Raw genomic sequence first — 70,039 nt, 5'->3', positions numbered from 1 at the left:
TTAAAAAAAAGAAAAATATATTTATTAAGAAAAAGATATTTTTGACCAGTAACAATATGGGGGATTTTGGACCATATTATTAGCAGCGAAGACATTTTTAGACTAAATTATTAGTTGAGGGCCTTTGGTTCAATTCCTCATAGTTTAAGGAAAAATTTTCAATATTTTTTTGTTTAAATAAAAAAAAGTACTCCCATAAATGAATAAATAGAATACGTTGTTTTATTGTTGAAAATAGCAAGTTAAATAAAAATGAAAGATAAATGAATAAATAAAATACGTTGTTTTATTGTTGAAAATAGTAAGTTAAATAAAAATGAAAGTATACTCGTGCGTTTACGGACATTCCTAAAATTATTCGATTGCGTCTTATCTTTTTTTCGTATGAATAAATTGGTAGTTACAATATATATTGTCAATAGTCTCTCCGCCGTATACTCTCAATAGTCTGTCTGCTAAAAAAGATGATGGAGTTCCAAGATGATGGGTTTCGATTTCATCCTAGCGATTCAGAGTTACTCACATTCCTTCTCAGGTTTATTGTGGAAAAAGATTTGGAGAGTAAATATCTCAAAAGGTCACTCAAATATATGAAACTATTTGAGAAAGTCACTCAACTTGATTTTGTATCAATAAAGTCACTCACCTTATGGATTTTCTTTTATAAAATCACTCAATTTAAACTATTTTTCTAGAAAATCATTATAACCAAAAGATAAAAGAGATAATTGCACAAACTATCCTTCAAGTTTAGTTTTGCAATACTTACTTCCATTATAGTTTATAATATTATGTTTATTTCTCTTATTTTATTTAATTTTAAATAATTATTTTATTTTTAATAATTATTTTCTTAACCTAATTATTATTAACATAAAAATTTATGATTTAACTAAATTTTCCTTTATGATATATTATTTAATTTAAATAGTTTTATAACATCTTTTATTCAAGTTATCAAAAAAATCTAACTTTGCAAAACAAACTCATTTTTTATTCTATATAAATATGCACACCACACTAAATAATATATCATATTAAACACTAATATCAAATATTCGACCCACAAATTAAAATGAAATTTTAATTCAAAATCACGCAAACAGAAATACTGAAGGAATATTCAAAAACTAGCTAGTATCTAATATTTAGTTGAAATAATTTTTTGAAAAAACTTTTGCAAGGTGGGGAAAAAAGGAATGGTTCTTTTTCTTAAAAAACATCTCAGGTTGACGAAGGAAGAAAAAGAGGGAAGAATTTGGGAGTGGGGAAAAAGAGGGAAGAATTTGAGGGGGTGGGGGTGGGTTTATCTCAGCCTCATCCTGTCATCCATGTCCAATTCTAGTTGGGGTGGGAGGAGATGATTCGATTTTGGAGTCATCGAATTTGGATTTGTCCGACTAATTTCAAAGTATTGGTGTATATGCATTTTATTATCAAAATAAAATACTAAGTGTATATGTGGGTATAAATTATGGTAAAATATGATGAAATCTGAGCCAAGTTGAATATATGATTAATGCTTGGACAATTGAGTTGATATTAATTAAGTTAAGACAATTACTAAAAATAAAATAAAATAAGCATAGTATTAAACTACAATAGAAGTAAGTATTACCAAACTAAACTTGAAGGGTAGTTTGTGCAATTATTTTTTTAATCTTTTGGCTATAATGATTCTCTAGAAAAATAATTTAAGTTGAGTGATTTTATAAAAGAAAATCTATAAGTTGAGTGACTTTATTGATATAAAACCAAGTTGAATGACTTTCTCAAATAATTTCATATACTTGAGTGACCTTTTGAGATATTTACTCAGATTTGGGTGACAATAGTTTTATTACGGAGCTTGATGTGTTTATTGCGGAAAAAACTTGGGTGAGAATGGTTTTATTACTGAGCTTGATGTATATACTACTTCCTAGGGGCCTAAGTATAAATAATATTTATTTTACAAGTCCCTACACATTTGCACTTTAGTTCATATTCTAGAATTCTCTACAAGTTCTAGAGAATTTTAAAGTCTTCTTGAAAATATCTAGAGAGTTCTAGAGTTTTCTACTAATCTCTACAACCCTAGATTCTTCCTCTTATTCTGATGCCGAATTTGAGTGACAAAGTGGTGGGACATGACATTGATCTGTACAAGCAAGAACCTTCAATAAGTTATGGCATTGGGCGCCGTTGGGGGAGAGGAGGATGGGGTTCAATACTTTATTTCACCCCGGCATCATAAGAAGGAAGAAGGGGGACCGATTTTGTAGGATTGTGGGGAAATAAAAATTGGGACTTGGAAGTAGCTCGATAAAGGGAAAGAGGTGGTGTTGAGTTATTAGAATATGGTGATAATGGGATTGACGAAAAGTCTTTCATATGAAACTAAGTCTAAGTCTAAGTGTTGTGAGGGCAAATTGCTCATGAAAGAGTACATCTTTTGTGGAGCTAGATGATGGAACTCCTTCATTATCACTAGGCCGAGGAGCGGATCCACCCTTGGCCTATGGGTGTCAAGCAACACCCATTCGTCGGAAAATTACATTGTATATGGAGGTCGAATTTTGGTTTTAAAAATATATATATAAGTATTGACACCACAAGGGGAATGTTTAGTCTACTGGTTAAGGGATTGCAAAAGTTTCATAAGGTTGTGTGTGTTCAAGCCCTATTGGCCTCATAATTATTATTTTTATTTTCTTACTACAACCATTGACACCCTTTGCAAATGAATGAGACCATCTATATATACTACTTTCTAGGGGCCTAAGTGTAAATTATATTTACTTTACAAGTCCCTGTATATTTACACACTTTAGTCCATATTCTAGAACTCTCTACAAGTTCTAGGGAATTCTAAAGCTTCTTGAAAATATCTAGGGAGCTCTAGAGTTTTCTACTAACCTCTCTACAACACTAGATTCTTCCCCAAAACCTTCCATAAGTTATGACATTGGGCGCCATTGTGGGTGAGAGGAGGATGGGGTTCGATACTTTATTTCATCCCGACATCATAAGAAGGAAGAAGGTGGGACCAATTTAGTAGGATTGTGGGGGAATTGGGACTTGAAGCAGCTCGACAAAGGGAAAGAGGTGGTGTTGAGTTATCAGAATATGGTGATAATGTGATTGAAGAGAAGTCTTTCCTATGAAACTAAGTCTAAGTGCTGTGAGGGCAAATGACTCATGAAAGAATACAACTTTTGTGGAGCAATTAAGAAAAAGTTCACAAAATCTAAGTTCAGAAACTATTGTATTTGTGGTATAATGAAATCCAAGAGAAATTTTTGTAATGGTACTTCTTAGATTTGGACAAATTCAAGAGGTTGAATCATCGGTTGGGGCTAAGTAATTCTTCTCAAATTTAAGAATTTAGACCAATGATTTATTAGGAAATCCTACGATAGAAGAGACTCATTGTCCTGTGTCTGTGAAAGATGATGGAACTCCTTCATTGTCAGCTTGCATTCATACATATATGTATAAAACGGGAAAGTTGATCTTACCATATGCGACATAATGTATTTTATGAAAGAAGTATATTTGTTTCTAAATATAAAATAAAATCGCAAGTTTTTAGAAAAAAATGTTTCTTTTAAATATTAAACTAAAATCGTAAGTTTCTAAATATTATTTTATTGTTGAAAAAAACTGGTAAGTTACTTACTAAATATAGTTTTCCCAAGTTATAACCAATTGGTTTCCCAGCTAGGCAAGGATTATTGAAGCTAGTTATAAATATGGGATTCCTAAAACTGTTCCCATTGTTTTCAAACCTTTATACTTTTTGTTATCTAAATAGTCACAACTCATAAAATTAATAGTTTAATTCATTCAGGAGTGGTGGAGTTTGAAGAAGAAGGGTTTCGATTTCATCCTACGGATTCAAAGTTACTCACATTTCTTTTCAGGTATATCACCGAAAAAGATTTGCTTGACAATGATTTTATTACCGAGGGTAACTTATAGCTATGTGCACCAGTGTGGAGGAGAAGATGATAGGGATACTAGTATTTTTCGATACTTTATTTTACCAAGGCATAAGAAGAAGGAAAGTAACAAGAGCATTTATAGAGTTGTGGGTGAAAATCTTGGGACTTGGAAGAAACAAGATAAGGGGAAAAGGGTCATGTGTAATCAGAGAAAGCCTTTGAATATGATACGCAAGAAGAGTCTCTATTATGAATTCAACTTTGTTGTTGACCTTACAGAAGCCTTGTTAGACCATGGGCCTTTGAAGGTTAGATTGGATGCAATTAGGGAGGGTAAGAGTACATTATTGTTGGACCAACAATCTTGATTCTTGGCAGTCTAACGCGCATTTACAAGATATGTTGCTTTGAAGAATTGGTACCATATGGACAGTTTCAGCTAATTTTGTGGACAAAACTAACTAGCTAGTCCTTTTGTTTTTTAAACAATATCAAGAATTTTGTGCTTGCTTCTTAGTCCTTTTGTTTGATGTTTATAGTTTATGTAAATTCTATTTGTCCAACTTTAGTGTTCAATTTCTAATTTTGACAAAAAAACTGTTATTATAAGTTTTATCACTTGTTACAAAAGTTGATACAGTCCCCCCTCCCCCTCCCCCACAGACATGAAAATTTTTGTTCAGTCTAAACCAAATCTACATTCATTGAAACATATAGTATAGGTATATCGCTTTCTTCAAATTCAATTTGGAGTTCCAAATAGAAAGGCAGGTGCTCTAATATATAGATTTGAAGTACGAATGTCAAGAATATATATTTTATTTTTTAAAAAACTAAAAAAGAGTCATATTTGCCCCTCTACTTTTAGAAAGGGGTTATATTTACTTTTCGTCATACTTTTTTAATATATTTACCCCAAATTCCTGCTAATTAGTCTTTCTCCACCTCAATTTTCCTCCTTCGAACTCAAATAATTAAAGTGAATGAGTGAGTCTTAAGGTTAGCTACTCATTTTAGAAACATTAAAGAACAAGAATAATTCAGAAACATCGTTGAAGAGCCTAAAATATCCCTCAACTATTTAATTTGAATTGGTATAAATTTATCATATATTCACCTTTCGGCTCCCAAATATCACATCATTCTTTTAGCTAAAAAATACCCTTGAAATTAACCCTTTGACTAATATTTGCCCTTATTTTTAAATCATTAAGTATTTATTTATTATGTTGCCTAATCTGATTGGTCCAAATTTAATCCATCCTCAAATAAATAATAAAAACTACATATGATTCATATTTTGACCCGATATGCTCGAAAATAATATTTAAAAGTTATTAATTTCACTTCCTATTGACCTATTTTAAATTAACCCCCAATTTATTATAACTCAACTCATGATTGAAGATCCAAATACAATTCATACTCACCACGTCTGATTGTTTATCTAATGGATACAAAATGATTGCACATTATATTCGTATGAATACAAATACAATTGATACAAAAATATAAATACAGTTTTTCGAATACAATTGATACAAATACAAAACTCTCACATATATTTGATTGAATACAATTCAATTGATACAAATACAAAACTCTCACATATATTTGATTGAATACAATTGATACATAATACATTTGAATGAATTTCTTCTTATTGACAGGAGAGAGAGAAATAGAGGGGTCGAGAGAGGGAGAGGGAGAGAGAGAGGGAGTAGAGGCAAGGGAGACAAGGAGAGAATTTGCTATATAAACAACAAATAGTGATTTTTGTATTTTGTTTAAACTATAGCTATTTTTCATAAATAGGTTAGCATTTTTGCCGTTTTTCATAATTTTCCCAAAATCTATAGTATTTGATAATTAGCTTATGATTTCTTTAAACTAATAATTATATTAATGGATCATTAATAGGGGTTGCATAATTGCCGTTCAGATTCTCAATTGATCTTAGTTAAATATCCTATTCAAGGGCGGCTGAATGCCTTTAAAAATGAGATATCCATCTTATGTCCCAAATTTGAGGGCCCCCATTTTTTTTAGTAATAATAAAATTATTATAAGATTTTTTAAATAAAAAATAAATTATATTGTGTCTTTCTTTTAGTTAGTTTTGAAACATTAAATAATGTTTCTTTCTTTTTTGTCAATTTTAAATTTAGATTCCACTTGACATGTTTAAGACCACGAGATTAAAAATAGTTTGATATAAATTTTTTGGCTTTAGGTCACTAATTAATTGAGCGGTCACTAATCCTATTGATTAGTTTTTTTAGTTTAATTTCATAATAATTTGTTAGGTATGGCTTGATTTATTTTTCTGATATAGTCAGACCCCGTTAAAGTGACAGTGTTGATCTCAAAATTTCATAATTGTTATAGTAATGAGGTGCTATTATATATGCACATTCGGTGTTTAGATCTCATTTAACTTTTAAAAACAATAATATGCAAACAAAATTAGTTTAAATTTACTATTTAAACAAAATTATGACCATAGTTATAACTTATCAAAGGTTCTTGTTTGTAAACATCACACGATTTGATGTTTACGAACAAGAACTTGGGTAACTTTATTGCATTGGGCACCATTGTGGCTAGAAGAGATGGGGACATAGTATTTTTCGATACTTTGTTTCACCAAGGGACAAGAAGGAAGAAGTAAGAAGGAAGAAGGTGACATATTTTACAGGGTTATGGGTGAAAAACTTGGGACTTGGAATTCAAAAAGAATTCATCTTATCACTGTAATCATTTAAAATTTATTAAATATAAATTTAAAAAATAATTCGAATTATATTAAATTTATGAATATATTAGCCTAAATAAATATTATGGAATAATATAATTGAGTTAATTATTTAAATCCAAATGTGGATTTAATTAAGGGAAAAAGGACAAATATACCCCCCCCCCCCGAACTTTGAAAAATGATACATCTATACCCTCTGTTATACTTTTTGTCCATCTCAACCCTTGTCGTCCAATAATTGGTGAACATTTGTCCCTCCCACTAACGACACCCTCTTTGTGTACACGTGGCGAAATCCTAAGCCACTACCCGGTTGACCAATTCTTTTAACCCAAATCCTAAGAACACGCCCCATAACCAATAAATTCACCCGATTTGTGGGTAAAATATACTCTCTAAAATCTAAAGAAAGTCACCCATTACTTTGTTCATCTTACAAGACTAAAAACCCTAGTTCATCATACGTAATCTACTTTGTTTCCATCATTTTTTTGTCATTTCCATCGTTTGTTCGTCATATTTTCTTAGTCAATTTTTCATCTATCCGTCGTCTCCCTCAAATCAGACCTAAAACCATGTCTGAATGTAGTTGTGATTCAATTAGTAACTCCATGATGATGACTTGTTTTTGTGGTGAAATGGCTCGTTGTTTCACTTCAACTCCATTGAACCCCGAAAGAAGATTTTATAGATGTTTAAAACCTAAGGTACGTTTTTTGCTAAATGTCAATTAATATGATTTCTGCTTGTATTTTGGTGATTATGAGTTCTTCTCTATTATTCTTATGAGATTGAAAATTGTGGATTTTGGAGGTGGGAAGATAGTTCCTCATGAAATTCTTCCATTGAAGTAAATTTACTGAAGTCTATATTGGAAGTTGCTACGTTGAAAATGGAGAATTTGAGAGAGTCGCTGAATACGGTTAAGATTGAAAGAGACAATTTAAAGAAAAAATTGAAGAATTTAGAGAGTTTAAACTACTTTGAAGTGAATAAATCAAGAAATTTGGAAGTGAACGCGTCGAAGTTGAAGATGTTGTGTATATTGTCATTCACTGTGTTTGTGGTATTTGGTGTTGCAATTTTCAAGAGATTGAATGTTGTGTAGCATGAGAAATATATGTTCTTGAATGTAGTTTTCAAGTGATAGTTATTTCAAGTTTTCCTATGTATTAGTGAGTCTTATGTTTTGAATTGTGTTAGTGTATATTTTTCATTTTCCCTTTGTGATTCAGATGTTCTTTCAGCATAAGAAAGATGTGTATTGAATGTAATTTTCAAGTGTTAGTTATTTTCAAGTGTTCATTTGTTTTAGATAATTTTATCTTTTGTGTTAGTTTGACCATTATTTAGTGTAGATATTTGCTTCAAACGTTTTGTCAATTTTTAGTTGGCATGGAACATTATTTTGTGTCTTTTGCCATAAATTTTCTAGTATTTAGAGGTGTTCTATTAGTCATTATGTTGAAGATGGATAAAGTTTTTAGTTTGCCATAAAGCTTGATGGTGACTGACTCCAAGTTCTCTACTAACACATGTTAAATCAACTTTAAAAAGTCTTATGTTTTCCTTGTATTTAGAGAATCTGAAAATGAAATGACTTAAGTCATATAAGTCAGACTTAGAGAATTTAACAAGTCAAATTACATTAGTTAGTAGTTAGTAGTCACATTAGGATTAAAGGAGAAAAAAATAAAAAGATACATTACTAAGTACTCCCATTAGTATAAGTCACATTACATTAGTTAGTCATATAAGCAAGTTACATTAGGAAATAAGTTAGTTAGATAGTCACTAAGTCACAGTTAGTAAGTCCTATAAGCAAGTTACCTTAGTTAGTTATTAAGTCACAATTAGTAATCCATATAAGTAAGCTACATTTCTTAGTTATTAAGTCACAAAAATAAGACTTAAGAATTATTTAAGTCTTACAGAATTTAACAACTAACTCAATTAGTAAGTCAGTCACATAGTAAATAACATAAGTAAGTTACATTAGTTAGTTATTAAGTCACATAAGTCAGACTTAAAGAATTTAACAAGTCAGATTACATTAGTTAGTAGTCACATTAGGAATAAAGGAGAAACAATAAAAAGTGGCAGTCAAACAAACAAGGTAAGTACTCACATTAGTGTAAGGTTAGTTAATAAGTACTCACATTAGTGTAAGGTTAGTTAGTAAGTACTCACATTAGTGTAAGGTTAGTTAGTAATCACATTAGGAATAAAAGAGAAACAGTAAAAAGTAATGGTCAAACAAACAAGGTAAGTACTCACATTAGTATAAGGTTAGTTACTAAGTACTCACATTAGTAAGTTCGTAAGTCATATTAATTACATTAGTTAAGTTATTAAGTCACATTACATTAGTTAAGTTAGCAAGTATAAGTCACATTACATTAGTTAGCACTCAGTTAGGAATAAAGGAGAAAAAATCAAAAGTGACAGTCAAACAAGGTAAGTCAAACAAGGAATGTTTAAGTCTGTTATGTATTTGAGTTAATTACACAATACTAATTAACAAATGAACTAAGTAAAATAATATTAAACTAGTGGCCCCTGTTAAGTATGTGAGATAATTAGACACTACTAATTAACAATTAAGATGAGTAAATCAAGATTAAACAAGTGGTTATGAAATTAATATAAACTATCAATTACTTCTTATGGACCTACCTAACTGTACATAATAAATAGTCATAAAGAAAGGGAATAAAGGCATGAAGAAAGGGGATAAAGACAAAGAAATGGAATAAAGACAGGGATGGAGACAATCCACAAAAAAAGAAGCTAAAATAATCATAAATCACAGAAAACGACACTACCAAAGCAACACATCTGAAACACAAACAAAAAAAAAACAATTCTTTAACATCAAGGTGCACAAAACCCTAACAAATCCGCATAAAACGACACTAAAGTAAAACCCTAGAAAATGAAGTTCATTTTTTAAGATAAACGTGAACAAACCCCTAAAAATCACTATAAAAAGAAGATTCTAGACAAAAATTAAAGAAACAAGTGAAAATCAAAACGCAACAACATATTTCTTACTAGCTACGAATGAAAATCGAAAACACAAAACAAGATATGTGAGATGAACAACGTGAAATTATGGGTACCTATGACTGTATCTCAGTTAATCGACGAATGTTAGGTCTGATGAACTGGGCTAGGGTTTGTGAGATGAACGAAAGTGACTTAGGATTTGGGTCTTTTCTTTAGATTTTAGAGAGTATATTTTACCCACAAATCGGGTGGGTTTTTATTGGGTTATGGGGCGGATTCTTAGGATTTGGGTTAAAAGAATTGGTCAACCGGGTAGTGGCTTAGGATTTCGCCATGTGTACACAAAGAGGGTGCCGTTAGTGGGAGGGGCAAATATGCACCGATTATTGGACGACAAGGGTTGAGATAGACGAAAAGTATAATGGAGGGTATATATAGACGTACCATTTTTCAAAGTTTGGGGGTATATTTGTCCTTTTTCCTTTTAATTAAAATCCACTCCATAAAACCCATATGTCATGTCTTAAATCTGATTAGCCGAAGGGAATCATGTTCTTATCACAACTCCTCTAGTCTAAAACTATAAATAGGGGTCCTCATAATTCAGAATAGGAACCAAGAATTCTAACAAGAAGTTAGAGAAAAGCTCGTGGATCAAAGTCGCAGATTTCTCTACAAGTTCAAGAATTCAAGTATTCAAGTTCAAGAACGATCAAGATCAAGACCACCGGATTCAAGAACAAGTTCTAGATAAAGTTCATCGAAGATTCAAGAACAAGCTCCAAAGCCCTTGAATCCAATATCAAGTTCAAGATAAGTCCATATCAAGTTTGTCAAATCCACAAATCAAGATTCAAGATCAAACTCGAAGCCCTTGAAATCAAGTGTAAAGTCAAGATCAAGTTCAAGAACAAATTTAAGATCAAGCTCAAGAGCCCTTGAATTATATCTGAAAAGACGAATCTTGAATTATCTGAAAAGACGAATCTTGAATTATATCTGAAAAGATGAATCAGAGGAAATTGTAACACTCGCACTTTGAAATCAATAAATACGATTGATGCATTATTTTCCAGTCTTGATTATTATTTCCCGGATCCGAATTTTATTGTCTACGATAAGTCTTGTCCTGGAAATGGCAAGTGGCTCATGAAGGAATACGCGTTTTGTGAAGTTATTCTTAGAAAGTTCAGAAACTCTTAAGTATATAAATTATGTTATTTGTGCCATAAAAATGAAGTCCAAAAAAAAATCTTCCAATAGCAATGTGAGTATAACAATTATGGATTTTACTGGTGGATACTAAGGTGGACGAACAAAAGGTTTATACTAAAGTCGTTTTAGGGGTAAATTCAGCCTCAGATGAATCAGAAATTTAAGGCGATCACAGGCTTCATCATCAGGTGAAGAGAAGATCAATGAGCTCTTAGAAAATGATGATCCTGAAATATATGATAATGTTTGATACGGACATATGGTGACACATCGTTGGAGAAGAGTCAAACACAACATCAACCAAAACCGCAAGAACAATCTGAGACACTTGTGAAATAGAAGAATCCAGCTTTGTTACAAAAGCCTTAGATAATGTGCCTTTGAAGGATATATTGGATGCAATTAGGGAGAAGAGTAAGAGTACATTATTGTTGGACCAACAATCTTGGCCGCGCATTTACAAGATATGCTGCTCTAAAGAATTGGTACTATCTGGACAGTCTCAGCTAATTTTGTGGACAATGCTAACTAGCTAGCTTCAGTTTTTGAAATTATATCTAGAGTTTTGAGCTGCTTCTTAGGATGTTTATTATAATTTATGTAAATTCTATTTGTCCAACTTCAGTGTTCAATTTCTAATTTTGACAAAGAAACTATTATTATAAGCTTGATCACTTGTTACAAAAGTTCATAGAGTTCTCCCTTAACTAAATTTTATGTTCCATCTAAACCAAATCTACAATTCATAATAGGTATTGTTGACGGATCAATTTGGAGCAGGGGCGGCTAGTAAGTTAAAAAAAAAAAGTCCTTCGCCTTAGGCCCCCAATAAATTGGGGGCCCCATTTTTTAGTTAATTAGGTAGTTGTGTACTTAAAAAAATAAATAAATTAGAACTAAGACAACAAATGCAAATGGTATTAATGAAGGGATAGATATGACAATTACTTTTTCCCTTTCCAATAAAAAGTTGTGTACTTTTTTTTTTTAATGTACAAGTTATGTTTTTTTTTTACCTTATTCTTTTTCTAATTTTATTTTTATATATTCTATCATCCTCTCTTCTTCTCTCTCTCTTTTCTAATATTATATCTCTCCCTTATTCAAAGCTTAAAAATTTACTTGTTCTATTGATAGTTTATATTTTAAATTTGGAGAAAAAACCCAATTCATTTTCAGAAATCAAGTCTTCATCGTTCTTGAATTCGGTAATATCATTCTAATTTCTAATATTATTTTTGTTTTGTGTCTTATGCTTATTATATTTTTTTATTTGATATTGTAAATAGTGTTTAAAATATTTGTTAGAATTTAATATGTCAACAAGAAAATATGAATCCGGTCATTCAAAACTTAAAAGAAAAAGAAAAGTCGATAACTTAATAAAATCTCAAAAAGGTGCTCTTGATAAATTTTAGAAGTGGTTTGGCTATATTATCGATTGAAAAAAAAATTATTAGAAGAGATTGACTACACAAAAACTATTAACAACTTTGCATCTCAAAAAGCTAGAAAAATAGATTTAAAATAAAAATATTTTTAATTTTTTTTTTAAGGCCTCTAGTTTGATTTTGGCCTTAGGCCACCAACGGGTTTGAGCCGCCCCTGATTTGGAGTTCCAAATAGAAAGGCACATGCTATAATATATACGTGTTTGTTAATATAGGGGTTAAGGAATGCTAATTTAATTTGAAATATGTGATACGGTGATTCAAACTAGTTCTTGTTCGAAATGTAGATTGGATATCGTTGGGAAGAAGTAACTTGAACCACTAAACTATTTCTGGTTTTTTTTAGATGGTTTCAAAAGAAGAAAAAACTACACCTTTTTATCTAGATTTTCTTTGAATTTATATGTCCAATTTTCTGTGATCGATTTGAATTACGAATGTAGTAATGAGGAATCAATGTCCAAATTTACGTCACCTTTATTTTTTGGGACGGTGAGAATACCTCTTTAATAAATATAAGGGCTTAAGTGTAAGTATTCCAATCCTTAGGGATCAAAGTGATATTCTACCCTTTCGTGTCAGCCTTAAATAGTCTGCAAGCCAACCCGATTCATATTCAATAGAATTTCTGTTAAAGGCCCAAACCCCTCTCCGATCACAGCTCTCTGTTAATCGCCGCCGTGGTCGACTCCCGCCGTCCATCCCGGACGTTTTCTACGGCTAATTCTTCATCTCTATCGTGTCTATCCAAGGTCAAGACCATATCTTTTTGTGTTTATTATCTTTTTTGGAAGCTTATTTCTTGTGCTTCTTATTGCGATTGGGCCTGAATAGAGCGAATTGGTTACAAAGGATTCATATATGAATCCGAACTAGTTTGGGATTGAGATGTAGTTGATTGATCCATGATTGAATCGTCGTTTTGATTGGGCATGAATAGAAAAAGGAAATAGGTCAAGAGCATTACTGATTCGTTGAGTCGATTTTTCTGGAAACGAAATACTATATATGATTTAAACGGTAATGTTTTAGAGATAATTTCATGACACATATAGCATTCTTGCTTATTCATGTCTTTTAGAGTTGAATTAAAGGATCCCTAATGAGGAATAGTACATGGTGTGATTTTACCCTGCTGTGTATACTAACTTGTAGTACTTATAGTTCAAAGACAAATAATGGGACATTTATTAGACAACAGGATTAACCAGTTCTCTATGAGAAAGAGTGAGAGAATTAGGGTACCTGCTTACTATGTTGACAAAGCATAAGTATGAAGACAGTTAATGAATTTTCGTGTGATTCTGATATACCTGAGTGCAAAACAGGATGAAGTTACTTCTTTGTTGAACTTAAAAATTGTTAGTATACATTGGGTGTTAAAGTGTTATATTTCCTAAATGATGTTGATTGGAAAGTTTGTTCCTTAATATAAGTTGATGCATCTTTGGATGACTTGAAAAGAGAAGTAGGTAAGGTCCTTGAAAAGAGGGATTGTATAAGTTGGCCACTTTCTGACTAAAGAAATTCACTTTTATAAATCTGTGTTGAGTTACAGAAAATACCTCAAGTTATGAGGGGAAGCTTAAATGTTACTTCTGGAAAAACTTGTACTTGTTAGGATTCTTCATTCACTCAGTTATGCAGTGGTTTGTTTAATGTCTTTGCCTGGCTAGCATTTTCTAATGGCAGCTTTCTATTGTTTACCAGATGGCATCACTTCAAGAAAGCTTGCAAAGGTTCAAGAAGCAGCAAGAGAAGTGCCAAGCTATTAGCAGTATGGCTGCCAGAGCAGGACCTTCCAAGGGAGCTCCTCCAAGACCAGCTAATGCAAAACCTCCTGCACCTGCAGTCAAATTTTCAAATGACACGGAAAGGCTCCAGCATATAAATAGTATAAGGAAAGGGCCTGTTGGGGCTCAGATAAAACGTGTCATAGACTTGCTTCTGGAGGTATATTGCCTTCACTTCTTTTCTCATTGTTTTTCAATCCCTCTTTAATTCTATTTCTAAATTAAGATCTATGATGCAGCTAATTTAACTTAGCACCAAGAAGCAAGTGTCAAAACTGCTAAATCTCTAAATTTATCCCACAGCGAAATAGCTTAGGATTAAGCGACCTACAAACTTAGAACTAAGGAGCAACTTAACTTTGCTTACTGGTTGGCAGTCAAAACTTATTAGCTGGTTGAGATTAGATCGATAACCTTGTGGCAATTGTCTTAGATCTATGACTAGGTCTACCACTGAGGATTCGTGCGACGTTGGGTGGTGCAATTTATTTGATCCAAAGTGCTTTTATTGGGGCACATCAAACGAGAAATGAACAGATGTTCTAAAGCAGTTTCAGTGGCGGGCTTTTGATGTTCTGGGGAATTATTTTTGAGGAATGTCTCATGTAGTTTGTTGCACTATCGTATATTTATTTCATCCTGTGTTGGAGTAGTACAAATGCTTAATCCTATTACAAGCTAGTTCAAGTTTCTAGAGTATCAACCATTTATTATTAGTTGCCAGACCTACTTGAGGCTAGAGGTGGATGCTTGCATTATTAGCTGAAGTAATGGATTTGGTGATTATGATTTATCTCTTCTTTTAGCAGGACATATGTAATTAACTAAGTATCATGTGAATTGACTTCAGGGTGCCATATTTCCTACCTGGCACTACAGCACAACCGCATACCATGTCATATCCGGCAGTGTTTCTTCTTTTAGCTTCAAGTTGGTAGATTTGATTCGTGTATAATATTGTTTTGTTCTTCTTCCTTGATGCTACTGGGCAGTAACTACGTAGAATTACCGCAAAATTAAGACACCAAATGTGCCCAGGAAATAGATATAAAATGGTAAAGATTATGCTTAATACAACAGTAATGATGGCTGAATCGAGAACTGATTCAGCACTAATCTGTAGGTTCTTAATAATTTGAAATCTGACATGGTCATTCCCCAGGAATTTTGTGTAACTCTCCATTTTAGCTGGATTCTCCACCTTGATTAATAGTGTCTTGTCCTGTTATCTTATGGGGAACTTTGACACATTCTGTAATCGTAATACTTGTAATATTGATAACTAATTAATTTTCATACATGCAGACAAGGCAAGCTTTCACACCAGAACAGATCAATGAAGCATGTTATGTTGATATAAATGGCAATAAAGCTGTGTTTGACAGTTTGAGGAACAACCTCAAAGTATATTATGATGGCAATCGCTTCTCTTATAAGGTAAATCAAGGTCTTCTTAATTGTACTCCTCTGTCTTTAAGTCATTTGCAATCAACTCTGAATCTGTGTCTTTAGTAACATAAATTCACTTATTATTTGTCAACAGTCGAAACATGCTCTGAAAAATAAAGAACAACTACTTATCTTGATACGAAAATTCCCTGAGGGTATTGCTGTAATCGACCTCAAGGATGCATACCCAACTGTCATGGAGGACCTGCAGGTATTTCTCATACCAAGCGACTTTTGAGTTGTTTGCTTTCAATGTACTGATACACATGTATTTTCTATAGGCTCTCAAAGGTGCTGGTCAAATATGGCTGCTGTCAAATTTTGATTCCCAGGAAGACATTGCCTTCCCAAATGATCCACGAGTACCTATTAAGGTTGATGATGATTTGAAACAGTTATTCAGAGGTATTGAATTACCACGTGACATGCTTGATATTGAAAGGGATCTCCAGAAGAATGGGATGAAACCTGCTACAAACACTGCAAAGAGAAGGGCAATGGCACAAGTCCATGGCATTGTCCCCAAGCCCAAAACCAAGAAGAAGAAGCATGAGATTAGCAAAAGGACTAAGCTTACAAATGCTCATCTTCCAGAACTCTTCAAACTTTAGATATCTATTGGTTCATAAACTTCTCTCCTGAATTGAAAAGAAGCACTGGAGTTCCTCCTCTCATAAAGGTGGTAGTCTTGATTAGGCTTGGGGTGTGTTGCTCCTTTCCAGATTCTGTTGTCTAGTGACTGAGCCTCCAATACCTAATGCTACACATACGTCTAGCATGAAGAGCTCTTTACGAATGTGGCTCAAGTCTTGGTGTTTGGTTCCTGTTCACAAGGTGGTGTTTTGTTTTTATTGACCTGTTAAACTTGGGGGTGGGAATGATACTATTATTTTGTGAGTGTATTACTGACTAGGGGTTTTTGGACCATCAAATTGTTATGTATAACCAATTTCATGAAGATCAACGTCATCATTTTGTATCATATTGTTTGATGTCAATATATATTACAATGAAAATTATTAACTTGATGAGGCATGGACTCGGAGATTTTGCACATTTATTAGTTTCAGCTTCGAAAATGCTTAGAAGTTGCAACTTTGTGTACACCCAAGTCGTTCGTAATTCTGGTTTGTCCAGAAAGGTACTAGCCATCTTCGTAATGCTATGTTAATAGTCATCTATGGACTAATCTAAGATTAGCCACCAAGACAAAATTAAAAGAACTAGACAACCACAGTCGCCACCAAAGACAGATGATCCTCTAGAATGATTATCAAGTATTTATTGGATTTTACAATGATTAGGAACAACTGTTTCAATTATTGATCAAGGAATGGTCTCTTCCAAAATTTCTAGCTAAGGTTATATATATACAATAGACCCTATAGTTGGACTGTTGCACAGTTACAATTGCCAACAAAATAAGCGAAGCATTTTCTTGGTAATGAACAACTCCTGCAAAATCCCATTTCAGAACTTCACTTAGCCATGATATGCTATCTGATCAAAATGCTCTGCTCTAAAAGCCCTCTAGGAGTTGGGACTTTCTCTGAGTAAGTCTACGAATTGATAGATGTCGTTGTGCTTCTGGCTCTCTAAAGGGAGGCTTTCCCTGCACGAGCTTTGAAAAAAATGAGGAAAAAAAAAAGAAGTGAAGATATACTACTAATCAATCTTTAAACTGAACGATGCATCACCTTGTCCATTGAATCGCAGCATAATCAATTTCAGCAATTAGAACTGCTTCCTCATGCCCAGTGGTTGCAATGATTTCACCCATCTGCCCACCAGAAAAACAAAAATCTCTTTGATTGCTCTATACAGACCTCTGCAATCCAAAGTAACTACTAGCAATTTCATAACATACCGGTCCAACCACAGTGGAGTGACCCCATATCATGTAGCTACCGGCTGAATCTCGAGACGGGGAGCAAGATGCCACATAAAGCTACAAAAAATGCAGTTAACATGCCTCGCGACGGGGAGCAAGATACCACATAAAGACAAAGGGGACTATCATCATAAAGTAACATGGTATTACCTGGTTATCTACTGCCCTGCAAAATCGAAGTTGAATGAGCAATAAGAATACAGCACAGAACTTTGCAAATTCGGAGTTTCTGTATGATTTCTATAAGTGTATGCAACTGCATTGGTCGCTCTTTAATGAAATATACTAAAAAAACCTTCATTGGTGAACTCTATTCACAACTACACGAAACAGAATCATCTTGCCTTGTTCTTTGCTCCAGCTCCCACAGGGTCGCCCCAGTACTCATGTTGAATGCTCCAGGGTAACATATTAAATGAGCACCTGATTCTCATATGAAAATTTAAGAGAACAATTAGTTCAACAGGATTACTAACTACTTAAACATGTAACCACAGTACCTCGGGCCCTATACGACATTGCCAGCTCAGGAAATCGTATATCATGACAAATTCCTATTCCAATGCGTCCAAAATCTGCAGATTGAAGTTTTCTGATATAAGATTCGTAAAAGTACAGTTTCAAGTAGGAAGCCTGGAAGGGAAATTAAAGAAAGAATCTTAGTGCGAGCTGAAACTACTAGCAACACAAGTGTGGCCGAAACAATGAGACCTAAATCAGAATTGTGCAGGTAGAGAAAATGTCAACATGTATGACTATGCCAGATGCAGGACTAACAGTTGCTCATTTTTCTGCTAATATTTTGAGATTCCTGATGCAGAAAATGTCAATAAATTTCACATGCGAGATAGACAGAAGAATTGTATCATATCTTCAAGGACCAATGGAACATACTAAAACTGTAAGCTTACCAAACTTAGAGGTCAATGCATTAAGCAGGAAACAGTTGCCTACCTGTATCAACAACTGTAGGCTTCTCTCCTGCGGAAATGTTGTCTGATTCCTTAAATTGAACTTCTCCTGGCAGTGGCTTACCCATGTCAAACAAATGTATCTGCAGAAAGGCATTGCACAATTACATTTCTAGTTCATCTTGCTATTCTCTTCATCCAATCACCTGTTTTAACTTCTTTTTGGTGCAACCAAAGTTTATCCTTGTATTCATTCTTTCACTTTCATAAAGCATTTGAGAACTAGCTTAACACTAATCAGAAAAGTAAAAGATGTGTTCTTTGTTGTAGACTTTTCTATCTTCTAATTAAAAAAAGCTTACTTTTCTGTGCTTAGCCTTTAACTCTCCATCAGGCCCAAACACAGGGCAACTATTGTACAGCTGACCAGCATCCTTTTCCGGAATCGATCCACCTATAATGGTGACTCCTAAGGAAGAAGCCACTTCAGATAACATAAGCAATGATGGGGCACTGTCTATATCGCTGAAGTCCTCAGCAAACTTTGCGAACAAGTCAGTTGAATAAGGGCAATTCCACATTTCCTACAACAAATTATTGAAATACATTGAATCTCACATCCAACATTGCTATTAAGATATACACAGCTACATCCTTTGACCATATGTTTTCAATCTTCAGATAGAAACTTCTTTAGGCTGATACTTTCCGAACTTATGAGAGTTCATATAAAGTTTTATTCTTAGAACTATAGCGGAAAAGAAGACAAAGAACTTCCAACAGCGTCAAACGTTATTCTGGAAATAATAACAATGTGCTAGTCTACATGTTTAGGTCAAATCACTATGCTAGACTTCCACAGTGAATAAACAAAGACTAAAAGAGGTACAAAGCATGGATAATCTAAAACCAAAAATATAACAAACTTCTTTTAGAATTTAAGTTTTATACACTTACAGGGTAAACAATTGCATAGCCAAATTACTTAAAACCAACTGCGGCGTAAATGTCTTACGAAGTGCATGTTGTTAACGTATGCAACGAAGTCTGATTTGTTAAAATTGGACAAATTACAACGTGCAACTTTTTACATTTAGTTTATAAATCAGCATGAGATTTATCAAAAGAATTATGTAAAAGAAAAAGGAGGGTCAAAAACAACGAAAACACGAGAGAAGCTGAACAATGATTGTGTTAATTCATTGATTCAAACACATAAGAATACATCGGTATTTTTATACACGAGAAATATTCTACGGTTAATGCAAATCCTACAAATTAATCTGCATAATATTCTACAACTAATGCTACACAACATTCTACCCTAAATGTTATAGTACATATTTACTATATCGAGAATACCTTAATGTAGATCCTACAAGATGTTCTTCGATCTGTCCATCATGCTTCCAAGCTCAGGGTAACAATAATAAGTAGTGATATTTAGGGTGTATTTCGGTATGGAAGTTGGTCAAAACTTTTGGAAAATAAGTTCCTTGAAAATGAGGAAAACGACTTCCTTCATAGAACTAGGGAAAACAAGTTTCACATGTGACATTCAACATTGATTGTGTTATCTCCACCCTCCAACTCAACTCATCTTCACCTCCATCCTCACCACCCATGCCCCCGTGTCCTCACCGTATTTCTCTAAATTATATACAAATACTTCTAGGCTAAAAAATTAAGTAAAACCCCTTTTTTTTTCCTGAAAAAAGCATTCTCATTCATACGGAACACACCCTTTAAAGCTAAAATTAAAAAGAGTTTAGTGAAGGAAAAGGCTACTCACAGGCAAAAGTATAAGACTTGCACCTTGTTCTGCAGCAGCTTGAATCAGACTACGAGCATTGAAGATGTTTGCACTCTTCTCTGTGGTAACTTTCAGCTGACAAATTCCAATCTTGAACTGTTTTTACCAAAAAAAAATCAAGAATAAAGAAAATATCATGTTTGGATGGAGAAACCAAAAGGGTATTTTTAAAAGAAAAACAGACCTGTGTTATTTTGGGAATTTGCAGTGGAGCAGAGACAAAGGACTGAACAGCAACTGTTGCCATGGAAGTGCAGATATAGTGGGAAATGAGAGTCAACAATATGGGAAGGTGGTGGTAAAGGGCACTATAAATTTTGTCTTGCCCTAATTAATGGAATAATACTGTTCATTAATGATGCTAAACTTTGTTTTTAATAATAATGGGACTGATAACGATAAACGAGTTCACGTGGGATAGAACTAGATAATGATAAACGAGTTCACGTGGGATAGAACTAGATAATGATATTGTTTTCCGGAAAAAAAAACGTTATAATTTGGATTTATATGAGGTTAAAGACATGTATATATCTTAATTTAACTCTTAAGATTTGATTATTAGTTGTTGAATATTATTATTATTATTTTAACAGATTAAAGCGAGACAATAATAATAAAATCTTCATTCAACTCTTCATATGTCACATGTTCAAACAGTTTCTGCCCCGTACAGATATTTCATATTACTAACCTCGATTAACTTGGACTTTAAGCATAATCATTGGTGTTGTAATAACAAAGAAAATCTTAAAATAAAAGTATCCTTAGTCTTGGCTAAATCAGTCATATATGCACGAGTTGAGAACTTGAAAAGACTCCATTCGATCAAAGGTCGTTACACCATGTGCAGAGCTAAGGGCCGCAAGAAGTTCATTAGAAACATAGCTGACACACAATATAAAACTCAAACGATAATAACTTCATCATGTTAATGTTGATGCTTTCAACAAAAGAGGGAGTTGCTCAGATAATAAACACCTCTCACTTCCAATCCAAAGATTGTGAGTTTGAATCACCATGGAGCTCAATGAGGTGAAAGTTCATGTAGGCAATGAATTGAGCTACTAAGATAATTTATGAACACAAATGTATCTTGAGAAATAAATCAACAATAGAGAGAAGAAAGTGCTACCACAGATGGAATTACATGAGGATTATTTCAAGTCAAATTGCTATCTTAGCTGTAACTCTACAAGAAGAATATTTCAACTATGAACCAATGCCTAAAATGTTAAAAGTGAAATAAAATATGAAAATGGATATAAAACAAGCTGAGTCATTCTCCTCTTCTGTACAACCAACAACCTCATGGATTCTACAGCCTCAATAAGAATCAATGAAGCCACTCTCGCTATGAAAGAAACTCCACCAGAGAAATTAACATCATGGAATCTGCGCAATTTCAACCAAAATCTTATGCAGTGACTGTGGCTTCGAGAAGAATGGAGAATGGTCACTGCCTTTGATCTTGAAAACTCCTTCAGGAGGGTTTACTCTCACAAGCTTTTCTTGGACATCTGGTGAAAGAGCATGATCATCCAATGTCTGGATATAAAATCTACGACTAGTTCCATACTTTTCAGGTGTCAGTGACAGCTTGTCCATCATCGGACCAAGAGGAATAGGTCTCATAGAAACCATTGCTAAAGCAACATCCTGCAATCATTATATAGTGTGTTAATGATTTATTTTCGTGAAACCCCCTATTTACATTCTCTAACTTATTGGAAAATGATCTGAAAACATATAGATAGACAGTAAAATACACACAAGAATTCCTTGGTACTGGATAACTCTGCCACCAAGGAGGATGGAAAGATATCTCCTAATGTTTTTTGCTCTGTTTGGGATTTGAACCAGAGACCTCTTGGTTTACCTCCTTTACTTCAATGACCACTAAGCCACACCCTTGGGTGCTTCTTTGGCAATAACTTAACTTCTGAAATTGGTTATAATTAAATGTTGAAATCATAATTTACACCAAACTCCGAAGGAAACCGGATCGATTCTGATCCACTGTAGTCAACTTCTCTATGTTACCACAAGAAGTCGATGACCAAGATCCGTAGTGTAAGCATATTCTCCCAGTAAAATTAAGAAACATGAGCTCCTTTTCAGATTTATGTATTTTACTTTGAGCTGGTTGAAGTGTTTTTACTACTCTAGTACAACAATGAAAATACTAGCCGAGCTCCAAAAACCTTTCATGCTCCATCTTCTACACTTTGATTTGCTTAATTTGGAGTATATGGAGGTTTTACTGTTCATCTTCTTCTTTTTTAAGTTGCGGTGTAAATAATCATTTCCAATTCTAAAAGTGTTGAGTTGTTCTGTGAATTCAAAGCAGGTACAGGCCCAACATTACTTTCTACTGAACTTGTTAACTCAAAAAACATGATCCAAATTCTTGTATAAGTGCAACCAGAACTGAGATTTATATAGTTGTTCCATTATGTTGCCTATTACCTTTAGGCGATGTATATGACATGACAAACATGCCATCATGAGAAATTTTTCATCATACTGCTGCTCCCACTACCACACACACACACAAAAAAAAAGAAGCTGCATTTGTTTTGACCGAGCAGTGATGCCTCTGTATTTTTCGGTCGTCATTTCTAGTTTCTACAGTAGTTTCAATTCAAACAGCATAGAACAATGCACTACAAAGCACATTTCCACACATCTTTAGCATTTAATTTATTATCTCGATAAATGAGTTACTAAGATTTTATAAATCAATTATTTACCAATAATGNATGTATATGACATGACAAACATGCCATCATGAGAAATTTTTCATCATACTGCTGCTCCCACTACCACACACACACACACACAAAAAAAAAAAAAAACTGCAATTGTTTTGACCGAGCAGTGACGCCTCTGTATTTTTCGGTCATCATTTCTAGTTTCTACAGTAGTTTCAATTCAAACAGCATAGAACAATGCACATTTCCACACATCTTTAGCATTTAAATTACTATCTCGATAAATGAGTTATTAAGATTTTATAAATCAATTATTTACCAATAATGTTGAGATTTTGTGTATATAAGTTATATATATCAATTATGACTCCTTGCAACTTGTATAAAGGAAGTACCTTTGTAGGAGACTGATTGAAATATAGCCCATGCATTTGCTCCTTCTCGAACATGATGCCAGTGGCAGGCTTGTCTTTACCATTCCCATAAGTTAAAAACTTAGACTCCTGGGTGAAAAGCTCTGCGGACCCAAGCTGCAATATTATCAACATGAAAACATCAAATTGGAGAGGAGATATAAAAGAATTATTGACATTAGAAGAAACTTTCAGCAGCAGATCTATTTTTGAGACCAAACAAATCCTTAATGAGCTCAAATTGATAGGTTATAATGAATGACACCTAATCCACCAGTAATTTTGCAATATACATCTGCAACGTCTTTAAACATCATGAATCATGCATGAAGAACATTGCGGCATGGTTAATTGAACTTAGATGACTCAATTCAAAACTCAATACAATTCCTACATCAGTCTACAGTGAGGTCGTCACTCATTCCCATCCTCAGCAGATTATAATGCAATAACATTTCAAATATATATGCAAGCATATTAACCAACCAGTCAGTAGAATGCTGATTTGGGATGTGGACTGAACTGATGAGGCAGCAGTCACTATCAGACATCACCCCTTATTGTACTTAGTCTTACTCTTACCTTTTGAGCTCCAAACAATGTACAAGCCCCTACTTTAATTAATGTATATAAATTGGGTCAGATGTTCTGAAACTAGCAAAATTCCTATTGTACCTACCTGACCAGAGATCGGGAATTTGCATTCAATTACTTGCTATGCCGTTTGGTGCTATTTTTGTCATGCTTAAGAACTACAGAAGTTTCAAATGACAGTTTTTTGACCTCCTATTTCTGGATCATGTGCCTCACACATTCATATATTTTTCTCTTGAAAAAATCTTAACTTCAACCACTCCATATGACAAAACAAGAATATCATACAAGATGGCATCATAACATAAACAGTGCTTTCTGAAGGCATGACCATAAACAATGTTCATGAAATACCGGGAGCAACTCTGCTGCTAAACAAAGTACTTTTAAAACATGCAGTTTAAAAAGTGCAACTATTAAATAATACAACAGGTTTCCCAATCGAAGTCAGAATAAATGGTTGGTAACCATCCTTGGTAATTATTATGAAATATATAGAAAATAAGGGATGTGTACCTCTTCAGCGAACACATCAAAAGGTCTCTGACCATCAGATATCATCGTGGCACAAAGAAATACTGCTTTTGCAATTTTAGTTGGGAAATGCTCTAAGGCATAGGAAACACAAGCACCTCCAGCACTGTGACCGACCAAAATTACCTAAAGAGGTATATGCATAATGTTTCCAGAATATATATGAAATCATTTTTGCTTGAATTCATAAACGAAAAAAGGACTTGAAACTTAAACCAAATCTATCTTACCTTTTCATCCTCTGGCAAGTTCTCCAGATAATCAATTAATGGTTTTGAGTATGCCTCTAGAGATGCAACATTATTAGTATTTGTCAAATCAATGCCAGATCCAGTGAGATCTAAGGCTGTGGGGACCAATCCTGTTTCCTCCAACAGAGCAATAGTTTTGTACCAACACCAAGCTCCAAATCCTTCTCCATGTATCAAAACAATTTTCTTTGTTTTGATGTTCTCCAAAAATTCTGGTAACTTTACAGCATAAATTTCGTAAGGTATTGCAGTGCCACATGAAAATTTTCTAGAGTTAGCCAAAAAGATATTAATGGTTATTGGATTTCCGGTGTCTCCTTTTCTATATCCTTCTTTTAAAGATATTTCCACTGATTAGGCAACACTTAGATGGATTTGAACTTTTTCAATCACTCTGCTATTTAGCTTGAACTAAATATTTAAAAATATAGGCTTCCTATCAGTGTTATATCTCTCTCCATCTACAGCATGAGTACTTAAAGCTAGTGAGAAGTTCAAAGGTATACTTCCCACAAATATGATTGAAGCCACAAGATATCCGCAAACAAAGGGGAAGCCCTAAAGAAGGAAGGTATTCAAAGATCACTTTGGCAAAATAATATTCAGCAATAACCAAAAATAAGAAGAAAATCACAAAGGAGAAGGGTGGATCTATTTACTGTTCTTTCCCATTCATCCATGTGAATTTCGCAAAAGATATTCGTCCAAATCCGAAAAGCAAAGGACTCTTGTTAAGTCTATAATCAACACTCTAATAATGAATCATAGCTGAATAAACCAATTTGGGAGAAAAGGCCAAAAGGGGAGGGGAATCAAAACTTTTCACTTTTTTGCAACAAAAGTACCTTTTGACTTATTTCCTTTTCAGGAGCACTTCAGCAGTATCACGAATCTTTAAAAAAACTATCATATTCATATCCACCACCAAACTAAAAATAAATAAAGATGTTACTTTTCTGCATTCTGCATCTCCAAAGAAATTTTCCACTCAGACCCATTATAGAATTCAATGTCTTAGTCGAATATATAATAAAGTAAAGGAAAAGGGACTCAGAATAATTAAATTAATAGAAATAAAATTAGGGTTCTACTATAATTACTACCTGTTTGGAATTGGTAAGCTGGTCTGTCAAATCATTGCGACGGCGAGAGCTAGTGGATCCGACACGCCTAGAAATAGACCCATCAAATCTTTGAGACAACTGATGCTGCTGAATTGCCATAGACAAAGCTTGCCTGTGAAGCAACTCCTCTTCCAATAATGACCTCCTCTTTGATCTCTCCATCCTCTTACTCCTCGACCCAATTCCATTTTTCCCAGCTTCTCTTATCTCCTTCTTCGTCATGCACATAGTATTACCCATTTCTCAAAATCCAATTTTGAACAAAACCCAGATAAGCTAGACAGTGAAAGCTTGAAATTCCACAAAATTCCACAAGACCCAGAAACTATTTTGTCTAGAGGAAGCAGAAAACCTGTAAAATCGGCACTGTAAATGGAGTAGCAGGTGTACTTGAAAAACGACAGCGTTTTAGAGGTAACAGTAGGTGGAAGTGGAAGGGAGGTGGGGTTTTTAATTCATTTGATCGTTGAGAAAAAATCTGTAAAAACAACTAAAATATTCAAATGAATTCAATGCTTCATTATTTCTTCTTCTTTCTCTCTCTCTCTCTGTCATTTTCGAGTTTCTACTTCTGATTTGCTTTTATCTCTGTGATGTTGAAATTTGGTTTGTGAATTTATATGGTAACTCTGACTGCAAATTTTGGTTTTTATTTTAGGGAATATTTACCATTCTAGTATATCAGTAGAAATATTTGCTGTTATTTAAGACTTTTTGTCTTCTCTTTTTTTTGGAAGTTCCTTTTTTGTCTCTAATAGTAGCCAAAAAAGAGCTTTACCATCCTCAAAATACAAAGGGGGGAAAACACAAGTGACAAAACCATCCTTTCTTAGTAAAAATCATGTTATATAGTAGGTTTTTATAAATATAAATTTAAATAGCATTTTATTGGGATATTTTGTTGGATGCTCCTTCGACTATTTTTGTTTTGTTTTGAACTTCGTTAATATTATATGATTTGAATTAGGCCGATGGTGATGAATCGATTGTTTTGGTTTGATTTTGAAGTTTATTAATTTGATTTTATCGGTTATCGATTTGTAAACATTCTAAATCGTTATGGAACCATTAAGATATTGACTTATCGACTATTAATTATTGATTGATTGATTTAACAATTAAGATTTGACACAAAAAAAATCATTAAAAATCTTAGAAACAAAGGTGACAAACCATAGGATGATATTTTTCCACTTAGCACCAACATCACTTTTATATATAGAGAGAGAGAAATTCTTGCATGGAGTGAATTATAGAGTAGTGAAATATTAATTGATGTAAAACATGTGATATAGTGATTATAATATTTAAGTTTTAATGGTTAAATGATGGCAAAATGTGTCATAGTAATTACATTACAAAAAAAAAAAAACTTACATAAATATGATATATTAAGAAAATATTTACCATTTATAATGATAATATTTTTTTCACTTGATCACTTTTAATACATTTATAATACAGTTTTAATATATATTACAGAGAACAATTTATACAATACATATAATACAAGTTTTTTTTATTGATAATACATTTATCACACATTTTAATACATTAATAATACAATGTGTCAATTTCTTACCAAACAAGCATAATATATTTTAAAATAGATTTAATACATATATATTGCATACATAATTCACTGTTAATACATATGACTGATTTATCATAGTTTTGTTATATATTGCTATAAATAATAATAAATAAAAAATATCGCTAAAATCAGTAATTATTTATTAAAAGATATTCATTCAAGTAATTTTTTCTAAAAAAAATGGCTACTTCCAACGCTGATTACATAAGTTACACCGTAGTGTGCTCACGTTTTTCGTTGATAAAAACCTTTATTAAGATACGGTGTTCCAAAGTAATNCCACTTTTTCTTTTATAGTTGTCCCTAATTACTTGTCCATTTTAACAAATCAAGAAAGGACAATTTTTTTTACCTATTATACCCTCAATTAAATGACTAATTACTTTGAAAAATGTAAAACTTTTCATCCACTTCATAATTAATAGGGATAAAATGGTAAACTCACTATGTCGTTAATTGATTTCTTAATAAATGTGTCAATTTAAAAGTGGACAAGTAATTAGGGACAGAGGGAGTAATATTAAAGTCTTAATGGTTAAATGATGGCAAAATGTGTCATAGTAATTACATAAATGACATTAAAAAAATGGCTACTTTCAACACTAACTAATACAAATTAATCATATTATTTTTATATTAAATATCATAGTGATTACATAAGTTACGCCTCATGTTTTTCTTCAATAAAAACCTTTACTAAGATAGGTGTTCCAAAGTAAATATTTGACATAAGAACAATAGTAACCACATAAATAATAAGTCAGTGAACCTTCCTATGATGAAAATATATCTTTTGTGATTGTATTTTTATCATAAAAAAATAAAAATTAGTATAATTAATTTCACTAAAAGGTCATAATTGCATTCCTTAATTAACTTTTGAATTCTTTCATTAAAACCATATTTAACTCCCAAAATTAAAATAACAAATGTCAAACGATTAATTTAAATTACCAAACTTTAATTCCTTGATTAATAAACTTATTTAAGATTTCAACTTATTTCATATGTCAAATAAATAAAGACAAATCACTTTAATGCAGTTGACTTTCACAATTAAGAATATGAACATATGGTAACACTCGTTGGGATGGCAATAGGGCGGTGCGGGGTGTGGTGGGGCGAGTTGAGCCTAATCCATAAAAAATTTAATCCGTTCCGCATAATATTTTTTTCATTTTTAACCTGCTCTGCATGATTTTTTTTATATTTTCTTTTTCTAGTTACGTTTGATACTAAAAATAAAATTCATAAAAATAAATTCATTCATTCATTAAGTTGTATTAATTTAATAGGATAGTGAGTTAAAATTTTCGTTTTTAGAGGTCAATTGGGAAACATGTAAGAAATTAAATTATTTTTTATTGAACCATTTTCATTTACAATCTTGAATATTTTAGTAGCTTTAGAGAAATTATTTTAATAAATAATGTTCTATCACTCTTATAGCATGTAAAAAATTAAAATTAAGTTTAAACCTACATAAAATTACATAAACTCGCAGCCCACCCCGCTCCACATTAATTTTTTAAAAAACTCTCTTCAACCCGCCCTGCACAATCTTTCACCCGTTCCGCCCCACATAGCCTTAAATCCGCCCACCCCGCATCCGCCCCGCCCCACTGCCATCCCTAAACACTTGAACCTTATTGTGAAAAGAAAGTTTAATACCTTATACATTTTGATAATCATTCTCCAAACACTCGGGTCGTTTTAAAGCTAGATAGAATTATGCAGATATTAGTAACACATACATTAGTTATCAGACAATTTATTTATTATTTTATGCAAAATTTAATTATTCGTGTATTTATTATTCCACTTATTATCCTACATAAAATAATAAATAAATTTCTTCATAACTTATACATGTACTTCCTCTATTTCAATTTATTGCCCTACTTTAACTTATCTAAAATTTAGGAAAGTAAGAAAGACTTTCAAATCTTGTGGTCATAAACTAGAGATATATCAAATGTACTAAAATGTCTATTAAATTTGTGGCCTTAATCATGTTATGTAAAAAGTCATATTTAAAAACTTGTCAAAATTGTATAAAAAAACCTTCTTTTTGAAATGGACTAAAAAGAAAAGTAAAACAAACAAATTGAAACGGAAGAAGTATGAGTTAACTGAATTTATAAATTGCAAATCAAACACTATATTGATTTCATACCATCAATAACTTACCTCCCAGCATGCTAAGTTGCTAACAAACATAGTGTTACTTATGCGAGAATTAAATTATACTAGCATAACACACCTCCAAATCAGCTACCAAATAATCCGCCTAGTGTTTGGGACATACAAACTTAGTTGAGTAGAAGATGAACAAGATCAAATTGAATCAATTTTTATAACACAACTTGTGTTTGAAATGACAAAAGTAATTCTCCAGGCCAAAAATTTGGTGTTCTATAAGTATGTTGAAAGTTGAATGGAGAGTAAAGCGCTAACTACCATTTCAAAAACCAATAAATTAACACAAACACACATAAACACAAAAGAAACGAAAATGCTTTATCAAGAACCATCGAACTCTCAAGGAGATCATTCAGCTTACGATTCTCATGCTTTGATTTCTTCTGATCTTTTTTAGCCTTTTGTTCAGCAGCAACCCGAGCAGCACGATCCATCTTTAGTTGCTTTTCTAGCCTCTGCATTTTCTCCTCGAACTTCGATTCTACCTGTCAAACACATAAACATTGGTCCATAAAATGGAACAACACATATGGACTATGGCGTGTGTTTTTGTTATTGTTGATCCATAAACAGGCCAAAAGGCACACATAATGTAAGCAAAAGGGGATGTAATAATAACAAGGTTACAATTACCATTTCAGTTATACGACTAAATTGCTCCTCATGGGATCTCTGCATTTGGTCCTTCAATTCTTTTATGTCTTGCTCAACATTTGCCTTCTGATCATGAAAATTCATCGCTCCTTCCTGTAAATGAGATCGAGGAGATGATAACAAAGGTTTTAACGTCACTTGACGAGTTAAAAAGGAATAATGTTAAATGGAATTGAACAAATTAGTAACTGTAAGTAAGGTAAAACCTTAAATTTCTTGAACAAATTGTTGGTATAAGGCATTCCATCATTCTCTTCCACAACCAAGTTAACTTCGAAAAGAAGCTCTCTTAATTGCTCAGCTCTCTTAATTTGGTTTTGAGTCTTGTTGTCAAAAAGCACAACCCTATTTTCACACATAGCAAGAGTTTCCTGTAACGACAATACAAATAATTTATCAGTGGAACAATCATAATACATATTCTCTGATAGATCGAGATAAAAGCCTTTGAATAGATGAATGCATCTTCTAAAAGGCAATAAAGACATGATTTTATAAAATCTCTACATGTAACATAATCTTACATTCAACGGCTCAGGGCAGTCGGAACCTAAGTAATCATCCAAAGTCACATCATGATCTTCAAGATCATCTCCACCAGTGAATACCACAATCATATAGTCACTGATTTTTCCACCGAAGAACTCTTGAAAACTCTGGACAGCTGCTTGTTGTTCTTTTGAAAAGCGATTTCTTACAGAAAGAACTAAAAGAACAGCATGGATGCCATCTTCAGCCAAATCAACGCATCTAAGAAATTCATTCCTAACAACTTCTGGAGCAGCTGAAAAATCAAACAGTCCTGCGCGCAATTCCCACAATCTTATTAACTATCAGTAACTCTAGTTATGAGAATTTACTCTGTATTAGGGACTTCCCCTGTATGCACATTGTAGTTCCCTTGATTTAATAAAAGGGGAAGATTGCTCTACGTACCAGGCGTGTCAATCACATGTAGTATTTGGTCATTTGGCAGATTAGTTCTTTGATGCTCACAAGTAGATGTTACACCAGCAGAATGAGGCATCGACCTGAATACATTTCTTCCAACAATGCTATTTCCTGTCGAACTCTTACCATCTCCAGCGCATCCAATTAAAACTAGTGTTCGAGATTCAGTTTTATCAAATTCCCAACCATCAATTGATGTTCCACATCCGCCCATCTTATCTTACTGATAAATCAAATTGCCAAAAATCAAAGGGCTCATCAAGTCATTCAAAAAGAGATATCTAATTATCTATATACCTCGATTACACGAGTTATCTGCTATAACATATAAAGGTAACCTGATACTAAAAGTCATTAATGATGCTAAAGAAATACAATAAAAGGCGCAAAATCAACCATCAGAAAAATAGAGGAACAACTTTTAGAGGAGTGCTAAAGTCTTTACCGTATCATTAAATTCAATGTTGTTAAAGGCTTTTAAGGATATATATAAAGAGTGTTAATTGTCGCTAAAAATACATAGTGCATTCCACACTAATTTTTTTCTCCCCTCCCAACACAGCTCATCCACACCCTCCATAGCCCCCATCCTCAACACCCTACCTCCACCCTCACCCCATAGTGTTTGAATAGATTATGTACATGCTTTTGAGATAATATTTTCTGCGTGCCTACTTACCAAACATAAAAAATAAGAAAAGAAAATCAGTTAATTTTATTTTTGTGAAAGTAAAAATCTTTTTGCAAGAAGGGGAAACATCTTATTTGCTACTGTAAAATCTATAGAATGGATTTACAGCATATAAGTAATAGGCTGCAATTTCAAGTAATACATACTAAAAGTACGGAACTAGCCAGAAGCTAAGTTTCTCGGACTCTCCAAAAAATATTGGAGCACTTGCATCGGATTCTTCAAAAATACACTATTTTAAAGGATCTGTCACACACTCAATCATCGATGACATCTTTGAAGAGTCCAAGCAACCTAGTCTAGAAGTACTATAAGGCTAGTTGTGGTGTGGTGTTAAAAAAAAAAAACAAATATGTACATTGTAATAAGATGCAGAGCATAGAACATAACTCAGTAGATCATATTCTTGAAACCATGCATGTTAAACATATTTATTAATCAAGAAACGGGAAGTAAAAATATAAAAATAAGTACTATGAAGAAGTAAGAGGAAATAGTGTATTTTTTAACCCAAAAACGAAAAGAAAAACTAGCTTAATACCTTTTCTGCAGAAAAAAAAACTGCACTTGAATTTTTTGGAGAAATTGAGAGACTAAAGAAGATACGTGCAGTAAATAAACTTTTCTAGGTTACAGAGCAGCCTGGCCCTTGACAATCTATAAATAGACCACTTTTATTTGAATTTTTAATATTTATTTTGTCCTTTAATAATAGCCACGCTTTGTTTTTATGTGAACGACTGATTTTTTCACCTTATTTTTTCAAATTCACTTCTTGCTTTTTTTTCTCTCCCATTCAAGTTTTAGGATTTCTATAATTTTGCCTTAAATATTTCTATTAGAGATCAATTACAATAATAACTCTTCACAATAAATAATTCCTCAAATCACATAAAATCTTATTTATATTGATTATCTGCATAATAAATACTCATAAATTAAAAAAACTTGATTTAGATATAAAAAAGAAGATTTCCTCCCTCATTCAAGTTTTAGGATTTCTATTTTTTTTTTATGTTAAATAGCTTTATTAGAGATCAATTACATAACTCTTCACAATAAGTAATTCCTCAAATCACACAAAATCTTTTTTATATTGATTATCATCATAAAATAAATATAAATTTTTTAAAAAAATTGATTTAGCTAATTTACTTTTTTTACAAAATTACCCTTGCTGAAGACGTGTTTGCTTCAACCTCCAATACAACGACTAGAAAAGCAATTCGAGGAGAACTTCAACTACTACGTTACTAGCTATTCCTCTCGGTATGAAAGGGTATTTTATCATTTTACAACACTTTTAACCTTGTCTTTTCGAACCCTTTCTTCATTTTTTTCAAGTACATATTTATATGAGTGATCCTAGTATAGGTTGATTTGATTAAAGAGATCGAAAATAGTACTTTAGGATTCATTATGTGTCTAAATACTTTGTAAAACGTTATGCCAACGTAAAATTTAGTCATGTTTGGTAAATAAAAACACAGTACATATTTTAGTAATATAAGATCATATTATTATGGAACATGAGCATATCAAGATCCATGAAAGTAACAATGTTTGTTAGAGAGATGTTATATGAAAAAATAAAGCAAATACATGTCCTGCTACATTTTCACTCTCCCAATAACCCTCTTTGTACAAACTTAGTTGAGTAGAGATGAAAAGAAGCAAAATATGATGAAAGTTCAATACATATAATCCATCTCTTTGACAAACAATATAATCCAAGAGCAGAACGGTACTAAATAAACGAAATGAAAAAACATCCAGCAACTATTGTCAGTTTCACAAAATGCAAAATAGGAGTCCAAACATAAGCTAGTTATGGTACCTTCAAAACATACACATTTGACATTCCCCATATCTTAACTTACAAAATATTACACCGATCACGGAGCTCATTAATTTCCCTACGGGAGCTCTCAAGTTGATCTTTCAGTTCACGACTCTCATTCTTTGATTTCTCTTGAGCTTTTTTTGCTTTTTGTTCAGCCTCAAGCCTAGCAGAAAGTTCCTTCTCTAATCGCTTCTCAAGTTGATCTTTCAGTTCACGACTCTCATTCTCTGATTTCTCTTGAGCTTTTTTAGCATTTTGTTCAGCCGCAAGCCTAGCAGAACGTTCCTCCTCTAATCGCTTCTCAAGTTGATCTTTCAGCTCACGACTCTCATTCTCTGATTTCTCTTGAGCTTCTTTAGCATTTTGTTCAGCCGCAAGCCTAGCAGAACGTTCCTCCTCTAATTGCTTATCTAGCCTTTGTATGGTCTCATTGAGCTTCGACTCTACCTGTCAAAAACATAAACATTGTTCCATAAAACGGTACAACATGGACTGCCAAAATTTGTTTAAGTTGAGGCATAGTTTTTGTTATTGTTAGGTCCATAACCACGATGTATTTTGAAATTCTTTCTAGTAACGAAAGCAAAGGGAGCTTAACAATGATATCACAATTACCATTTCAGTTATTCGTCTAATTTGCTCTTCATGAGATCTCTGCACTTGGTCCTTCAATCCATCTATGTCTTCCTTAGAATGTCCTAATGAAGAATCAACCTTTTCCTTCTGATCATGAAAATTTAAAGCTCGTTAAATGAGATCGAAGATGACAACAAAAGGTTCTAAACCATTCAATTCTATAATGTCAAATGGAATCGAACTAATTATTAAGTGGTAATTAAGATCAAACCTTGAATTCCTTGAACAAATCGTTCGTATATGGTTTTCCACCATTCTTTTCCACAACTAAATTCACTTGTTCAAGAAGCTCTTTTAGTTGATCTGCTTTCTTGATTGGGTCTTTAGTCCTATTATCGAAAAGCACTACCCTATTTTGACATATAGCAAGCACTTCCTGTAATGACAATCCAAATAATTAATCTACGGAACAAAAATAAGCCTTTAAACATTATAAGATTTCTACATGATGTGATTTTACCTGCAAAGGCTCAGGGCAGTCGGTGCCTAAGTAAGCATCCAAAGTCACATCTTGGTCTTCAAGATCATCTCCACCAGTGAATACCACAATCATGTAGTCACTAATTTTGTTACCAAAAAAATGTTGAAAACTCTCGATAGCTGCTTGATGTTCTCTTGAAAAGCGAGTTCTTACAGAAAGAACTAATAGAACAGCATGAAGGTCTCAAAATGCTTCCGCCATTAATGTAGCTTGAGCTTACAAGCTAAGTATGAAATCTAACATGGTATCAGAGCAGCGTTGACTGGAATTACACGCTCAAACAAATAGATTCTTCAATTGCGAATAGAAATGGCTGGAAACTTAGAAACAGAACCAGCTGAAGATAACACACATCCATTGTTTGTTCACCCGTCAGATACTCCAGGATCGGTGTTGATTCCCACAAAATTGACTGGATCTGAAAATTACGGGTTATGGAGACGATCTATGACGATAGCCTTGCAAGCAAAAAGGAAATTGGGATTTGTTAACGGGACCTGTAGGAAGGAGCAATTCGGTACTGATCTACATGAAGATTGGGAGACTTGTAATGCAATTGTTTTATCTTGGATTATGAACACAGTTTCTACGCATCTTCTCAGTGGGATTGTGTATTCGTCAAATGCACATCTGGTATGGGAGGATCTGAAGGAGAGGTTCGATAAAGTCAATAGAATTCGAATTTTTCAGTTACATCGAGAGATCGCGATGATATCGCAAGGAACTGATTCTATAGCTACGTATTTTACAAGGCTAAGAGAACTTTGGGCTGAATATGATGATCTGGTTCCCACACCTGGGTGTGATTGCGTGAAATCTAGGGATTACATTGAACACCTTCAGGGCCAGAGATTACTGCAATTTCTTAGTGGTTTGAATGATTCTTATGAGCAAGTACGCAGACAATTATTGCTCAAAACTATTGAACCATCACTAAATCAAGCGTATGCCATGATTAGTGAGGATGAGAGTCAAAGATCATGTCCTTTTCCAGCTATTGGAGGAAAGAGTGAACATCTTGCCATGCAAATCAATAGAGGACAACCATATAGGGGTAAAAAGCCTTTTGTCAAGTGCGATCATTGTGGACGAGGAGGACATGTAAAAGGAGACTGCTACTGGTTGGTTGGTCGTCCAGAGGAGCAAAAGGGGACTCCTGATGATGACTCCAGGAAAAGGAACTATGCAGCAAACAATAACAAAAAGCCATACAACTCGCAATTTCAGAGACAAAAGAACTTTAATGCAAATAATGTTGTAAGTGATGATAGGAGACACTATGCAACTGAAAATGAAGGGAGTTGCTCAATGAAGAATGGAGCTGGTGATCAGGTTTTCACAGATGAACAGTACAAACAATTGCAGCAGTTATATGGGAGAAATGCTCCTTTGTTTTCAGATGAACAGTACAGACAAATTCAGGAGATGATGAATGATAAGAAGGAACACACAAATCAGCACAATCTGGCAGGTACTGTTACATCTCTATTATCTGCATTCTCTTCAAAGGAATGGATCATAGATTCTGGTGCCACTCATCACATTGCATCTAATCTGGACATGTTAAAGGATTCGATGGAGATTAATTGTTCTAGTAATCAACAGGTTCACTTGCCAAATGGTGAAAAATCTAAAATCACTCATACAGGAATTGCTGAGTTCCTAGAAGGGCTGCGAGTTGACAATGTTTTATGTGTCCCGGACTTCAAATACAACTTGATATCAGTTTCCAAACTAACCAAGAGCCTATCCTGCTCTGTCACTTTCTTTCCTGACTTTTGTATATTTCAGGATCTTTACAATGGCAAGGTGAGGGGGATTGGTAAAGAGGAAGGAGGCTTGTACATTGTCAAGTCTCATGATGTGTGCTCAACCAATAGTACTAAATTGTCTTCAGATAAGGCTGAACTTTGGCACCAAAGACTAGGTCATCCATCTTTACAAGTCATGCAGAAACTTGGGTTGACTCAGAAAATAAATTCCACAGCAGATTGTCCAATATGTCCATTGGCTAAGCAGAGTAGATTGGTATTTCCAACTAGCTTCTCTAGAAGTAACTCTCCTTTAGATTTGATACATCTTGATGTATGGGGTCCTTACAAGACTCCTACTCATGATAGAAAAAGTTTTTTTCTCTCTATTGTGGATGACTGTACAAGATATACTTGGATTCATATGTTGCAAATGAAAAGTGATGTTATCACTGTTTTGAAGAATTTTCTGTCATTCATTAAAACTCAGTTTAATGCTTGTTTAAAGACAGTTAGATCAGATAATGGGACAGCATTTTTTAACAAACAGTGTCATGATTTGTTTACATCTTATGGTATTGTCCATCAAAGCAGTTGTGTCTACACTCCACAGCAGAATGGAGTGGTTGAAAGAAAGCATAGACACATCTTAAATGTTGCCAGAGCTTTAAAGTTTCAAGCTCATATCCCTTCTAGATACTGGGGTGAATGTGTAGAGGGTGCTGTCTATCTTATTAACAGACTGCCTACTGAAGTTTTAAAAGGTAAAACACCTTATGAGATGTTGTATCAAAAGGTGCCTTCTTTGGATCATCTAAGAGTATTTGGTTGTTTGTGTTATGCTGCCAATTTACTGAAATCAGACAAGTTTGATGCAAGGTCCAGACCATCAATTTTCCTTGGGTATTCTTCTACTCAAAAGGGTTACAAGTTACTTGATTGTACTACCAAACAGTTTTTTGTAAATAGAGATGTTGTTTTCAAGGAGCATCTATTTCCTTTTGCTTCCACCCTTCCCACATCATCTGATGCTAGGGGGAGTACACCACTAGATCATGCAGATGATCATGCAGATGATGTGTATTGTGTGCCTCTTGAGGAAGAAATGGAACCAGATATTGCAGAAGACAATGATAATCATGATGATGCAGAGGTGAATGATGATGCAGATGTGAATGATGTAACACAAAATGATAGCTTGATTCAAGAGCATGCTGAGGTGACTGATGAAGAAAGAGTTGAGCCCTTATTAAGGAGATCTGGGAGAACTACAAGACCTCCTTTGTGGCATGAAGACTATGTGACAGCTAAAGGCAAGGAGAGTTCATTATATCCCATTTCAAATTATATGACATATCACAGGTTATCAACTAAGTGCAGAAAGATATTGGCCAGTTTTTCAACAACAACAGAACCAACTAACTTTCAGGAGGCTTCCAAGGATGAAGGATGGGTGTCAGCAATGAAGCAGGAGATTAAAGCCTTAGAAGATAACAATACTTGGGAAATAGTTGATTTACCAAGAGGAAAAAGTGCTATTGGATCAAAGTGGGTATACAAGATAAAGTATCAAGCCAATGGGGAGATAGAAAGACTTAAGGCAAGGCTAGTAGCAAAAGGATATAGTCAAAAGGAAGGAATTGATTATCATGAAACCTTTTCACCTGTGACCAAGATGGTCACAGTTAGATCAGTGATTGCACTGGCAGCATCAAAAGGCTGGAATTTGTTTCAAATGGATGTATACAATGCATTCTTGCAAGGGGATTTGAATGAAGAAGTGTATATGGAACTTCCTCAAGGTTTCAAAAGGCAGGGGGAAACCAAAGTTTGCAAACTGAATAAGTCATTATATGGCTTAAAACAAGCATCAAGACAATGGAATATCAAGTTATCAGAAGCATTAGTGGATGCAGGGTACTGCCAAAGCAAGTATGATTACTCAATGTTCACTAAAAGGAGGCAAGATGAAATTGTGATAGTATTGGTGTATGTGGATGATTTACTGATCACAGGAAGCAATGAAGCTCTCATACAAGAAACAAAAGAAGCTCTGCACAAAAGGTTCAAGGTCAAAGACTTAGGAGAGCTACGATTTTTTCTGGGAATAGAGGTGTTGAGATCCAGTAAAGGGATACTCTTGAATCAAAGAAAATATGTATTGGAGATGATATCTGAGTTGGGGCTAGGAGGTACAAAACCAGTGAGTACTCCTATGGATATAAATCAGAAATTCACTTCAGTAAACTATGACAATTGCACTGGGAATAGCACTGATGAGTTGTTAGAAAATGTAACTGGATATCAAAGGTTAATTGGTAGGTTATTATATTTGACAATAACCAGGCCTGACATAAGTTTTGTGGTGCAGACTCTTAGTCAGTTTATGCAAGCACCTAAGAAATCACACTGGGATGCAGCAATCAGAGTTGTGAAATATTTGAAGCAACAACCAGGTTTAGGAATCATGATGAGCAGTGATGGAGTTGAGTCTTTAAGCTGTTTTTGTGATGCTGACTGGGCTGCATGCCCTAACACCAGAAGATCTGTGACAGGGTTCTTGATTAAGTTTGGGAAGTCATTAGTATCATGGAAATCAAAGAAACAACATACAGTGTCCAGAAGCTCTGCAGAAGCAGAGTACAGAAGCTTAGCTGCTGCAACATCCGAGATTGTTTGGCTGCTGGGATTGTTTAGTGAGTTGGGAGTTGAAATGAAGAAACCTGTGGATGTATATTGTGATAGCAAGGCTGCCATTCAGATTGCAGCAAATCCAATTTTTCATGAACGCACCAAACATATAGAGATAGATTGTCATTTTGTTAGGGATAAAATCAAGGAAGGCAAAGTGCAGACTCAACATGTTGGAACAAGAGATCAACAAGCAGACTTACTCACAAAAGGCCTTGGAAGAAATCAACATGTGTATTTGTTAAACAAGCTGGGAGTGCTTGATCTTTTACACCCTCCAGCTTGAGGGGGAGTATTGAAGCTAGTTAGTTAAGCTGACACATATATGTTAATTAGTTGTTAGCTGTAGTTAGTGGAAGTAGAAAGTCGGTTAGACNAGGGCAGTCGGTGCCTAAGTAAGCATCCAAAGTCACATCTTGGTCTTCAAGATCATCTCCACCAGTGAATACCACAATCATGTAGTCACTAATTTTGTTACCAAAAAAATGTTGAAAACTCTCGATAGCTGCTTGATGTTCTCTTGAAAAGCGAGTTCTTACAGAAAGAACTAGTAGAACAGCATGAAGGCCATCTTTAGCCAAATCAATGCACTTAACAATTTCATTTCCAATCATTTCTGTATCATCTGAAAAATCAAACAAACCTGCAATTCCCACAATCTTAACTTCCAATAATCGATGTCACAAAGAAGTATCAATTTTTTTTTCTATAAAAAAAACTAAAACATAAAAGCTTTCCATGAGTTGTAATAATCAAACACATAAATAGATTTGGTATGTATATGTACCAGGCGTGTCGATCACATCTAGTATTTGTCCATTTGGCAATTGGGTACTTTGAACCTCACAAGTAGCTGTAACTCCAGTAGATTGAGGTATTGACCTAAATATCTTTTTCCCAAGAATGTTATTGCCAGTCGAACTCTTTCCATCACCAGTACGTCCAATTAGAACCACTGTCCGAGCTTCATTGTTGTTGAATTCCCAATCCTCACTTAAAATTGCACTTCCACCCATCTTATCTTGCTGAATCAAATCACCTAAAATAAAAAGGGCTCAAATCAGGGTTAATATGATGTTGGATCAAGTCATATATGTCGCCAGTACACTATCAAGTCATCCAAAAAAAAAAGCTTCTTACACTAATCATACATATAACTTAATACTAATACTAAACAAGAAAAATTTCATGATATTAGAGAAATACAATAACCAACAGAAAGGTAGAGGCTTTCACTGTTAGTTTGTGTTTGGTATGGACTATGGAAGAATATATTTGCATGTTAATTGATCAAAATATGTTACTAAAAATGAAGAAAATGATTTTCCTAACGAATATTGAGACAACGAGTAGCATTCACAACACACCCTAACCTCTTACCCCCGAAGTCTTTGAACAATATTTACTCATGCCGTCTTTCTTTGAACAATATTTACTGCCGACTTACCAAACACTAAAAATTGAGTAGTACATATTAAGATGACAGAGTATATACTATGGAACTAGTACTAATTAAGTATAATGCAAGATATGGATAGTCTATAGTGTTAAAATAACACAAATATTTATTACTATGACTATATGATTTTGAAGGGAAAAAAAAATCATCAGATCATATTTCTGAAGCAGTAAGAGGAAATAGTATAATACTTAATTAATACCTTTTTTGCTGCTCTTAGGAAAATAGTCTGCAGTTGAAGCTTAAAGAGAGAGTGATGAAGATATGTTGAGACTTGAGAGTAACTAAGATAAATAAAGCCTTTCTTGGGTAACGAGCAGCCTGTGCTTGATGAAAAGACACTTGAAAGGTTTTCCCCCTGCCTTTACATTTTCCAAAAACGTTTCATTTCCACTTGAAAGTCGCACTTTAGGCCTCATGATCACTCTCCTTCACTTAGCCATAATTAATTAACCATAATAATTTAATTATCATTAAATATACTTTTTATAAATCTTCCTTTTACTAGAGTATTTTATTTTTGTCAACTGGAGTACAAAACTTCTTCCATTTTAATTATCGTTTTTACCGATTCAAATTATTTTTAAAAAAAATAAAACAAAATATAATTTACTAAATCATTCTTATTTAATAAAAAGTAGACTAAATTTTCTTTTAATATTGAACATACTTATCTAATGTTAAAAATGCCATTATGATATAATTACCGGGACACCAGTAGATATTGGGCAATTGGCTCTGCAATAATCAAAGAACTCATAGGCACAAGCCAAATGAAAATGCACATCCTTTGGCCCAAAAGTGGTCACTCAAACGCTCTTTGTCGAAAAATTATATTGTGCATAGATCATGTATAAAGTCAAAAACAACTTTTTAAAGATATATACTGGAAGCCCTTCCCTTAGTAACAGTCTTATTCACAAAATGGAAGAGGATGAAATCAAAGAGAGTGCAAACATAACCTCAAAACAAATTTAGCTAAAGTACTTCCAAAACATACACATTCCCCATATCTTTACTTCCAAAATGTTGCAGTTTTGCAGCATCCTATCTCGGACCTCCTTAGTCTCCTTTCGAGACCTCTCAAGGAGATCTTTTAGCTTTCGATTCTCATCCTTGAATTTCTTATGAGCTTTTTTCGCCTTTTGTTCAGCCACACGCCTAGCAGCGTGCTCCTACTCTAATTGCTTTTCTAGATTTTGTTTGGTGTCCTTCAGCTTAAATTTTACCTGTCCAATACATAAACATTGGCCCAACAATGGAAAAACATTGACTGTTAGAATTTATTAATCAAGTTGATGGTAAAGTTTTTGTTATCATTGCTTCATAAACAGGCCAGTACTCTACATAATTTCATATATAAACAATCACAATTATATACCACTTCAGTTATTCGTCTAATTTGCTCCTCATGGGACCTCTGCATTTGGTCCTTCAACTCTTTTATGTCTTCCTCAGAGTACCCCGCTGAGGAATCAACGTTTGCCTTCTGAGTACGAAAATTTGTAGCTCCTTCTTGTAAATGAGAACGAAGGATCTAATCCCACTCGATAAACAAAATGGAATAATGTTTAAATAGAATCCAGACAATTAGTAAATGATAAATAAGTTCAAACCTTCAATTCCTTGAACAAATTGTATGTATATGGTTTATAACCATTCTTTTCCCCAACCAAATTAACTTGGAAAAGAAGGTCTTTCATTTGCGTCCTTAGTTTTGTTGTCAAACTGCGCTAGTCGATTTTGGCACATTGCAAGAGTTTTCTGTAACGAAAATCCAAATAATTTACCTGTGTAACATACATTAATAAGATCATCTCTACATTCAATGGTTCAGGGCAGTCGGCCTAAGTAAGCATCCAATGTTACATCATGATCTTCCAGATCATCTCCACCAGTGAATACCACAATCATGTAGTCAGTAATATCGTTACCGAAGAAATGTTTCAAACTCTGGACGGCTGCTTGTTGTTCTCTTGAAAAGTGACTTCTCACGGAAAGAACTAAAAGAACAGCATGGATGCCATCTTCAGCCAAATCGATGCACTTAACGAGCTCTTTTCCAATAATTTCTAGATCAATGGAAAAATCAAACCACCCTGCAATTCCCACATTGTCATACAGAGTTGTTAAATAATCAAATCATGTACATATTTTAGCAAAGTAGCAACTTTTGTAATAAATAAATTGACTATAATACAGGATAAAGCTTTCCATGATTAAGTATATACAAGATGTTGCAGACATGTAAATGTGCTAAATCAAGCACACATTGTAGTTACATACAATAAATTGCTATGCTATAATATACATACCAGGCGTATCAATCACATTTAGTATTGGTCCATTTGGCAATTGTGCTCTTTGAAGCTCACAGATAGATGTAACACCAGCAGATCGAGGCATCGACCTCATACATGAGGTCTAAAAAAAAATGCAAACATCAAATAATGTGATAACTAAAGCAAAGAAACAACAGGAAGTAAAAGAAATCGAAGGATAAGAAACTATGAGACTAGTACGAATGCTACTGGTATACAAAGAGAAACATGTAACAAGCACCAAGCTGATCCGGCTAAGACAACACACAACTATCTACTAACCTTATTTCCTAAAATAAATGGAACTTGTAAGTAATAGGTTGCAGCTCCAAGTAGTATATACTAACTACTAAGACGATAGCAGGGGCGGATCTATGGAGAAAACTTTCCTAAATCATATGTAAATAATGATAAAGAAATATAAGCGCCCATAAATATTTAAGGGTAGCTTACCAAAAACGTTCACCTGCAATTTTATGAAGATGTCTTTCTGCCTTCCTTTAGGCCACTTGAAAGTCGCAGTTGGAACTTATCATGACTCTTTCTTAATTTTTGAATTATATATTTTTTTTCAAATACGAAAATAGGATGAGAATTATCATTAATTTGCTAGAGATAAATATGCTATTTTAACATATATTTGGGAGATACATTGGCAAATATCCACTAGGACAGTTAATTAAGTTTTAATCACCATCTGAAAACTATTCAGCATATATAAAACATTCTTTAATGTGGAAATAATATTAGGATAACACGAAAAACACTAATATGGTATGTTGAACCCTCGAAACTCCAATGAGTCAAATTCCAGCACAATTTGTTGAGATTTCAAAAATATTTAATCAAGTGACACTCCAGCTCAATATGCAAGGTGAGTATGTGCTAGAGTTCCAATCTGACTTTAAATATATAATTTCCTAGTACAATCATAAAGTTTTTTATATATAAAAATATTATTTTATTAATAATATCTATTTCAAAATTCTGCCATTACTATTGATTTCAAACTTCATAAAAGTATTAGAATTTGAATCTTTACAAATTTAAATTCCATATATCTTTCCTTGAGTTTGAACATATACATTTTGAAATTCCGCACAAGTTTCACTTGTAAAAAAATTCAACCTTAACACCATACGCTGGAATTGTTCCATATTTCAGCTAAAATAATTTTATTTAAATTTTATTTTTTGTATTAAAAATTGGTTATTTTCTCAGGAGATTTTAACGCACTAATCAGGCCTATTTTTTTTTTGTTTTGTTGTGGCCCAATAATCGTTTCTTAATAAAAGGATTATCTGCCGTCATAAGTCAATCTCCTGCAGCCCCACTCTCTCTAGGTTAGCAAAATTGTACGCCATTTATTTTGGCTCTCTACTTGTTTATTATAGTGTAGAAATTTCTACTATCATCTTGCTTTTGTGTGTGTAATTCTGTGAAATATGACATTGTATTATCAGGAATTCCTTATATTTGTTCTTTTGTCGATCAAGCTAAGTAATTATTAAACTACTATAGACAATTTTTCGACGAAGATTGTTCTTGCATTGTCATTTATTCCAACCGTTCAATATACTGATTATAAGTGAATATTCATACCCTTGTTAACCGTGTCATTACTTTTAGATTTAATAGACTTAAAACCTGACTTCCACCAAGAAAATGTAGATATTATACTATCTTAGTCTATGAGACCACCAGCGGAGCCAGAATTTTAACCTTATTGTTTTTGAATTTTAGAACTATGATTTCAAGTGTCAATAACTGGGTTCAAAACTTAAAATTTGTACATATTTAATATATTTCTTAATACAAATTCACTACTTGAGCCAAAGTTATTGAGTTTGGCCGAAACCTGATCCTGACCTTAGTTTTCCCATATCCAGGAACTAATCGTCTTGGGTTTGACTTTTAAAGGTTTTTAGCACTGGCATATATGCATGTGAAATCCCTTCTTAAAAAGTGGACATTTTGTTCTGCTTCCAATGGCTTGAATCTTTTATCTGAAGGGTTACCATTATATAGATTTACGTAACAATCAGAAAGACTTTGTTCATTGTTGATCTTTAACATGGTTATACTGACTGTGACCTGTTGCTTTAGGTAATTTGATCCGATAAGATAAGATGGGAGGAAGTTCAGTCAGTGATGATTGGGAGTTTATTGCAAATGAAGCTCAGACACTACTTATGATTGGGTGTATAGGTGAAGGAAAAAGTGCCACGGGCAATAGCATTCTTGGTAGAAATGCATTCCAATTGAGGTCTAGCTTTGGTGCTGTTACAAGAACTTGTGAAATACAGAGGACTCGATTAGAAGATGGACAGATTCTTGATGTCATCGATACCCCTGGTACGGTCAATTGTTTTATGTTAATTATAAATGATCTCGTTTTTTTACTGTTATGTGTTAACTAAAATCTTGAAGTCAATTTAATTCTAAGAGAAGTGTAGAGTCAATTATTTAATGTGTGTGATTAACAATTCCTATTATACCTTGAAACGCCAAGGGTCTATCTGAAACAGTCTCTCAACCTTCACAAGGTAAAGGTAAGGCTGTGTACGTACGTACCTTCCTCAAACCCCCCCGCTTGTGGAATGACACTGGGTTTGTTGTTGTTGTTGTAGCATACTTGAAACAAGCTATGGATGGATAAGTAGAGTAATTTGATAACATATGGTGCATTACATTTGCAAAAAGAATGTCTTTAGAGTTTAGGATATGGGAAAAGTGAATACCATCATAGGAAATTTGCCTAGTAAAGATAACATGAATTTGCTGAATCTTGCTTCTCTATTTCTTATATCCGTCAGATAATCTGTAAAGACACTGATAGCTTAGTCTGTGCCTTGAGGAAAATGCAGCATTTGATTTTAATGCTGAATCTGGATTAGTTGGAAATGAAATTGGTAGATGCATTGATTTGGCCAATGATGGTGTCCACACTGTTCTTTTTGTTTTGTCTGTACGAACTAGCTTTTCAAAAGAAGAACAGGCTATTATCCAGTACTTTAAGAAACTCTTTGAGACCAAAATTAGTGATTACATGATTGTGGTCTACACTGGAGGGGATAAGCTCGAAGATAATGACTCTTTGAATGATCACTTAGATCATTCCTGTCCCGATGATTTAAAGGTAAAGTCCCGTGCAGAGATTTATTGTTTAATGTATTTGCACCATATCCTTTGGAATAAGCTGACTGATTCTACTAACTAATATACAGGCGTTTTAGCATTCGTCTACTTAAGAGGCTTCTTCATTTTATTCTAATTTTGGATGATTTCTTGATCTTCAATGGTTATATTCAGCTAACGAAGATTTTTTATTGGCTCATGACAATTCTTTTTCCTTCTGTAGCTAAATGTTTTCAGTTTGTGGGATGAATCTACTAGAGAATTGTCATAGTTTTGTATTTAAAAATACTCCCATTTGTCCGTTACTATTTTTACCTTTGCATGCTCAAGAATGTGTAAATCGTTCCAAAATTAGTTCTTCCTACCATTGCAGGAAGTTCTTAAGATGTGTGGGAATAGACAAGTGCTTTTCGACAATAAAACTGAAGATCCAGCGAAGAAAGCTGAACAATTGAGGGAACTTCTTTTCCATGTGAATATGGTTGTACAAACGACAGGTGGAAAACCATATACGAGTGAATTATTTGAGGAAGTAAAGGTATGTATACAACATTAACTAATTTGTTAGATTTTCTTAATGTGGAGAAGGGCAGCAATTACCTATCTTTTCATCTCCTCATTTATAGAAGATGAAGCTTCGTAATGATTCAGTGGAGGTTAATTCATTGCTCGGAGATTTAAAGCAAGGGGTAACTGAGTTGAAGGAACAACTGCAGAGGTTCTCTTTCGTGGAGCAACAAAGGCGAATAACTAAAATGGTAGGTACCACTGTTGACACACTTTTGCTTCAGTTTTCATTTGAAAACATCAGCTGTCATTGTTAAAATAAAACCTCAGCTATCATATCCTAAATTTCTGGATTGAGCCTGTAACTATAATCATCAATTTGTTTAGAATGCATTAGTTTCCATCGTAGTTGAAATATATCATTAAAGAAGTTTGAGATTGTTACTTGTGTCTGCATTTTGCTAGAGCAAGTTTAGCATGCAGAGAATTATAGTTTGAAGAAACAAGCTTGTGCCTACTTTCTAAGCTCCTTAAGTTTATGCTCTCATGTTGCTAGATTGGCCTCTCTTTTTTTCCTTTTTAAGATATTCTACGTCTAATAAGCGGTGGGACATCACTGAAAGATATGATTTTCTGTTTTCACAGAGAGAAGCAGACTAAAAAAGTGAGACTGTTAAATTGCTTTTGTTCTAGCACAATACGTTCTCGGTTCTGAGAGACATTAATTGCAGAAATCATTTTCACCAGCTACATTGATATCTGATGTCAGTTTCGACTTTCAACAGTCTCTTGTGAGAGTCAATTTGCAAATTTTGGTATGAAATCAATTGAATTTTGTTCATCAAGAAATTTATCTATTTGTAAATTGCATTCAAAAGTATTGTCAAACATGAATATTAGATTTTTCTATTTGTAAATGCTAAAAGTTTAATTTGGGAAATTCCTTATACGAAGTAAATATTATTTGACTCATAACTAATTCTAGTTTTTGGCCATGGTCTATGAATTAGGTAGTTCATCTTATTTCTTGATAGTGCACTTGAGCATTTTATGGACCTATCTGTACATATTTGACAGGTTGAATCTAAGATGAACAATACCATGCATAGTCTTGAAAAGCAGTTGGAGGAGGAGCGTACTGCTCGGTTAGAGGCAGAAAGCAAAATTCGTGAATTGAAAGATAGCTTAGAGAAAGCTCAAAGAGAGACTGAGGAGCTCACAGGTCAGTGTCTATTCTATTAGTTGTTGACGTGATTTTGGAAGAACTAGAACTTCGATTACTTTTGCAATCTTTTCTACCCTCTTCATACTCTAAAAGGAAGATATGTTGGTTAGAAAATGATACTTTCTTGGATTTCTATCAGTGCCTATTTCTATCTACTTGGGCCAGATTGTTTATTAATTGCTAATGAATACTGAACTCAACGTACTTCTTAAGTTCCTTCTTGCTTATTGTCTTCATGAGACTTTAAGATTACTCATAACATGCGTATAATATATAGTTCGTTCAATTATTTGGAGCTTGAATTTTGAGAATGAATCGGAGTACTTTGGCAATATATTATAGACTGTGGTACTGAGGGAAGTTTTCATTGGCATGCGACATTTGCTGGTATAGTCAAGTTTTTTAGAGTTCTTTTGCTAGCTAGAGGGAAAGCTTTCAAATAATAACAATCCTGAAAGGAAAATTTACAGAGTTTGTGTTGCCGCCTTGTAAGTTTAAACTAGTACAGATTTCTGGATCATTCTCATTTCCTCTAAGTTTGGCTTATTCTTTGTGTCCTGTTGTCCTAGTGTAAAGTATTAACTCTTGTCTTACGGTTTTGTTGGATGGATGAATTAGTCAAACATCGCTCTTACAGCTGCTACAAATGTCGAAGACATGTCTCATTTCACGATGATATCATCTCTACCAACTTCCAGGTGAACGATTTCATCTGCCCATATATAGTTACTAGATTTCATGCACTTTATCTGTGATCGTCTGGTTTCTGTCCATTAACTGTAGAAAAAATAAATACCTGTTTTTCAGTCAAAGAAAGGCAAGGCTTTCCTTTTTGCTCATGTGAGAAATGTTGTTGTTGGAACCAATGAAGAAAAACGTCTCACAACTGGTCTTCACACAATTGCTGACATATACTGTGTGGATTGCAACGAGGTATTGGGCTGGAAGTATGAAAAAGCTGTTGAGCCATCGCAGAAGTACAAGGAAGGGAAATTCATACTCGAGCTATGCAAAATTGTTAAAGACAATTGGTAACTCATAACCATAGTCTTTTTTATTTTATGTCAGTACTTTGATGCAAAGTATTTTTTCCTGTCTCTGAGCTTTCACTCTACCTAACTTTCCATCAGAATCATCAACATCCGTATTGTCACTTTCGTTTCACGTTATAACATCTTTTGTTCCTCATAATTCACTGATTTTGTTACTTTTGTTTCATAAATTCTTTCTGTATTCGCGATTATCTTCAGAAAGTATATATGTACTCATTCCGTACAAGCCATAATTTCTGGTTTATCAGTGCCTCTTTCTATTTGANATCATCAACATCCGTATTGTCACTTTCGTTTCACGTTATAACATCTTTTGTACCTCATAATTCACTGATTTTGTTACTTTTGTTTCATAAATTCTTTCTGTATTCGCGATTATCTTCAGAAAGTATATATGTACTCCTTCCGTACAAGCCGGATTTGCTAGTTTATCAGTGCCTATATATCTCTATTGATTTGAGGGCTATAGTTTCTCAAAGGCATATAAAGAGTGAACTTCAACATACTTTCTAAGCTCATCATAAGTTCAAATTTCTTACAAATCCTAAAACAAACAATTCAAATACACAAAATAAGGTACTAATTTAAGTAACATACAATCATCAGAGATTACTTCATAAGTTGTAGACATTAAATTTCTTTTGTAAAATTCTCAAAGCTTTTGCTGGGGATTTTATCTGCATCAAAAGAAACTCGAATCATCAGTGGAGAAACAGGTATGTTCAAACATACATTTTGAGCTTAGTTTTGCAACAAAAAAATATTCAAGTTATATATACCATTGGTGTAAATCTTTTACATTATCTACAATAAGAACATATCTGGTGAAATTCCACGAGTGGATCTGAAGAGGGTAGAGTGTACGCAGATCTTACCCCTACCTCATAAAGGTAGAGAGACTATTTTTGAAAGACTCTTGGCTCAAATTGTGGGCTTTGTCACCTAAATGATACTACTTGAATTGTGATATTTGTATCTTGAAAATAAGATAGGTTACTTGATATGACATGTAGATGTGACTTGATAGTGCAACACTTCACTTAATTACACTAACAGTGTATATAACTTGAACAAAAAAAATTAATAGTGATAATGTAAAGATCTTTGTTTGAGGAAGTGAAGAGTGCATACTCTACTGAAGTTCAAGGGACTTCTTGTCATGATGAGGAGGAGGCAATGGATCATAAGAAGAGACACCTTGGCCTTCCATCATATTAAGTTGAAGCATATTTCTTGCTAAATATTGCTGTATTGCACTGTACTCTTGTCCTCCTGCTGCTGGCATCATGCTTAATTCCTGAAGCCTCTCATTTTCTGCTATCTGAAAGCAATAATATTTTCAGTAATCTCCATGAGAGAAAATAACTAAATGGGAAAACTCCCACCTTATTGGCAAAAGTTTGATTTTCCACCTTATAATCCCCTCCCCACCTCCCTTTCCCTATCCCCATTTTTTTCTTAAAGTAATAATATTAATAATACTAAAGTAACTAAATGAAAATTTGCAATTTTGGGGAAAAAATGTATGTCAACTTCATTTAAACAAACTCCTGTTTGTTCTAATTGAGCACATGAACATATGATAAAGTGTTTCTATTTGACACTTTAATAACTTTTGGGAATATTCTCTAAGTGTCAATTATATGGAGAAGTTGATCCCTTAAAAAGTGTCACTGCTGGCTTAAATTACATGCATTAGCCTCAATAAGTAACAAAGTCTTAAGCATGCATGATTCAATTAAGGTTGATGCGTATAATTAAAATGAAATGACATATTCTGTGATTAACTTAATTACCAAATATACAATTAAGAACACATGCAAACGTTAGTAAAAAAAGTTGAACCAGAAGTATCTAAAATAATTAGGAACACTTTATCGTGTTCAGTTGCTTAAGTGGAATAGACCATAGTTCAAGTGTCTAAATAAATATACTAACAAGTTTAAGTGATTATTGATGTATTAATTAAGTCTATCCATAAATATAAAAAATGTATTCTTTTTCTTAGTTACTAATTTAAAAGAAATGTGTGTTACTAATTAAAAGTACCTTTGATCTAAGGAATGCATTCTCCTGTTCCAGTAGAATTTCCTATTAAAACAGCAAATTGAAAGATTATAATGTGCCAAACATAGTGATATTAATTGGTCTGAACCCAAAACACAAAAAGGATAAAAACAAGTTTCAATAAATTATTACCCTCTTCTGCAAATTCTCAGTTTCAGCCAGTATCATCTCATGCTGTTCAACCACATAACAAACATCAAAGCTATTGTTATGAGGATTTGTATGATCAACATAAATATTTTGCTACTTAGGCTAACATTGTCACTACATGTAATGTTGTCAAAAGATAGATCGGATTACAATGAGTTAAGTTAATAAATGAGCGGATCGTTAATCCATTCAAAGGTTATTTGGGCTGAGATGAGTTGTATCACGATGGACTAAACAATGGATCATATCCCATGTGCTCAACTCTTATCAAGTTTCAATTAATTTATTTGTTTTCTTATAATTCATTCAATTACCAAACAAAAATAATATCAAACTTTTTGTTTCCTTTCTCTATATGACATATCAAAAAAAAAAAAAAATAACAACAAAAAGGGCAAGGTTTCCCATTACTCAATTTAGGGCCTTGGACTATATGTGAGCAGATCCAAATGGCTTGAAGCATGTCAGGCGAGTCATATTTTCATGAAATAATCTTGTCATAATGCGTAAAGAAAAATATGTATTGTTTGCAACTCCAAACAATGCAATAGTATATAATTACAACAATATTTTAATAGTCCTAGCTAACAATTTTACAAATATACCTTTTTTGATCTGATTCTACTGATGCCTCGTTCAAGTCTATTTTCCAACTGCTTCAGCTCTCTTACGTTCAAACAACTTAACCCTTCACCAACCAGATGCCTACACGTGGATATGTATATATAATATTTTATGTATATAACTTTTTAGAAAACGATTAATGGAATTAGTTTTAAAATTCATCTCTAATTTAATTTATTGAATTAATTATAGCGTTACCTGTTTGAATTCTGCATCATTTGTATCTGTTGGCGCAGCTTTTTTGATTCTTGTTGATAAAACTACATACATGATAGCCAAAACAATATAAATTTGTGTGATATAGCTAATAATTTGTTTTTTTATAATCCATCGCGAAATAGAATTAGTGACGAATTCTAATTGTTTAGCATCAAAAAGTTATTAGTACTAAGGGTTTTGCTTAATTAATTACCTGAGCATTGAGCTCTTGAGTGGTGCAAGCATTGGAGGTTTCAGCAGTTGCCTTCTTGTATCGGTCAATAGTTGCCTTAATGCTGTGTATACCAAAAGTTTACTTTATAAACAATAAAATATTTGAAAATAGAAAATACAAAAAAAAAAAAAAAGGAACACAATTTGAGAGGAAAAAAATCTAACACTTCTAAAACGTTAATCTAAATAAGTCATATACATTTATTTATACGATTATAAATCATCTTATTAATGATATGTTGAGAATTTAAAATTAAATATTATTTTAAAATAATATATATCCTGACATTCTTTTGGGATAACTAAAAAGGAAGATCTAGAGTACTAGTATTACACATAAATTGTGATAAAGGAAGGAGTAAAAGTTACTTGAGCCAGATTTATAAGTTGAGTTAATATCTTATAGCTTGTTTGGATGATTGATACTTATCATTTCATAATGTATTGTACTATATATATAATAATTAACTCGGTTTAATTTCATATATTGGATCGATTTATTGAGATTAATGTGTAATTAAATAAGGTGATATATTTTAAGTAGTTAACTTAATAGAACAATACACATGTCCAAAATTCATTTTTTAAAATTTAAATGGAAAGTGTTTAATAAAAATATTTTATCATATATATTTCCAGGTGTTCAATTAAAATAAGTCATTGTTCCAGTATCTAATAAAATTGACCAACAATTTAAAAAGATTATTTATGCATTAAACTTTTTTAAAAAAAATCCTCCAGTCATCTCTATCCACATTGAAATTAAATCATACCGTTAATTATTGTGACTTATCATACTTTTAACCTAATTTTCAAATATGTAAATTTTATTATAAAACACTTAAAAATTATAAGTTTGAATTCAGTCTTAAAAATAAAAAGTTTGACTATCAAAATTCAAACAATGCCACATAAATTAGTACTATTACTTTTTGTTGCATAAAAAGATCATGTCAATGAAACCAAAAGCTAGTAATGGAAACAAATAAAAACAAGAGAATGATTTACTTATATATAAAGCATTGATAAGAAAATGAAATTTGTGATGATGTAATTTTTGAAGATTTCTCTTCCCTCCTTTTATGTTGCACTATCTTTGGAATTACATCTTTTTACACTTTAGGGTGATAATAATATGTACTTTTTTTAATGTTTAAAAAGGCATTAATTTTCCATATACATGCAAAAGGAAGACCTTATATATGGGAGAAGTACAATGCTCAACTTTTTAATTAATATATAGACATAAAAGTGAAGAGAGAACATATATATTGACTAGAACTAGAATAGATACAAACCAAAGCAGGAGAACTTTATAATGCATACGCTACAAGAGGAAACAAAAAGGCCTCATAACAGAAGAACACAATAATCACAATGATACATAATGGAAATGAATCACAAGTCACTCATGATGAGACTTCTCAATACTTCTTTTAGTGCTTATTAATCTGGAGTGTCCTTTACACTTTTTCATGTATAAACCAATAAATATTCTTTGTGAAAATTAGTACTACTCATTCATTTTCTTGCATATGTAAATGTATATATATATATACACACACATCGAGCTTTCAGGGAATTATCATAGCTGTTGAAGTGCATAGATCATCTCATTTAAGAATTTAAAAAGTTAGAGAGAACACGCAAAGCCAAGCACGTGAAAAATTCATTTTTAATTGATAATGGTGAGTTGGTTACTGTACAATTCAAACTCAAGACTTATACCTACAGCTTTGGTACTACTATATTGAAGTGTAAATCGTCTCATCTAAAAGTTTATCATGAGAGGACATTTTGTTTCACTTAATTATATCACAAGCTGGTGATGGATGTGGCAAATTTTTTTATTATTAATATTTTCTTTTTTTAAAAGCAAATTTTGTGTTTTATTCAAAATTCAAAACGATGTGATCTTCTAATATGGTTTAACTTTTGGCAGATCTCATTTTCATGAACTAGCATTTGAGATTGAGTTATTAACTAGGCTTCGATAGAGGGCTGATCGGGTAGAGGTTTATTCTTAAGATTCAGATAAAAAAAGAGTTTCAGACTTGGATGCACATACACTAATGTACAAGTATTGCATACATTTCGATCAGTTAAGAAAGATTCAACTAATTTAAACTGCTCATATAGTAGTAAAAGTATTGTAAAGACCGTATTATATAACATGGCATTGTAGATAGAAATAAATTCGCACTTCATTTTTCTTCCCGAGGTACCCCTTTTTTATTTAAAAGACATGATTTTCAGTATGTTCCTAAATAGCGCCCCCACTGGTTCGCAATCCTTTCAGGTGAGAAGCAAGTAAGGCCCTATAGGTGTGGACATCTCCTAAAACACTAGTACTATTATTAGATATCACCTGAGAATGCCTTCCTTTTTTTTTATTGGGATACTAAAGTCATATTCATCTCATTTCTTAACTTATTTAATGTTGGATACTCATATTATATTATTCACACTTCAGTTGACAGGAATAAGTGTACGAGGAGTATTAGTATCTCACATTGATGGTGAATGTACCTACAATGTGTCTTCCTATATGATTTTGGATAGTTTTTACCTGATGAACTAAGTTTTTAGGTAGAGTTAATTAGACCTTAGATCACTATTCTTATTATAATTTTTACCTCATAAACTAACCTTTGAGGTAAAGTTAATTAGGCCCAAGATCACTTTTCTTATTAATCTTTTGTGACTTAGGTACTGTGTTGACCGACATACATCATATAGGATATTTTCGATATGGAGGAAAATGTTTTCTATTTTATTGTTTTTTTAATTTTCTCCTTTTTGGTTAGTCAAACTTTTTAAAAAAAAATAAAATGTCCCTTAAAACTGAGAAAAAATGACTAATTTTCTAGTGAAAGTAAGAAAAAAAAGTTTCACAAATAACATTCTATGTGATCTATCCTCCAACACACGTCGTCAATCTTCATCCCACCTGGTAACCTCCATTCCCCATAGCCCATGTACCCAACAACCCCCCCCCCCAACCTTTCATAGTATTATTTATCTAGATTATTATATATAAATTCTTTTATGATAATATTTTTAACATATAAACCGAACACAATTAAAGACAAGAAGAGTTGATGAAGCATCCTCCCCCTCCAATTCTACCATTTGTGTGGGAAACAACTACTATTAATTATGAGGAACAGTGTGTTCATATATGTTTTGTTCCTTCAAGCTACTAATTAATTTGAACATCAATACCACAAAAGTCCAAACGAGTAAGAATTTTTCTACATCTCAATTATTTTATGTACTAACAAAAAAATAATTCAGATTTTAGATATCAAGATATAGGCGAATGATTACACTAATATCAAGAAAGAAGTGGATGCTAATGAAATGACATATTATGTCCATATATTATATGGTATATAACGAGGTAGGGATCTACACCACCGCGAATTAGTACAATTTAAGTATACACACTGCACGAAGATGAATAAGTAGAAGAAATTACTTGTTGTTAGAGTATTCATAGACGCGTCCACGGGTGGAGAAAACAATAAGAGCAATCTCAGCTTCACAGAGAACAGAGAGTTCATAGGCTTTCTTCAACAATCCATTTCTCCTCTTGCAAAATGTAACCTGCCTGTTTGTGTTGTTCTCTATCCTCTTTATCTCTATCTTTCCTCTTCCCATCTGTCATAGTATTCATTAATTAACCACATAAAAGAGGATGATGATCATGTGAATGTTACACATTAATATATAATCAATTAACACCTATGTTTTAATTTTGAGAGTAATGAATAAAGGGGACATATGTCTATAACAAGAGAAAAAGTAGTAGAAATTTACAACAAGAAATCTCACTCTCAAGACATGAACTAAAATTGGATCATAGAGTTTTTTTTTAAAAAAAATAAAAAATATTGTTTCTACATGAAATTTGGTTATTTTTTTGACAATTTACTATCTTCACTTCAAACTCCAAAAATTTGCCCAAATCAGTTTTTGGGATGAACTTCACTCATACTCGCATAATTTTATTTATTTATTCCAAAAGAGTTCAAAAATTTATTCTTTAACACATCTTCAATAATTTTTTTAAAATTTCAATTAAATTTATGAAAAAACGCTAGCTAAAACGCTTTCAATACAAGAATCTAAGCAATAACTCATCATTTTTTTCTTCCATTCAGTAGAAATTAAAGAGATAGTTAGGTATAAATAAATAAATAAACGAAAGATGAAGCAGAAGTACCTCCATGTTGGATGTAGTAAATAAAAAAATATATAATCCAAATCAATGTTTGGAACTTGTTCTTTCTTGGAGAATTGCTCCAAATTAGATTTTAAAAAAAGTAGTATTAAAAAATAGAAATTAACGACGGACAAATAGTTATATGTATCTCTAAAACACCTCATAGAAAAAGACGTGCATGTGTAGAACTAAGGATTCCAAGAGATTAAACAAAGAAGAAATTTAAAACAAGAGATTTGAGAAATGATTCTATAATCTCTCTTTCACTAAAAAATAAAACATCCAATACAAGAATTTAAGCAATAATAACTCACATAATCATCCAAATTAATTAGTATTAGAAGAATTAAATTTTTATTTTCTTGGGAGAAGCTACCTCCAAGTATAATAAAAAGTAGTACAAATGTTTTTCCAATTCCTTTTTTTTCCCTCACCATATATAAATGACTCATGTATATGCAAGAAAAGATGCACACAAATTAAAAAAATCTTGTGTAAACATAGCTTACACACAAGATCATCATGTTTCAAGGAGATTTTTTCTTGATCGAGCAAAATTTTCCATGACAAGAGGGGGTTACTCAGATAGTAAGCACCCTTCACCTCCAACTTAGAGAGCGGTTAAAAAAAGTACACGCGCCTGATGAAATCTTTCATATTTCTATAACCTATGTAATTTGCAGATAGATCTAAAGCTTGACTCAGTTCCACACGAAACGCAAATTAATTTTGTCATAATGAACACAGAGAGAAACATTTCAGAATCTGCAAAAAAAAAAAAAAAAAATGCATGGAAGAAAGGGAAATTTAAGTTTTTTCATATATTTTTTTTCTTTCTAAAATTTGATGCTACGTAAAATATGAACGTAATAGACCTGATTGGCTTGAATTGAAAATATTGCTATTTTCCGGCGAACTTCAAAGGCTTTCGGAAAACTCACACAACTTCCAAAGACTTCTTATTTGTACACTGATCAATGAAGAAAAAACACAATTCTTATATGCTTTTCTTTCTTTTTATATATATCCCTACTTACCCTAACTTTCACCCACTGCACCCTCCGTCCATTTTTATTTGGCCACTATACTAAAAATATTTGCCCTGTTTGAAAAACACGAGAGATAATTACCATTTTGTATCTATTTATTTACCTTTGATTAATTTGTTTTCCAACATTTAGATGACGTATGGGGTGACAATCGATGATATAGTAAAATTACTTTTCGATTTATTATTTTCTAAAAGATGTGCATTGAGTCAAATATGAACAAGTAAAGATGGACGAACAGAGTATCACTCAAAATTAAAGTGAAGAGAGATAATATAGATGGCTGGCCAAGAAAATGACATTCAAATGGCTTTTTTCCAGATATAAACCAGACGTGGTGGTATGGGCTTGTTTATTGCAGACTAAAATTTCACCAATTATTGCAAAGCGTGTTATTTTTGTTTCTACTTGACTAATATGCCCCTTCTGCTATTTAAAATCTCTCACAGTTTTCTTTCAAATATTTAATAATTTTTTTTAATGAGGTTTGATATATATAAATTTTGTTTTTTTTAAAAAATAAATATTAATTCTACGTCTGAATTCATGGTAAAGATTCATATAATTAATATCAATTTGCTTGAGATTTAAGAATAATATTTTTGTTAAACTTGAAGTAATTTAATTTGATGATATAAATTTATATTGCATCTAGGAGAGGATACATGTTCAATTGAAATCATACATTTTGATGATGCATAAATTTATAGGTAAATTTTATTTTAAATTAGCAGTTACATGAATTATAACTTTAAAAATATAATTAACTCAATATTAAACATCTTAAAATGTTTAACTCATGAAATTAAAATTTTAAATCCGCTCCCGAATATCAATTGAAGATAGAGTGAAGGTTTGACTTTTTAGGGTTTTGTGAAACTGTACGTAGAAATGAAAGTTAGGGTTGATTTGTTGAGTTCCACATAGAATTCAATCAGCAGGTATATGCTTAATTAAGACAGAATCAAGCAATTTTCGTGCGATGTGATTATGTTTTTCTCAATTTTTGTTAATGTCTGATTGGTCAATATTAAAAAAAAAAAAACTAATAATAAAGGTAATGACTTTTCTTGAAAATAAAAAATAAATAAAATGATTTCCAAAAGTAGTAAAAAATAAAATTTCCGTAAGTTATATTTCAGTCCGTCATCCAACACACTCTATCCCTCCCTCACACCCACACCTTTCATATTATTTGCATATATAATTATATGTAAATATTTTTTACCTATGTACTAAATACTAATTACTAAATCTTAAAATAAATCATTTATTTCTCATCATATCAAACATACCATTAGTTTATATTTCCTTTCATCAGAATTGGAGGATCTTAGTTTGTACACTTTCCAAATCACGTAATTAATTATAGACGATGACTTTTCACCATTTTTTTAAAGAGTTAATACCTTAAAAAATGGGGAAAGTACACAAATTACTATTCATAAAATTAAATTAATTATCCTGTTTCATCCTTCTTTTTTCAAGCATGAATCAGTATGGCATCAGCTTAATCACAGCTATGAATTAGTCCTTATTCCTTAATGATACTTTCTTTGTATATAAATATATCACATTGTGATGCTGGGTATGGAGAAAATCTTGTTGGGAGCGCCACCCCCGAATGACCCTGCAGAGCGCGATCCGGATTTAGTCGGAACTTCAATGTGGGCTCCGGACACCGGGTGGAAAATACTTATTTATCCTTAATCTGAGGTCTTAGATTCGAGTCTCCTTGGGTGGACATCATGTGAGAAACAAAAAAAATATATGCCACGTTAATATCATATAAAATTGAACTCTTTAACAACAACCACTTTTTTTTTACCCTCCCTAGGAGCTCCCACCCCTTTTGCTCCCTTAGTGACTCAAACTCGCAATCTTCGGGTTGGAAGTGAGGGGTGCTTACCATCTGAGCAACTCTCTCTCGTCAACAACAACCACTAGTTTATTTATTAAAAAAAAAAATCATAACTTTTTACCCTGGTAAAAATGAACACAAAATTTATATTTAAAATATGACTATTCTTTTCTAATTTGTTTTACCAAAATTAACTTGCTAAAATATGACTATATTTTTTTTTTCTTTCATACGTTAAATCATTTTTAATGTGACTTCATATAATTCTTTGACCAGAATCTTGGGTTCAAGTCTCCTAGGATACAAAGTTGCTTTTGTTAAAGACGGTTTTACCCAATGTAGACTTTTCAACGCAAATCCAAATTTAATCGGACTCTAATATGAATACTGAACACCAAACATCCAACGAAAAACAAAAAGAAAATATGACTTCTACACAATATCTTTCAATGTGTTTAATGTGGATTTGCATAGTTTGAAATGTACTTTAGACGATCTATATGAATGTTACTTTTACCACTCAAAAGATTTCTTCTAGATGGTAAATCTTGACCTTAGATGGGTAAATTTGGGGACAGTAAAATCTCCAAAAGAACAAAAAGGAATTGTGATCAATTCATAGGTTAAAAATCCCTCAGAGAATCTAAGATAGATTGCCATCAGTGCTTTGCAAGAAAAAGTATAACAATTAATTTCAACTATATGTGTGACACAATAATTTTTTCGAGCTGTCATTATGTACTCATAGTAAAAGGACATCAAAATAAAGAATTAAATTTCTCTCCCATACTTGAAAATGGAAGATTCTTAATTACACTTAGTCAAATCTCATTATAACGATATTTCACGGATTGATTTTCCTTAAAATCAATTTTACATGTTATGTAGAAACTTCTTTGTAATAATATATTACATATAAAAAAAGACTCATATAACAATACACTTTTTGTAAAACATCCCTCTATAATATTTATACTCAAATATATATATTGTGTGATAAAGTATTTTGTAATAAATATATTACATAAAGTAAACTTCTTCAAGTACAAATACTTCTTAAAAATAATTGTATTTAAGTGGTGCTCATCAATTATGGTCATAATTTTACGAAAAAAACTATCGATATAAGTTTATCTTTTTTACATTCATGATCAATCTAATTTTGCATACTTTAGTTTATTACAATTAAATGAAATCTAAATATCAAATTTCAGTATATATATATATATAACAATACGTCATTATATCAGTATGAAATTTTCAGAAAAACATTGTCATCATAGAAATATTTGACTGTATAAATATTTTGTATATAGAATTTTATTTTATTTTATTATCCTGAAGAAAATTTCCTTAAGTAATAAACTAACCTTTAACAAAGCTAAATTATTGCGGCTCAACGTAACTTTGTGAGTTTTTTTTTCTTTTTTTATGAATTTTAACAAGACATATATTCCCCACAAATATTTTTTTTCTAATTTTTTGCCCATCAATTGACTTAACGAGATAAGGAATGTCCGAGTAATAGACAAAATTATGTCATTTTCTTAGACAACAACAACAACCAAAAAAAAAAAAACTAAAGCTGAATAATTCATAAATTATTCTAAGAGGCCAAATGAGCAAATCATTAATTTGACCAAAGGTTATATGAGATAAAATTTACTGGATAATTAAAATGGCTTAAATAATGGGTCATAGTCATAGCTAACATGTAAACTCTTATTAAATTTTAAATTCTTTTGTTTATTTTTTTTAATAATTTTTTTAAGTCTTTGATAATATTTTTCTTTTGTTATGAATATATATAATAACATTAAAAAAAGGCATTCTGAAAAAAATCATAAGATTTTCAATAAATCTATTTGAGCTAATCACAACTAAGTTTTAAATGCGATGAATTAAACAAAACAAAATATGTAGAATAACCCGCTTAAACTTAATCAAATCATATTTTTATGGGCTCTTTTTACTGCCCTTAAGTTATCTACTAGTCAAATGAGAATGAAAGATATTTGCTTTGGAACTTTGAAGGAAAGGTAAGATTAATTGTTGAAAAAGATAAATATCAAAATATATACTTAATTCCTCCATCCCAAAATTGTAATATCATAAGTTGCGGTGACCAAGTTATGATTGTGTCCCAATTTTAAATTTATAATTAGTATATTTAGTGTTAACTAAGCATATAAATAAGCCCAAAAGAAAAAAAATAAAAACTACACAGTATGACAAACATTAATATATATTTAAAATAAATAGCTATAGTTTATTTTTATTTTATGTTATATGGATATAACTACACAATAAATACTTCAGTCATCGCTTATATGCTTAGGCAAATATCCTTTCTCCAATACTAGGATAATAATATTATCCGAAACGATCATGTATTTTGTTATCAATTGCATAAGTAATAATAATATATAAATATTAGCTTTTGAACCAAAAAAAAAAAGTTTCCCTTTCTTAATCATAAACAATCTTTTCAAAGGTGTATAAGCCAAAGTTTTGATGGAAATTAGTTTCACATGTTCTTTTTTTTATTTTTTGGCTGGACTTTGGACCACCAATTGAAGTCTTTTTCATTTTCCATTTTTGGTTACTAATCAGGTGGTCAGATATTAGGTTTAGAAAAATTGGATTTTGCGGTTAAATGGTTTATGTCTATTTCAAAGATAGTGGTATTCATAATATTATATTTATGATCTTCTTCTGCAATTCAAGCCTCCTTTATTTGTAGGTGGTCCCAAGTCTTATGTATTCCCTTCTGTTTCCCATTTCATCTTTCCAGATCTATACATTTTCTTTAGGGCCGGTGAAAAATTATTCGCACCAGGTTTACATCAAGCCAATGAATGTATGTGTACTTTTTATCACTTAACTAATCATGGTTAACTCTTATGGTTATTTGTTTAGTTAATTGGGTGTAAACACTAGGTATTGGTTAGAGATAAACAAAATTTTCTCATGAAAATACAATTTGTCTAACATGCTCAAGTTTGGGAATAGTTAGGTAATTGACCCGCTTATTTATTAGTTTAGCTCATTTTAACCTAATCTATTGTAACTCATTTTTTTATGGATTGATAGGTAGTTCAAACTGACTCACGAGAAATCATTTTAATCTTTTTTGATATTTTATATATAGTCATAAAAAAAGAAAAGAAAAGTTAGCTACTAAAAATTATAAAATTAAAATTTATGACTCACATTATAGTCATTTCAGCTTAAGTAACTTTTGGCCAGTTATAACTTGTTCATTTAAAATTCAATTCATTTTGACCAGCTCAAATTCAGCTTAATTAATCCATCCATGACACTGCTACTCGGCACGAGCAACTATTTACCCTTTCTTTAGTGTACTTCTGCATAGAAGATTCAAGTCCTAATTAAGGATAGTTTGCTAACTGGTTTAGAGATGAGTTATGCATGTATATTAAATCATGTATAAGTAATATCATGTTTGATATATAATTTAATAGTTGGTTAGGAGGTGAATTATTTATGTATAAACTAATAAGGTGTTTAGTTTGCAACTTAGAAACTATATAACTAAAACAGGTATAAGTAATACAGAATAGAAGGTGAAACAACTGATATGAAAAACACTAAGCAATGTATTAGTAATGCAAGAATTAGTTATGCGAAAATCAATGTATTGTTTTATACAAGGTTTATGAGTGAGACTTGCTCTGATAATCAACAATAATTAAAGTTAATGACTAATAAAATTTACAAATACTAAGACAAAATTAAAGGTCAAAAGGGTGAAAGAGAAATCAAAGGTCTTCCACTAGCAAAATACTATACCACTAAATTTTTTTTTAAAATTCAATCAGTTGCTTCAATTCTAGCTTGATAAAGGCAAACAATACATGGAGATTAATTTTACAAGTTGCTGCTTAAAAAGGAAAAATCCAACAAACTGCATGAGCAGTTTAGCTTAATATGGGGATCAAATTATTGTACTTTCTGAGGATATTAATTATTCAAGAAAAGAAAAGTCAGCTATGTAATAATTTTAATCACAGCAATTATTACATTTTGAACTAAATAATTGAATCTTAATCGCTTGAAACTTCATTTGTTCCTGTACTTATAATAATACATTATTTTACATTTCACAGAAAATTATAAGACCATATGTAGCATAGTGAATATGGTGTTAAAATTAAGGTTCTATTCTTTAATGCATACGCAATCGAAAACTAGCAAAATGACACGTGGAGAGATGTCGCACTGGGACTTCTTATGATAAGGCCAAATGCACTGCACAAATCCATATTCACAATGTGTAAAAGGAACGTACTCCTTTCAAGATTTTTTCTTTGTTCTCGAAAATTAAATTTGAGATATCTAATTAAGCGTTAAAATATTAAAATTGTATGTTTCTATAATTTCGTGGTGGGTTCAATTTGTGGATTAGTCAACAAACAAGAAAATTAAAGCTGGTGTTTCAGTGTGTGAATATTCGAAAGAAAAAGTTAATATCTTATGGTGTGAACTGAGAGTTATTTCCTAGACTAAAAAGGGAAACATCCTCAATAGAGTAACTTACTATTTATAAGTCCATTATACAATTTGGACCACATCCAGTTTTAGGTAAACCAATAAAACAATATATATATCTTTTTTTTAATTTCTTAGTTCTAAGGGATTATTCAAGTGACTCCAAGTCCAAGATCAACTAATAGTTTATATTTTCATGTTAAACTATGTTTTTTTTAAGTGGAATAAAAAAGTTATACTACTTGCTTTTGTAGTTTTAATGTTATGATTTTTGGTTAATTGATTTTGTTACTGGTCAGCCTGAAATTCAGTTATTAGTGAATTTGTTTGAAAAAGGTTTTTAGCAACAATATTATTTCAATTATTCATAAATTCTTGATTTAAGGTTTGAATTGAAAAATATTTAAAAAGTTAAGCAAATAGTTAATGATAATTAAAAAAAAAAATCTTATTCGATCTCTTAGAATAATAATGTAAATTACTTGAATGATGAACAAATGCTTGAATAATTGAATATTTGCATTGAGCACTGGATAGCAATGTCATATTGCGACAAAAAAATAGATTAGACACAATTCAGGAGTTACGGGATATATTTTGATTTGACCTATTACTAACCAACTTAATTCCCTAACCCTACACATTTATTAGTCATATAACGTGAAGATCGTGAACTTCTTGATAAGATAAATTATGATCTCTTGAATTTTGGAATGTTGCTTTTACACATATCTATTTATTTTTATTTTTATATATTTTCAAACACCACATATTCATACATAGGAATTCGAATGCAGACATTAACACTTGATGATGATCTCCACTAGCTTCAATCAATAGGTAGGCAAATATCAAAGTGCATCCTTGCCATGTGTCTAATTCTCATTTTTGTCACATATATATCTATGTATATACATGTATATTATTAATGTGCCAAGGGATGTTTGCATTTTTATGTGAAATCTAGAAACCATGGCAACTCGGTAGAGTTATATAAAATAAGTTTATATAAGATAAAATGAGCGAAAATTAAAAATCATGATAATTTTACAGAGTAAATGAAATAAATTTATATGAGGTCCTTTGACTGAAAATTAAAAATCCTGATAATTTTGTGGATTAAATTAAATGACTTTACATGAGGTGGCATGAGATTTTTGTTTTAGAAATCATGATAATTAAATAGAATGAATGTAATAATTTTTTATGAGATGATGAGTGAAAACAAAAAAAACCATACCATTTAAGTACAGTAAATGGAATAAGTTTAAATGAGGTACCGTGAGTGAAAACTAAAAATTATTACAATATGGGAGATTGTAAGTTGTCCAACAAGATAATTGGTTGAATATAACATCAAAATTTATCAATTTGTCTTGACTTACATGCCACAATTGACATTACCATCTTCACGCACTCAACTTAATAATATCCTAGTTTGAATTTTAAAAAAAAAGGCCATTTATGAACTATTGTTAAAACCAGTGATAATTTTTAAACATGGTATGAAAATATCTTTTTTGTGCAAAAAAAATTATATATATCACCGCTTTAAAGTGAATTGAAATGATATTTTGTAAATAAGTAATTGTCTTGAATATGTTAACAATTTTTTATTTTTCAATCGCCTGGAGAAACAACCAAGCTATATGAAATGATTATTTGGAAGTCCAAAGAAAAATTATTGCCAATTAACCAAACATAGTTCCTTTTGAGTTTAAGGCTAATATGATTGTCAATAGAGCTGGTAACTCAACCTATGTGATTAGAGATCCCATGAAGTAGGTTCATATGGGTAATAGCAAGTTAATATTGACACTGCGCACTAACTGAGAGTGCTTGAACTGCTACTGAAAATGAGGGATGAATTATTAACTCTTAATGAATTTATAGTCCTTAATTAAGAATGGTATATTTAAAGCAGTATACACTTGATGAATTGATCACCTATATGAGAAGTGGAGTATGGCCGCTGTTATGAGACTTTGGTCTAGTCTCTAGAGCTCTCATGAATACCAGGCATGCGCATGGCCTATTGGCACAAAACCACGTTGAACATCAAAATTACTGAGGTCAAAATGTGATTGGTAAAGTCTTTGATTTACGAAATTTGACCAAAAAAAAAAAGAAAAGAATATTGGGCCGTTAATTACGGGTCGAGGTAAAGCCTTGTGTAATACATTGGTTAGGCTTGAAAGAACATTCTAGGCCCAACCCACTTAATAGGCCCACGAATGACAAAATTGGAGAACTGCGCAACGGTTCTGGCGAATTTCAGTTCATAGACAAAACCCTTACATCTCTCTGTGTATGTATTTTTGTTCGTGATTTTACTCTCAAAAGCAGGGCTTAGCTAGGGATTTAAGCTCTCTCACTGTTAACAAATGTCTTCTACACTCGAAATCGAAGCTCGAGAGTAAGCTTCTTCTCTGTCTCTCTATATATGTTCGCCTAATGATTTTTTTTTTCTTTTTGGATGTGTGGAAAAATTATATCATGAATTTTTAGAATTTGAAATGAGCAAGGGTATCTGTTGATATAAGAGAGGGATGTGATAAAGAAGTCTTATTTGTTGTATATGGTACCTCATGACTATAGAATTTGCTTATTCTGACCAAAAGTAAGGTGAAAATCGAAACTTTAATTGTAGTACCCTTTGCTTTGATCTTATATGAGAAATAAATAGCATTGCAACTGGCTGGGGGCACCATCATTATGAAAAAAAGGAAAAAAAATAGAGAGGAGAAGACGAGCAGAATGGATATAGAGGATTCATGTATTGTCATCCTTAGTGGTTGAGGTATAGTTGATGAGTTGTATAGAGACACTGATATCTTATGAAAAGTAATATAGAGGGGGTACCACTATCAAGGCTGCAACTTTTACCTTACCTTTTTGTATAGTTAAGTAAAGAAGAGTTCTTGCAGCACTTGTGACGTTTTTTTAAAAATAACCATGGTGTTCGGGCCAACTTGTGTGCACCTCGACTAATTCCACGGGGCACCTGCCACCTCCTACCAACATAGGTATCTGCTACCAAATAACTCTCTATCCAACAAGGCTAGGATAGATGAGAAGAAATCACCTAATATATTTGCCCCTGCTGGGAATTGAACCTGATAGCTCGTGGTTCTCAACCCACTTCATTGACCATTAGGCCACACCCTTGATCAGGCTAAGCAAATTTTTGTTCTGGGGCACCATGTATAACAAGAAGACTTCTTGCAATGCTCTTTGCATTTATCCGACCCATATTTATGTCCACATTACTGGATAGAAGCTGTTTCTGAACTGATGCATGTATAAATAGCAGTTCTAGCTAGTTGAGCTATTTGTTGTCAGGACCATTTTTCTTTCTCAAGAAAACCATTTGACATTGCTCTTATTGAAGATACTTCCTTGCAGACATATCAATTGGGAACAACATAGGAGTATCTTATTGTTATTGTTGTATGTGAGAGATGATGTTATCTTTCTTTTTTGTAGTGTCATTAAGATAGTTCTTCAATTCTGCAAGGAGAACTCTCTGCATCAATCTTTCCAGACGTTGCAAAATGAGTGCCAGGTTTCTCTTAATACTGTGGATAGCCTTGAAACCTTTATAGCTGATATTAATAGTGGAAGATGGGATGCAGTACTACCTCAAGTTGCACAACTTAAGCTTCCTAGAAAGATACTGGAGGATTTATATGAGCAGGTCTGCACCTCTTCATTTTTCAAAGAAACCTTAATGCCTTAACTTTAATATGTTATCCTCTTTTAAATAGTGGTTTTAAGGTTATTATCCTCTTACTTGCTCGTTTTATGGATTCAATGTTCTTGAGAGTTGTATTAAATATGTTGGATGTGAGAGTTAATAGTATTTGTTAGTGAAGTAATAGATTGTGTATACTGAGAAACATGCACCACAACTTCTTGGCTGCCTGGCTGTGAATAAAGAAGTGATTCACCTCCTCCTAATTTTCTTCAGACATATTGCATATACTGCACATTGCGATGTCCCAACTCTGCAGTTTTGCTTGTGTCAAAATTGCTTCGTGGTAATCCAACAAAATATGGCCACTTTAGGTGGTGCTTCTCTCTCTGTATTATCTTCCAAGGCCATTGTATGGTGGTACTTTGATTCTTGCTCTGATACCCAGATTTAACAATGTACTTCCATGATTTTGATGTTTCTATCTAACTGTATCTTTTACAGCTGGGAACATTCTAATCTTCTCCAGCTTCCCCAACAGAGTAATAATCCTCTCGACTTCCCAGACTTAACAACTTATTCTAAATGTAGTTCCCATCTTCTTTGTGACCAATGTTGTGTCACTGTTACATCAGTATTAACTGCCATATTTAATGATCTGGGGATTCTTTCTTTAGTGGAATATGGCCAATCCAAGTGTCTTGCCAGAACCTCCTCTTCATTCTATTTCCCACTGACAAGCATATATTTTTACATGATCCTCCTGTAGATTTATAGTACTCTTCCACACTTCTACTCCATGAGAGCATACTGGATCAGTTTCCTTCTTCCCTTGCCTAGCAATTACAATGTATTTCCACAATGGGCTGTTCTTTGAGTTGTACCTCCTACCTCCATAGCCATTCTAATAAAAGGCTCTTGTTGTGCAATCTACGCTTGTTGATGCCTAAACGTCATTTCTGCTGTGATGACTATTTTTGTAATGACAGCTTGTTCTCCTAGTTTCCACTCCATAGGAAATCTCTTCTCAGCCAACCTGTTATCTTTTCCACTTTTTCTGGAAGGGTAAAGAGTGACATCACAATATATTTTCTAACTGTCTAATACACTATTTGTTAACATGCCTTCCCCCGCCCCCAACATACACAAAAAACCAAATGACAAATTTTGCTTCTTCCAACTTGACAATATCCTTTCAAGCATCTCTTTTACCAATTGCAAATGGTATTGCATTTGTATTTGGCTCCCAATTGGAATCCCTAAGTATGTGGTTGTTGGGTTCCACTTTGCATCCAAGTATCTCTGCCATGTTGATTTCATATCTCGTGATTGTTGCATGCTTGGACCGGGCTGGACATTAGTTTCTCGTGATTGCTGCATACTTGCACCTGGGCAGAACTTTAGAATTCAGTTTTGTGTGACTGACTCATGCACTCGGTAGAACTTCAAAATTTAGTTCAATGTGCTTCTTTGGCAATCTGGTTTTGTATTCAGATGAACTTCAGCTTGATGGAAAAATATTGAAGTGCAAATATTTTTAACTTTCTTGGTTTTCTCTGATGTATTTGATCACCTTTTGCTGTCTTTTCAGTACAACCTTTTCTGCTCCTTACTCTTTCCTTTATCTGATAGATTGTCTTAGAAATGATTGAACTTCGAGAGATGGATACTGCCCGAGCTATTTTAAGGCAAACCAACGTGATGGGTGTCATGAAACAGGAGCAACCAGAAAGATATTTGCGGCTCGAGCATCTACTAGTTCGGACTTACTTTGATCCTCATGAGGTTAGAATCATTCTATTAAAAAAATGATTAAGCTATGTGGTCTTTTCTTTATGTCGCTAGTTGAGATTTGAACACCCTCAGTGATTGTTGTTTGTATTATTCACAATGCAATATTAACTGCGCAAGTATACTTGTTTTACTTTTCCATCTCAAAAAAAAGTATTCTTGTTCTTCATAAATAAAGAAGAAGAAAATATTATACTTGTTTCTTACATGTGCTTAACCTACTGTTAGATCTCTGATGGTGTAAAATAATTGGTCTTTCTTAACCAGCTGCCGCATCCTTAACTGCTTGAAGTTGTCTTGATACCCTTGGCTTGAGGTTTGACTGAATGTGGATTTTGACCTTGCCTGCAAATGTTATATGTGCAGGCTTATAATGACTCAACCAAGGAGAAAAGGCGTGCCCAAATTTCCCAAGGTTGCCAAAATCCCACTTTGCTTAGATTGATAAAACATTTAGTTTGAATTTTGAAAGAAATCTAGAATGAAGATATTTGCAATACATGCAAATGTTGCATGTAACACAGGAGCAAGTTTTATGAGAACAGCTGTTTCGTTTCAGTACTCAGAGCAATTAAATGTTAGCAATCTG

The 70,039-nt window shown here is 32.7% G+C and overlaps 8 protein-coding genes and 1 pseudogene across 11 annotated transcripts in view; 3 read left to right on the top strand and 6 right to left on the bottom strand.

Annotated features, from left to right (window-relative positions):
* Positions 1 to 12,979: 12,979 nt before the first annotated feature.
* Positions 12,980 to 16,646, top strand: LOC125874358 (uncharacterized). Its single transcript, XM_049555235.1, has 5 exons — positions 12,980 to 13,111; positions 14,070 to 14,312; positions 15,458 to 15,589; positions 15,696 to 15,812; positions 15,883 to 16,646. Exons 2-5 carry the CDS (start codon positions 14,070 to 14,072, stop codon positions 16,210 to 16,212), a joined length of 822 nt encoding a protein of 273 aa, XP_049411192.1. The 5' UTR covers positions 12,980 to 13,111; the 3' UTR covers positions 16,213 to 16,646.
* Positions 16,647 to 16,843: 197 nt separating this feature from the next.
* On the bottom strand, positions 16,844 to 20,561 carry LOC125873056 (omega-amidase, chloroplastic-like). Of its 2 annotated transcripts, none has more exons than XM_049553911.1 (10): positions 20,401 to 20,561; positions 20,196 to 20,312; positions 18,766 to 18,987; positions 18,447 to 18,546; positions 17,993 to 18,067; positions 17,837 to 17,915; positions 17,643 to 17,658; positions 17,469 to 17,549; positions 17,299 to 17,381; positions 16,844 to 17,213 (listed from the first exon to the last, which is right to left on the bottom strand). In XM_049553911.1, the coding sequence occupies exons 1-10, from the start codon at positions 20,461 to 20,463 to the stop codon at positions 17,132 to 17,134; spliced, it is 918 nt and encodes a 305-aa protein (XP_049409868.1). In that variant the 5' UTR covers positions 20,464 to 20,561; the 3' UTR covers positions 16,844 to 17,131. The 2 variants fall into 2 exon arrangements, with proteins under 2 accessions (XP_049409868.1, XP_049409866.1); XM_049553909.1 differs by having other exon boundaries at positions 16,940 to 17,222.
* Positions 20,562 to 21,378: 817 nt separating this feature from the next.
* On the bottom strand, positions 21,379 to 26,384 carry LOC125874249 (putative methylesterase 12, chloroplastic). Its single transcript, XM_049555095.1, has 5 exons — positions 25,826 to 26,384; positions 24,702 to 24,941; positions 24,454 to 24,597; positions 23,326 to 23,460; positions 21,379 to 21,875 (listed from the first exon to the last, which is right to left on the bottom strand). Exons 1-5 carry the CDS (start codon positions 26,084 to 26,086, stop codon positions 21,603 to 21,605), a joined length of 1,053 nt encoding a protein of 350 aa, XP_049411052.1. The 5' UTR covers positions 26,087 to 26,384; the 3' UTR covers positions 21,379 to 21,602.
* Positions 26,385 to 29,771: 3,387 nt separating this feature from the next.
* On the bottom strand, positions 29,772 to 31,466 carry LOC125874244 (immune-associated nucleotide-binding protein 9-like). Its single transcript, XM_049555090.1, has 5 exons — positions 31,233 to 31,466; positions 30,821 to 31,098; positions 30,503 to 30,667; positions 30,276 to 30,389; positions 29,772 to 30,127 (listed from the first exon to the last, which is right to left on the bottom strand). The coding sequence occupies exons 1-5, from the start codon at positions 31,459 to 31,461 to the stop codon at positions 29,897 to 29,899; spliced, it is 1,017 nt and encodes a 338-aa protein (XP_049411047.1). The 5' UTR covers positions 31,462 to 31,466; the 3' UTR covers positions 29,772 to 29,896.
* Positions 31,467 to 33,705: 2,239 nt separating this feature from the next.
* On the bottom strand, positions 33,706 to 40,356 carry LOC125872033 (immune-associated nucleotide-binding protein 9-like). The gene is made up of 7 exons (XM_049552685.1): positions 40,128 to 40,356; positions 39,732 to 39,983; positions 34,878 to 34,903; positions 34,627 to 34,793; positions 34,397 to 34,529; positions 34,161 to 34,228; positions 33,706 to 33,944 (listed from the first exon to the last, which is right to left on the bottom strand). The coding sequence occupies exons 1-7, from the start codon at positions 40,354 to 40,356 to the stop codon at positions 33,815 to 33,817; spliced, it is 1,005 nt and encodes a 334-aa protein (XP_049408642.1). The 3' UTR covers positions 33,706 to 33,814.
* Positions 40,357 to 41,773: 1,417 nt separating this feature from the next.
* Positions 41,774 to 43,214, bottom strand: LOC125873487 (immune-associated nucleotide-binding protein 9-like; annotated as a pseudogene).
* A 2,035-nt stretch (positions 43,215 to 45,249) lies between these two features.
* On the top strand, positions 45,250 to 49,092 carry LOC125873005 (protein yippee-like At4g27745). 2 transcript variants are annotated; one of them, XM_049553843.1, is made up of 7 exons: positions 45,250 to 45,475; positions 45,988 to 46,259; positions 46,632 to 46,796; positions 46,885 to 47,016; positions 47,843 to 47,987; positions 48,609 to 48,688; positions 48,798 to 49,092. In XM_049553843.1, exons 1-7 carry the CDS (start codon positions 45,250 to 45,252, stop codon positions 49,023 to 49,025), a joined length of 1,248 nt encoding a protein of 415 aa, XP_049409800.1. In that variant the 3' UTR covers positions 49,026 to 49,092. The 2 variants fall into 2 exon arrangements, with proteins under 2 accessions (XP_049409800.1, XP_049409801.1); XM_049553844.1 differs by lacking the exons at positions 45,250 to 45,475; positions 45,988 to 46,259; positions 46,632 to 46,796; positions 46,885 to 47,016; positions 47,843 to 47,987 and having other exon boundaries at positions 48,596 to 48,688.
* A 440-nt stretch (positions 49,093 to 49,532) lies between these two features.
* LOC125873007 (agamous-like MADS-box protein AGL11) lies at positions 49,533 to 57,594 on the bottom strand. Of its 2 annotated transcripts, XM_049553846.1 has the most exons (10): positions 57,419 to 57,510; positions 55,797 to 55,978; positions 52,296 to 52,377; positions 52,082 to 52,143; positions 51,865 to 51,964; positions 51,242 to 51,283; positions 51,092 to 51,133; positions 50,174 to 50,363; positions 49,822 to 49,846; positions 49,546 to 49,719 (listed from the first exon to the last, which is right to left on the bottom strand). In XM_049553846.1, the coding sequence occupies exons 2-8, from the start codon at positions 55,976 to 55,978 to the stop codon at positions 50,175 to 50,177; spliced, it is 699 nt and encodes a 232-aa protein (XP_049409803.1). In that variant the 5' UTR covers positions 57,419 to 57,510; the 3' UTR covers positions 49,546 to 49,719; positions 49,822 to 49,846; position 50,174. The 2 variants fall into 2 exon arrangements, with proteins under 2 accessions (XP_049409802.1, XP_049409803.1); XM_049553845.1 differs by lacking the exon at positions 49,822 to 49,846 and having other exon boundaries at positions 49,533 to 49,719; positions 57,419 to 57,594.
* Positions 57,595 to 66,223: 8,629 nt separating this feature from the next.
* LOC125874067 (suppressor of mec-8 and unc-52 protein homolog 1) overlaps positions 66,224 to 70,039 on the top strand; it is an 11,801-nt gene continuing 7,985 nt past the window's right edge. The window contains 4 exon segments of the mRNA XM_049554875.1: positions 66,224 to 66,381; positions 67,452 to 67,662; positions 69,292 to 69,444; positions 69,817 to 69,865. Of these exon segments, the coding sequence (XP_049410832.1) occupies positions 66,350 to 66,381; positions 67,452 to 67,662; positions 69,292 to 69,444; positions 69,817 to 69,865 (445 nt within the window). The 5' untranslated portion in view covers positions 66,224 to 66,349.

This window comes from Solanum stenotomum, chromosome 8 (assembly GCF_019186545.1).
Source record: "Solanum stenotomum isolate F172 chromosome 8, ASM1918654v1, whole genome shotgun sequence".
Taxonomy (NCBI): Eukaryota; Viridiplantae; Streptophyta; class Magnoliopsida; order Solanales; family Solanaceae; genus Solanum; species Solanum stenotomum.
This window is presented reverse-complemented; position numbering and strand designations above follow the sequence as displayed.

What these genes read in the sequence shown, in the direction of transcription:
- LOC125874358 (XM_049555235.1), top strand. Translation starts at nt 14,070, where the DNA reads ATGGCATCACTTCAAGAAAGCTTGCAAAGGTTCAAGAAGCAGCAAGAG. An exon ending in TCATAGACTTGCTTCTGGAG is followed by an intron (nt 14,313 to 15,457) that starts GTATATTGCCTT and finishes TCATACATGCAG; the next exon opens with ACAAGGCAAGCTTTCACACC. An exon ending in CTGTCATGGAGGACCTGCAG is followed by an intron (nt 15,813 to 15,882) that starts GTATTTCTCATA and finishes TATTTTCTATAG; the next exon opens with GCTCTCAAAGGTGCTGGTCA.
- LOC125873056 (XM_049553909.1), bottom strand. Translation starts at nt 20,463, where the DNA reads ATGGCAACAGTTGCTGTTCAGTCCTTTGTCTCTGCTCCACTGCAAATT. An exon ending in AAATTCCCAAAATAACACAG is followed by an intron (nt 20,313 to 20,400) that starts GTCTGTTTTTCT and finishes TGGTAAAAACAG; the next exon opens with TTCAAGATTGGAATTTGTCA. An exon ending in TAAAGGCTAAGCACAGAAAA is followed by an intron (nt 18,547 to 18,765) that starts GTAAGCTTTTTT and finishes GCCTTTCTGCAG; the next exon opens with ATACATTTGTTTGACATGGG.
- LOC125874249 (XM_049555095.1), bottom strand. Translation starts at nt 26,086, where the DNA reads ATGGGTAATACTATGTGCATGACGAAGAAGGAGATAAGAGAAGCTGGG. An exon ending in ACTTGCCAGAGGATGAAAAG is followed by an intron (nt 24,598 to 24,701) that starts GTAAGATAGATT and finishes ATACCTCTTTAG; the next exon opens with GTAATTTTGGTCGGTCACAG. An exon ending in TTGATGTGTTCGCTGAAGAG is followed by an intron (nt 23,461 to 24,453) that starts GTACACATCCCT and finishes ATAATATTGCAG; the next exon opens with CTTGGGTCCGCAGAGCTTTT.
- LOC125874244 (XM_049555090.1), bottom strand. Translation starts at nt 31,461, where the DNA reads ATGGGCGGATGTGGAACATCAATTGATGGTTGGGAATTTGATAAAACT. An exon ending in ACTGCCCTGAGCCGTTGAAT is followed by an intron (nt 30,668 to 30,820) that starts GTAAGATTATGT and finishes TTGTCGTTACAG; the next exon opens with GAAACTCTTGCTATGTGTGA. An exon ending in ATTTGTTCAAGAAATTTAAG is followed by an intron (nt 30,390 to 30,502) that starts GTTTTACCTTAC and finishes TCTCATTTACAG; the next exon opens with GAAGGAGCGATGAATTTTCA.
- LOC125872033 (XM_049552685.1), bottom strand. Translation starts at nt 40,356, where the DNA reads ATGGGTGGAAGTGCAATTTTAAGTGAGGATTGGGAATTCAACAACAAT. An exon ending in GACTTTGGATGCTTACTTAG is followed by an intron (nt 34,904 to 39,731) that starts GCACCGACTGCC and finishes ATGCTTACTTAG; the next exon opens with GCACCGACTGCCCTGAGCCT. An exon ending in TTGTTCAAGGAATTCAAGGT is followed by an intron (nt 34,530 to 34,626) that starts TTGATCTTAATT and finishes CGATCTCATTTA; the next exon opens with ACGAGCTTTAAATTTTCATG.
- LOC125873005 (XM_049553843.1), top strand. Translation starts at nt 45,250, where the DNA reads ATGGGAGGAAGTTCAGTCAGTGATGATTGGGAGTTTATTGCAAATGAA. An exon ending in CCTGTCCCGATGATTTAAAG is followed by an intron (nt 46,260 to 46,631) that starts GTAAAGTCCCGT and finishes CTACCATTGCAG; the next exon opens with GAAGTTCTTAAGATGTGTGG. An exon ending in AAAGGCGAATAACTAAAATG is followed by an intron (nt 47,017 to 47,842) that starts GTAGGTACCACT and finishes CATATTTGACAG; the next exon opens with GTTGAATCTAAGATGAACAA.
- LOC125873007 (XM_049553845.1), bottom strand. Translation starts at nt 55,978, where the DNA reads ATGGGAAGAGGAAAGATAGAGATAAAGAGGATAGAGAACAACACAAAC. An exon ending in TATGAATACTCTAACAACAA is followed by an intron (nt 52,378 to 55,796) that starts GTAATTTCTTCT and finishes TGGTATACACAG; the next exon opens with CATTAAGGCAACTATTGACC. An exon ending in ATGCATTCCTTAGATCAAAG is followed by an intron (nt 50,364 to 51,091) that starts GTACTTTTAATT and finishes TATTGCTTTCAG; the next exon opens with ATAGCAGAAAATGAGAGGCT.